The sequence below is a fragment of the Saccoglossus kowalevskii genome, chromosome 17, assembly GCF_978046115.1.
Source record: "Saccoglossus kowalevskii chromosome 17, keSacKowa6.1, whole genome shotgun sequence".
NCBI lineage: Eukaryota > Metazoa > Hemichordata > Enteropneusta > Harrimaniidae > Saccoglossus > Saccoglossus kowalevskii.
Genome location: NC_140657.1, coordinates 2,836,744 through 2,902,224, shown reverse-complemented (window position 1 = coordinate 2,902,224; position 65,481 = coordinate 2,836,744). Strand labels below are relative to the sequence as shown.

The window sequence follows — 65,481 nt, the reverse complement described above, 5'->3', positions numbered from 1 at the left end:
TTGTTTTTGATCTAGATAAATCAGATGACATTTTCATCGCTGATGCGGATTCACTAACATTTTGCTCGCAATATATATAAGTCCCTCATAACCCTCGACCATACTTAACCCTTATACTAACACTCCATATGACAACCCCTCCTATCCGTGCCATCATTGAGAAATCTTTCACGGAAACGTGTTTATGGAAGTTTATTAAGCATCTGTAGCAGAGTAAAGTTTTTGATAAAGAAAACGAAATTGGAATAAAGGGTCTGTTATTTTATCCCGCCACACACTTTTCATTCGCCGTGGTCTACATCGTAAGTCATCTGACATAACATCATTTCGTATATATATTACATTTTATAGTCTATTCTCTTCTCTGAATTCAGTATGACGCCATGCTAATGTTGTTATTAATCACCACTATCAGAATTTAACAAATTTAGCAAAATTTGGAGGATTTTAGTTGGAATACGTTTACTTGCAAATGAATGTTCTCGTTATCACATGTTAGTGTAAAGTTATGACGTCATACAAACATCTAATTCTGATAGTAGTGATTTATATCATCTGAGATCACTTATGGACTGTATTATTTCCTCACCTGACATTTCAGTCCTTAACACAACGAGTACCAACCAAATGGCAACTCTATGAGTAATGTTATTCGGCGATAACCCCTTCATCACATGACCAACTGCGAGTGAAGGCAAAAGGTTAATTGAACCACTCCGGTCAATGACTTGGAAATAATAAGATTAGAATATTAAACTCTAGGGGCGATATTTACATCTCTACTCAGTGATTTCTCTAGCATTTTTTTACATATACATCAAGTGTTCATTGATCAATGTCGAAGTTGAGTAATATGGTAGTTGTAATTGAAGATGTGTTTTGTGTCACGGTTTACATATGAAGGCACAGTCCAGTGTGTTTTGTATCACGGTTTACATATGAAGGCACATTCCAGTGTGTTTTGTATCACGGTTTACATATGAAGGCACAGTCCAGTGTGTTTTGTATCACGGTTAACATATGAAGGCACAGTCCAGTGTGTTTTGTATCACGGTTTACATATGAAGTCACAGTCCAGTGTGTTTTGTATCACGGTTTACATATGAAGGCACAGTCCAGTGTGTTTTGTATCATGGTTAACATATTAAGGCACAGTCCAGTGTGTTTTGTATCACGGTTTACATATGAAGTCACAGTCCAGTGTGTTTTGTATCACGGTTTACATATGAAGGCACAGTCCAGTGTGTTTTGTATCACGGTTTACATATGAAGGCACAGTCCAGTGTGTTTTGTATCACGGTTTGCATATGAAGGCACAGTCCAGTGTGTTTTGTATCATGGTTAACATATTAAGGCACAGTCCAGTGTGTTTTGTATCACGGTTTACATATGAAGTCACAGTCCAGTGTGTTTTGTATCACGGTTTACATATGAAGGCACAGTCCAGTGTGTTTTGTATCACGGTTTACATATGAAGGCACAGTCCAGTGTGTTTTGTATCACGGTTTGCATATGAAGGCACAGTCCAGTGTGTTTTGTATCACGGTTTACATATGAAGGCACAGTCCGGTGTGTTTTATATCACGGTTTACATATGAAGGCACAGTCCAGTGTGTTTTGTATCACGGTTTACATATGAAGTCACAGTCCAGTGTGTTTTGTATCACGGTTTACATATGAAGGCACAGTCCAGTGTGTTTTGTATCAAGGTTTACATATGAAGGCACAGTCCAGTGTGTATTGTATCACGGTATACATATGAAGGCACAGTCCAGTGTGTTTTGTATCACGGTTTACATATGAAGGCACAGTCCAGTGTGTTTTGTATCACGGTGTACATATGAAGGCACAATCCAGTGTGTTTTGTATCACGGTTTACATATGAAGGCACAGTCCAGTGTGTTTTGTATCACGGTTTACATATGAAGTCACAGTCCAGTGTGTTTTGTATCACGGTTTACATATGAAGGCACAGTCCAGTGTGTTTTGTATCACGGTTTACATATGAAGGCACAGTCCAGTGTGTATTGTATCACGGTTACATATGAAGGCACAGTCCAGTGTGTTTTGTATCACGGTTTACATATGAAGGCACAGTCCAGTGTGTTTTGTATCACGGTTTACATATGAAGGCACAGTCCAGTGTGTTTTGTATCACGGTTTACATATGAAGGCACAGTCCGGTGTGTTTTGTATCACGGTTAACATATGAAGGCACAGTCCAGTGTGTTTTGTATCACAGTTTACATATGAAGGCACAGTCCAGTGTGTTTTGTATCATGGTTAACATATTAAGGCACAGTCCAGTGTGTTTTGTATCACGGTTTACATATGAAGGCACAGTCCAGTGTGTTTTGTATCACGGTTAACATATGAAGGCACAGTCCAGTGTGTTTTGTATCACGGTTAACATATGAAGGCACAGTCCAGTGTGTTTTGTATCACGGTTTACATATGAAGGCACAGTCCAGTGTGTTTTGTATCACGGTTAACATATTAAGGCCAGTCCAGTGTGTTTTGTATCACGGTTTACATATGAAGGCACAGTCCAGTGTGTTTTGTATCACATTTTACATATGAAGGCACAGTCCAGTGTGTTTTGTATCACGGTTTACATATGAAGGCACAGTCCAGTGTGTTTTGCATATTTTGTAGCACCATACACAAATCGTTATCGGGGACTGTGTCAGCAGCGGACCCAGGTTTTAAAACTGACTACAGCCCAGGACGAAATATTTGTCATGCCTCCAAATTTTTTGGAGATTGTTACAGTTTTTTTGTAATTTCTGTCGAAATTCTTATCATTTTTGGTGCTTTCTTACGAATCTGACTACCACACGGATCCGACCGTATGTCACGTTGTCATACCATATACTACAGTAACTGGTAACACCTAAACCTAAATTATTATTATTATTATTATTATTATTATTATTATTATTATTATTATTATTATTATTATTATTATTATTATTATTATTATTATTATTATTATTATTATGTGTTTATTTCAGATCATAAAAAAATCCATAGTAAAAAAAAAATACAAGTCAAAAAATCCTCTTCTCCCATAATTTCCATATTAAACTCTTGGAATGAATTGAAATGTACAATGTTGTTGTTACAATGGGGTTAGATGAAAGGTGCAGTCTACTCATAAAGCTAAATGTCTTTTTCCGAAGAATTTCATCAAATGATCTAATATAAAGATTAACAAACAATGCCCTATTACTCTGTACAACAGAATGTGAATACCCAGATAATTTACGAAACACAAGTGAGTGTGCTCTCCTAATAGAGTTAAAACTACAAAGTGTAAAATTAGACCACAAAAATGTACAATATGGAATATCACAAAATACAGAAAATATTATGATTGTTTCGTAAATAAGTACTGCACGCTGTATACAACAGTGAAATATTTTTGTTTCTGTTTATATCAAGAACACAACAGTTATTGACGCCACCATTACCTGCGCTGCCAAAACCCAATCGCAGAAAGTATGGTAATAGTATATTTAATTTGGCACGAAATCACGTAGATAATACATAATTTATGGTCAACTGAACACAACAGAACACATTTATCAAAATCATGGTAAGAGGGACCCCTGCCCAATATGAAACAAAATTTATAGACCCCTCGCACGTTTGTTGGTATGTTCCTACTAGAGCCCCCCCCCCCCCCCGGATCAGGATTTTTTATGGGGAGGGTCAAACTTTAAAATCGCCAGACTAAGTTAATGATTTTTTTATGTTATACAAAAATAAATTGAATAAATTTTCAACGGGGGGGTCAAGGAACCACACACACCCCCCAGATCCGCCACTGAGACCAGCTCACCGCACAAGAACCTCATTAAAATTGATCTTGCCTGCGACGTTCAGATCGTTTTCACTCTGGAAAGTCATGATGCTAAGTGACTATGGTAGGGTATGAGTACTAGAAACCCTAGTGTATGGACGACCAAGTTAAGTAAATGTGTAAACTCGTCACGGTACTATTTTATCTTTCGAAACCAAACATGTGAAGCCTAGGGATCTGTGCCTGGCTGACGTATGGTGGCAGTTTTTTTTTAAATAACAATGCAAATTTTTGCATTACAGTATATATCACGCTGTTGCCTATCGGGGAAACAACTTTGTAGTATATTTTAATTTGTATAAACGTACTCTCGCTATAAGCGTCTTTCATGCCGGGGTGGGGGGGGGGGGGGTACTTCCACATTAAGTGGGTAAGGGTGTGAAGCTCTCCTCTCGAAAACCATACTCACTTCTAAACCATTTTTTTTTATTTATATACCCACTTCTAAACACAAGTGTTTTCAGCGAAAAAAAACACCCAGCTCACAACTTTCGCAACCAGCCTTTTCCAGTATTTGGCTTTGAATTTTACACCCTTTTCCCAAAATGACGAGAGTTGGTTGACTGATTATATTAATAACCTTATTACACTACTATGCCATCAGAGGGCGCAGTAGTGTAAATAAAATAAAATAAAATAAAATAAAATAAAATAAAATAAAATAAAATAAAATAAAATACAAATCATAAAAAATGCAACAGCTAAATAAACTAAACTATGATAAGATAAAAATAAAATTAAGAGATGTTTAATAGGAAAATGAATTTTAATTACAGGATTCTCTCACTGTGGGGTTATAGTTTTCATATACATGATTTTATGTTTTGCTTTATTCAGAAACTTTGCTGGAGGTATAAAGCAAATCAGTATTTTAATGAAATTGTTTGTTTTATTTAGTTTATTTTTAATTCCTATTTCTTGCTACCTCCATCATTAACATACCCGTATCATTTATATTACCGTACACTGATGTGTACTATATTTGGGATAACCCTTAACGCTCCTTTTAGGCAAAAAGGGGTGAAAGTTGAATTTATTTAAAGCGGGTGCAAGCCTATACAGCCAATCTAAGCGCCGAGCCACAGGGTGATTAGTTCCAATACCAGCAACTTGCTCAGGGGCGTGAGCGCCCTCAAGTGATTATGTTAGGAACGTTATTCTCATTCATAAATAGTCGTCTCGGCGTGCAGTCTTTCATTCATTCGTTCGTCCACATCGCGGCGTCTTGTCAGTCTACAGAACCGTCGTACGCACTGAGCAGTTATTAATCGAGGTAAGCCAAATCGTGTATCATTCCTGATTGTCAACATACTGATACAACACGGCAGTCGATGATGTAACCGTACAAAGAATGTAGTTGACTGACATCCGCACTCACTAGGACTTCAATTTCTAGCCAGACAGTTTAATGTTTACTTGACATCGTATTGTTAAAACCATTTTTCTATCTCTGTATAATCTATTAGGTAGACCACTATGTCAGCTGCGTGCACAAATAGCGCATGTTGGTCGAGACTTGTTGCTAAATCTGTCCCAGGGTGCCATTTAATATCTCTTGCCTACTCTTAATACATGTTGACCTTCCGAGGAGCCCCCTTGTTCCAGCATTGTATTGCATCATTTGACCCCTCGTATCATCGCTCGTATGCTACCGGTACTACACAAATGACCTCGGCGATGCTGACGAATTTTGATAAGTCGCTACAGAGACGCACGTGTTATTTTCCATATGGCCTTTACTTGCTGTGCTTGTCGTATTTCATATCCCATGTGCGTACCGTGTAAGCTCATTAATCATTCGTGTCAGCCAGATTGAGCTTTAAGGGGTCGTCGAACATTAAAACTTGCCACAGGGAAACGTAAGTTGCTCAATTTGAGACTAGGTGAAAGTTTATTTCGTATTTTGTGCTCATATTAGCTATATTATGAATGAAAACAAAATACTTTTTATTTTATTTTATTTGGACTATGCAGCTTTAAAATTAAAAACATTTTCGCTAGTTACAATGTGATTTTAGAGTATTCCAAATTGCAGACATAATAAAACAAAACAAAAATAAATAAATAAATACTAAGTAATACATACATGCATATTTCACATAACAGAACTTTCGTTTAGATTGGTACAGAGGAGTGGAGTTGAATCAGCCCTTTAGTTCCCTTAAGTGAAAAGGTCAAGCCCACACAATGTTTCACATTCACTTTCACAGTAAGCAGTATACATTAAAACAGTGAGCCACAGGTCTGTATTCCTAAATGTGATGTCATATAAAAAAAAATATAAATCCTGTTGCACATATATTCTTCACTATAATGGCTTCTAAATTTAGAGACTGTAGGTAAGAGGTCAGAGGTCACTGAGGAACATAATTCTGCATAAATTACAGTGCCTACAATGAACAGTTGCACTGACCCTGACGAGAAACACACAAGTTAAAACCAGGGAGCATTGTATTTATTCACAGGTCATCTTATTGTAACCAACACATACAAACTACACTACTAACTTTCGAACTAAACCACACTACTACCCCACATGCTAACCAACACTACTAATTTGCATATCAATTGTAAATCACTGACACTGTGTTGTAATATTCCAGAAACATATTCACTGCTACAAAATTTCCACTGACTTGCAAAATTCTTGAAGATTTGTTTCTCATGAAATAAAATGTGTATCACATGTATGTGTTACCATAAAAACCACTAGTGAATTCAAAAATTAATATTTTCATACATGTTTGCCCCATTTGCTTTTTATTACAGATTGTAATCAGTTTGTATGTCTTTATATTATGACTCCAGGACTTTTAAACTGGCCATCATGGCAAATTTATCAGCCTTTTTTAAAAATCCGGGTCTAAAGCAAAATTACATTGACTGGTCTATTTTTTGACATTCATTGCAATTAAATATGATGTTATGGAACACTTCCAAAAAAGTAAAGTAGGAGTACAATTGCACAAAAGATTCTAAGTGCCAGGCCATGCGTGCATTAAAGTTGCGGGATCAGATCGGACCAAAAGCTGCCTTTCTTATTGGTTGGCAGTTTAAGTCATGCTACTCATTAGCATATTAATCACCTCAATAATGTGGTGACACTATAGAGGGCGAATTAAAACTGACCAGTCATAGAAATTTCACATCAACGCGAGAGATTCTACAATCTTATTCTTAAAATAAATTAATTATCACAATAAAATTATCAGTCAAAAAATCTTCTTAAATGACAACTCATTATTAAACTTAGTTTTCAATATTGTTGTTTTCAGTATAAGATGTCTGACAAGAAAACAGTGGTTCTCGCTTATAGTGGTGGTCTAGACACATCGTGTATACTGGTATGGCTAAAAGAACAGGGCTATGATGTCATAGCATTTATGGTAATTGTTTTATTGTTTTCCATAAATAGATCAGCCCATTTGCATAGATACTGTAAATGGATTAATTATTTGCTGGTTTTTAATTAGTCCCCTTCGGACGCAGTCCTAAAGCGGGGACTTATGTTTTGACCTCTGTGTGTTCGTGCATGCGTGTGTGTGTGTGTGCGTGCGTCTATCTTAGAAATGCCTGGACCAATCACGATCAAACTTCACACATACATCATACATGATATTATACATACGATCTGATTCAAGATGGCCAAATGGCGGCCATTTTTGTGCTAACAAATCCTAAAAATCAACAATTTCTCGGCTGTTTACAGATAGATTTTGTTCAAATTTGGTATATACATTGGACATTGATGCAAATAATTTTGTTTTTCAGATAAGATTCAAAATGGCCGACTGGCAGCCATTTTGTATTAATCAATGTGGTTCGTGTGCCATATCTCCGACTTGCTTTCACTGATTATGTTCAAATTTTAAATATTCATTATACATCATGTCATAGCTAGCAGATATATTGGTTTGACGATCCTATTCAAAATGGCCAAATGGTGGCCTTTTTTGTGCTAAACAATCATCAAATATCAAGCATTTCTGGCATTTATGGATGGATTATGTTCAAACTTGGTACATATATTAGACATTACGGGTTCCTGATGCACATCATTTATTTTTCAGATCGGATTCAAAATGGCTGTCTGGCGGCCATTTTGTTTTAATGATTGGGCTTCTAGAGCCATATCTCTTAAATGCTTTGACTTGTTGTATTTAAATTTTATATATTCGTCATCATGTTATATATATATATATGTACATGTATTCAAAATGGCTGATTTTGAATGCTGTTCCAGAGCAATATCTCTCAATATGGACAAGTACTTGTTTGACGATCAGATACAAATGTCAATCATTTTAATGTTAAAAAATCTTATTCCTGACATAGTTATATTCCAGCTATATTACTATAAACAAAACTATATATCTTAAATTTGATAACTAACAGGGACTGTGCCGTGCATGTCTTGTTTTGTTATTTTTCTTGATAAGTTGCAGAATAAATCTTTTGAACTTGATAATAACAAAAGAACTCATTGTTTCCCTGTCAAGTTAACTTAAAACCCAGTGAAATTGCTCTAAACATCAAAATAGGTGACATTAAATGTCAGGGGAAAATAAATGCTTTTACAGTATACCTTGTGCATGTTGGTGCACTGATTTATATTTGCGTCATTTAAAATGTCCTTCCTGAGTTTGAAGAAATTCAGTTACACCTATTAGGCATTGGATGGTTAATATTATCAATAATATATCAACCCATTTATTACCAGTTATTAACCAGGAAACTTAAACTTTTAAATTGGTTGATTAATCTTAATCATTTATCAAACTATTACCAATGTGTTTTGATTAGAAAGACTCTATAAAATTTCTATAAAATATCAGAACAAATTCAGAAAAATAACTATTAAAAAAACTCTTACCTTATAAACCATCCAGTTACTGCAAAACATTTTATTCTATTTGAATGCAGTTTACATCTCTACATTATGTGACTGACAACTCTGATTAGGATAGATTATAACTTTTTGTATCAAATTCAATTAGATTTCCCCCCTTCTTAAAGGAAATGGAATTATCTCTATGGCAACTGACTGATTGAATTTGATTAGAATGTTTTCAAACTTCTGTGATGTCATCATCATAATGTACCAGTACACAAGTACTCTAATCTCTAACATCATGAGACTTATGTCATCATGTGACTTATGTCATCATGTGACATACAAACAAATGTATGACATCATATAGTGCCATATAACATGTTGAATAAACCTTACTCAGTTAAACAGATTGTTGAAAAATTCATATTTATTTCTGTTTTCTTTGCTTTTATTAGAATATTTATGACAACTGTTCTTTTTATTTCACCTCAGGCCAATCTTGGTCAAGTTGATGAAGACTTTGATGCGGCCAGAGAAAAAGCGATTAAACTTGGAGCCAAAAAGGTATGCACTTATATAAGAAGTATATCCTGACAATAAATGTATGCATCGTCATGGTAACAAACTTGCAGGTTAATTGTGGTAAGCACTATATACTGTATGAGCACTGCAAGTGTGATTTAAACTATAACCTTGGCAACACAAAAATGCTATTTTGACCAAACCTGAATATATATATATATATATATATATATATATATATGTGTATATGTATATATATATTAATTATATTTATTTTATTCTTTTTTATTTTGATTTGTATTCCATTAATCCATACATGTATATTTAGAATTCAATGAAAAAAATAGTAATATGTAAAATTTATCAAGGCTTGTGAATCGTTTAACATGTAACCAAAATGTAATAAAAATAATGCTTTATTTCCTGAAAATATTAAATATTTTAATTTATTCAATTGAACAATACTAGTACATATAATTTAAAATTTAACAGCAGAAAAGTAGCTTGACAAATTTCACTTCAGTCCCCATCTAAAATACTAAAGTTGTCTGAATGGCTTACAAGAGGTCTTCTGGGGGCTCATTATATGAAAAGTACTCTGATAAATGCACTAGTTGATAATAATGAGTGGGTGTAACTAATATTGATTCAGTAATCAATATGTGCTGTGAGAAGTCATCAAAGTATGTCAGCAATTCTTGTTAAAATCTAACATAATAAAATATGTAAATTTTAATGCTGTACACAGATATTTCAATTAAATCACTTTATAATTTTTTTTAATTATTTTATAGTTGTGAATATTACATGATTGAATTTATTCAAATTGCAATTTGAATTGAAAACATAATACCTACACTAAACCTGAATATAACACCTACTTCATCAGGAAATGTCTGTCCAGGCATATTAATTTGTTTTTTATCTTTTGACGTTGTACATGTACCTGGATCAAAAATAATAAGTAAAGTAAAAGAAAATGTAAAAAAAGATGTCTTTTATAGAATTTGACAATTGTGAAAGTCAGCAGAGCATGACTTGAGCCATTAATTTCATTCTTTTAGTGCGTCTTATCAGAAATCTAAATCGAATTAAACATGATTATTTTATTTGATAAAGCCGATTAAATACAATGTTGTGCTTCCTATAGCATGCTTTTCTAAAAATATCCACATAGGGGATAAGGATTTTTTTATTTATTTTTTCTTAGTTATAACTATATTTATACATATATTTCATTTTTAATCTTGTACATTTGTAAAATCTCATTCCAAGCCTGAGGCAATTTTGTTACATTTTCTTAAATATGGCAAAACAATTTTCGAGTCGGGCAGTGTTCATATTGGATATTGAAGGTAATACATAACCTGAAACTGGCATTTGCATAAACATTTTACAAACAAACAGATTTGTTTTCACATCTAAAATTAATTCAAAAACTTAGAGTAAAGATTTGTGAAAATGGTAAAAGTTGCATTTCCATGAAAACAGACATTTTTGACATTCTTTGATACTTCACACTTGCATATCTTCACCGTATCACTGTCCTAGCTTTTTTATTTTTAGTAATACAACATTTACATGTAATATTATTTATTTGTACTATTGAAAAATATTGCAATAATTTATTCCTCTCACTATGACCTTGTGTACTACTGGCCAAAACTATATTGAATTCGTCTTGAACACAAAATTTAATCTGAGAGACATAATTTGATGTTCCCTCTTATTGGAAATCTTGCATGTACATGTATGTGTTGCCATGACAACAGGATGTACAGAAATAGACTTGTTAGTGATCTTTAAAATGGACTGCTCCATTTCAGTCGGGGGCTATACGATGAATGGATGAAACAAGTTTCAGAAATTGATTTTCATTATTACATTTTTGTAATAAATTATAATTCAATTGAGTCAAATTCAAAGAATTAAAAAAAAAGAATCATTTCAAATGTCATGCTTTCATGGTTGGTCACATACCTAATGAGACTGAGATCCTACTGGTATTATTTTTGGAATCTATCACGATGACAAGGAGAGAATGCCACTTGGATTTCTTCGTTATCTTTTTGCATCAATTCCCACGTACTTGTCTAGTCTTGCATTGAAATGCTTTCACTTTAATCCATGTTTTTTTGCAAATGACAGTGTTGGTGGGATTTGTATGCTCAATCATATTGTTGTGAATTGAAACAGTTTATAACGGTTTGTTATCAATTTCTCTTAAAAAATATATGTAGCTTATATGGCCTTTCTTATTATTTGTTATTAATCATATAGCTGCACAGTGCTATTTTTTAAACTAATTTAAAATACTTTATTACCGCTTGGAATTTTTTTTTGCTAGTTTGATTTAGTGAAAATCAAATCAAGCTGTTTTATAAAATTATACCTTTTTTCTACATATCAATTCCATACAAAACAGTGAATCAGTGAAAATTAATTCCAGCTAAAATAAAGTATTTTACAGTATGTTTATACAACTGTCCACATACAATTGGTTATGAGACTGTCTATATACTTGAGACAGGCTTATAGGTGAGATCAAAATTAAAAAAAAAATATCTGGTTGTTTAATATGACAAACCAGTCTCAAACGCTATATATGTACAGTTTTGTATATGATAATATAGTTGTTCAAAATGATGTTCCTGTTCACTATATAAAATATATAAAAAAGTATTTATATAACTTCCTATTTTTTTTTTTTTAAATAATTTCATTTATATTATTTAGTTTGTAATAATTTGGTAATCCAAAAGATAATAAGAGAAATTAAGATGTAAAAAATTATAAACAAAAATTGCTGAAACATGTATATAAGATTTTAATTAAATTGTATTCTATAGCAGAAGAAAACCATAATAACCTTTATTATCTGTATTGTAAATTTATCTTTGTTTTTAAAATGTTAAAAAATCTTAATTAATTCTTCATTTGTGGGCAAAAATACATCTGAAAACCCCCTCACAGCATTACATGTACGAATAGATTTTCTGAGAAACAGCGCCCCCACAGGTCAGAAAAAAATTAACTTATACTAAATGTAGGTAAATAAATTGTAGTCTCCTAACAAATTAGAATTCAGCATTGCAGCATCAAATCAGTCAAAACCTTACTAGACCCTTGCCGTTCCTCCAAAAAGTGTACTGTTTTCAGCATTGCAGCATCAAATCAGTCAAAACCTTACTAGACCCTTGCCGTTCCTCCAAAAAGTGTACTGTTTTCAGCATTGCAGCATCAAATCAGTCAAAACCTTACTAGACCCTTGCCGTTCCTCCAAAAAGTGTACTGTTTTCAGCAAAGATGTAGGTAACAGTTCTATATTTATTCACAGCCAGGTTTAATATTTGGCCACTACGAGACTACTAGTGATGTGATTGTTCCCAATAACTGCCAATTTTAATTAGTCCCCGTTCGGACGCAGTCCGAAAACGGGGACTTATGTTTTGCCCTGTGTGCGTCCGTGCGTCCGTGCGTCCGTGATCACCTGTATCTCGAACATGCATGGACCGATTAAGTTCAAACTTCACTCATACATCACACATTATATGGGACATATGCACATGCATTTTTTTCATGATCCGATTAACGATAGCCGAATAGCGGCCATTTTAAGGCCGAAAATGCATCAAAATCGCACATTTTCACCATTCCGGACCCGGATCTCAGTTATGCATGGACGGATTTTGTTCAAATTTGGTACATACATTAAACATAATAGGACCTTGATGCACGTCATTTTTTTTTTTGGATCGGGTTCGAAATGGCTGACTGGCGGCCATTTTGTTTTAAAGAATTCAGTTCTAGATCCGTATCTGAGACATGCTTGGATTGATCGAGTTCAAACTTCACACACACAAGGTACATCATGTCACAAATATGTATGTGCATTTGTTTCATGATCTCATTAACGATAGCCAAATGGCGGCCACTTTAAGGCCGAAAATGCATTGAAATCGCACATTTTCACCATTCCGGACCCGGATCTCAGTTATGCATGGACGGATTTCATTCAAATTTGGTACATACATTAAACATAATAGGACCTTGATGCACGTCATTTTTTTTTTCGGATCAAGTTCGAAATAGCCGACTGGCGGCCATTTTGTTTTAAAGAATTCAGTTCTGGATCCGTATCTGAGACATGACTGGATTGATCAAGTTCAAACTTCACACACACAAGGTACATCATGTCACAAATATGTATGTGCATTTGTTTCATGATCTCATTAACGATAGCCAAATGGGGGCCGCTTTAAGGCCGAAAATGCATTGAAATCGCACATTTTCACCATTCCGAACCCAGATCTCAGTTATGCATGGACAGATTTCATTCAAATTTGGTACATACATTAAACATAATAGGACCTTGATGCACGTCATTTTTTTTTCGCATCAAGTTCGAAATAGCCGACTGGCGGCCATTTTGTTTTAAAGAATTCAGTTCTGGATCCGTATCCGAGACATGTCTGGATTGATCAAGTTCAAACTTCACACACATAAGGTACATCATGTCACAAATATGTATGTGCATTTCTTTCATGATCTCATTAACGATAGCCAAATGGGGGCCGCTTTAAGGCCGAAAATGCATTGAAATCGCACATTTTTACCATTCCGGACCCGTATCTCAGTTATGCATGGATGGATTTTGTTCAAATTTGGTACATACATTAAACATAATAGGACCTTGATGCACGTCTTTTTTTTTCGGATCAAGTTCGAAATGGCCGACTGGCGGCCATTTTGTTAAAGAATTCAGTTCTGGATCCGTATCCAAGACATGTCTGGATTGATCAAGTTCAAACTTCACACACACATGGTACATCATGTCACAAATAGATATGTGCATTTGTTTCATGATCTGCTTAACAATAGCGGAATGATGGCCATTTTAAGGCCGAAAATGCATCAAAATCACGTATTTTCACAATTCCAGAACCGGATCTCAGTCATGCATGGATGGATTTTGTTCAAATTTGGTACATACATTAAACATAATAGGACCTTGATGCACGTCTTTTTTTTTCGGATCAAGTTCAAAATGGCCGACTGGCGGCTATTTTGTTAAAGAATTCAGTTCTGGATCCGTATCCAAGACATGTCTGGATTGATCAAGTTCAAACTTCACACACACATGGTACATCATGTCACAAATAGATATGTGCATTTGTTTCATGATCTGCTTAACAATAGCGGAATGATGGCCATTTTAAGGCCGAAAATGCATCAAAATCACGTATTTTCACAATTCCAGAACCGGATCTCAGTCATGCATGGATGGATTTTGTTCAGATTTAGCACAATGTGTTGTACATATGCAGGTGCATTTCGGTCATGATCTGCTTTGAATGTATATGTCACTCAAATATGAACGGAACGGGGACGTGTCATTGACAATGACTTGTTCTTATATATAACGATATATTTGCATGTATTTGTTGTGGATATATTCCCAAACAATAATGGTTCCTAGCGTTTTTCACATTCTCAACACGCAAATGTATACGAAACCCAGCAAATATCAGATATATTAAACAATATCAGAAGTATTAAACAAACTAGTGACATCAAATTCAAACACTTTTTAGCTTCATTGTTGACAAAGTCAATCCTAGCTATTCATGTTATTGCTGGATTTTTATTTATTTACATTGAAAGCAGAAGCCATACATGTATAACATGCGTCAGAATTAATAGAACCAATGGCTAACCATAAACATTCATACAGCACAAAATCCTCTTTGCTGTTATTTCTGGTAGTTTCATCCTATTAAATTACCGCAATTAGGAGTAGAATGATGTAAATGTATAATAATGAGGTTACATGCATCACAAGATTTAATATTAATAATAATATAATGGTTATTTTCATGTTAATCTCAAATTATCACATGGTATTATTAGATGTATCTGCTGTGTAATTCATGTAACAATGAATACATACATGTTCTCTGACTGTAGCTTAATACATGTATTTGGACTAGAATACATGTATATATTGCATTTCTAGAATAAATAATACTTTTCTAGTCTATGAATTTTGTGGAGTTCGGGTTTTGGTTAAAAATATTTTAATAATCATTTTACTTTTACATTTTTAGGGATCTATTTCCCTCATAGAGATTGTAATTTAAAAATAGAATGTGTTTTGGCATCCTAGTCTATTTTTACATGCAAGGGTGACTGGCTTTTTATGAATTGAATACTGTAACGACCTCTAGTTCACATTGCACATAAACCAGTTTACACATTTACTAATGGGATTGTTGTTTTGCATGGAGATTCTAGGCATACAGTATCGGGTCATATTTCGCCTTGCATGTATTTTTGTTATACGTCTAATGCTACTGAGTGTTTCATGTTGAGAGTTCTGCTTTGAAGCTACAAAATGTATTTGATTTCACTCAATCAGTAACTAAAACAAGTCAAAATGCTGTTAGATACAGAAATTCATGAAATTGTGATTAATGTTATCTTTGACTGCCCGTATTGTTATGAAGGAGGAGGTAGTTTTGTTGTCATTGTCGTTAACAGTTTTTCTCCATGTACCTATACTGTGATGACCAGATGCAGTTTCAAATATTGAATCCCAAAATATTATTACAATATTATTAATTTTTCATTTGAATGGATAAATCAGTGAAAATAAAATCTAGTGAAATTCACTTTGTTGTATATTCAACTCATCAACAACCAGTAAAAAAAATGTACAAAACCACCAAAATGCCTTTGCATCAAAATTTTATTCTAGCAAAAGTAGGAACAAGCAGGAACAAAGCTAATTAATTGGCATATATTAATAATGTTCTTATTAAGGCAATTTGATAATAAGTTTGGTAATAAGTGCATGTTTCTTGTTTCTGTAGGTATTTATTGTTGATATCAGGAAAGAATTTGTTGAGGAGTTCATCTACCCTGGTATCCAAGCCAATGCCTTGTATGAAGACCGCTATCAACTTGGTACATCGTTCGCTAGGCCTGTAATCGCAAGAGAGCAAGTACGAATCGCAAAGCAAGAAGGTGCTGAGTATCTATCCCATGGTGCAACAGGAAAGGTCAGTCAGTTGATTTTATTTTTAATCTGTTTTTTTGTTTATAGCGCCCTCTAGTGGCAGTGTTCTCTAAAGTTGTCTATGATTGTTTCATGGCAAGTGTTGTATGTTTTCTTACAGGGCAATGATCAAATCCGATTTGAGTTGACGGCCTATGCACTGTATCCAAAAGTCAAGGTATTGTATTGTCTTACAATATGTTTTATTTATGGAATCCACCTTCATATCACCATCTAATGTTATCAGTGAAATTTAAAATATGTAGCTGCTTGTGAATTGTGATAAATTTAGAATATTTTTGTTAAGCTTAGTTTTTACTTATAACTATGTTATAAACATATTAGGATTAGTGTCATTGTGTATGGTATTTTCCGCACCAACACATTTTTAATATACTTTCACTGTATGATGTTCTGTCACATAAATTCAGGCAAAGTACATTATTAGACAATTACCGGTAAAACAATACTATTCTTTGTCTTTTATCAAAATACTTTTCAGTCCAGTCCTGCTCAAGTTAATTTGGGATGTAGACACTTCAGTGATAACAACATTTTTTACTCTCGTGTGCGAAGCACACAATGGGAGTCTTTGCAGTTACCCTGTCTGTATGTGTATGTGTGTGTGTGTGTCCGTCTGTTCCACTGATATTTCAAGAACCATACATCGTTTTTTGATGAAACTTGGTGCATAGATGCTCTGGGCTAATGTGCAGATTTGATTAGGTTTTGGTAGAAATCCATGCATATTAATTACCTAATTTGCATGATATTTAGCTAATTTTTAGCTGTTTCATGACTGTTCCACTGATATCTAAAGAACCATTCATTGGATTTTGATGAAACTTGGTTCATAGATGCTCTGAACTAATGCCAGGTTTTGATTAGTTTTGGGTGAAAATCAGTACATATTAATTACCTAATTTGCATAATAAATTAATTTTCAGCTTTTGATATTTCAAGTAGTGAGCATTACATTTCAATGAAACGTGTTACATAGATACTCATGGACTATGGAGAGATCGATTGTTTTTGGATAAATATTTGTGCATATTAATCACCTAATTTGCATAATTAGTTAATTTTTCGGATTTTCATGTATATCTCAAGTACTAATCATAACATTTCAATGAAACTTGGTACATAGATCCTCTAGGACTATGCAGAGATCTGATTAGTTTTGGGGTAAATAAATGTGCATATCAATTAACTTATTTGCATAATTATTTAATTTTCAGCTTTTTCACTGATATCTCGAGTACTAATCATCACCTTCAAATGAAACTTTGTACATAGATGCTCTAGGACAATGTACAATTATGTTCAGTTTTGGGTTAAAATCTGTTCATATAAATTCCCTAATTAGCATAATAATTCATAATTGTTTGCTTCTGATCACATTTCTATGAAATGTGGTACATAGATGGTCTGTTACATTACACAGACCTTATTAGTTTTATACTCTGTTCATTTTAATTTTCTGATTTGAATAATTAGTTTTCAGCTTTTCCATCAATATCGTAAGTATACAAGTAATTTTGATTCACTATTGCCTTGTATTTGTTTGTCTGCAGATTATTGCTCCATGGCGCATTCCAGCATTTTTTCAGCGATTCAAAGGTCGCCCAGATCTGTTTGAATATGCCAAGGCAAACAACATCCCACTTCCAGTCACTCCTAAAAGTCCATGGAGTATGGATGCCAATCTTATGCATATTAGGTAGGTCAAAGGTCATATACTGATGCTTTGTTAGAAAAACTCGATTGAAAGAATGTGAGTTATTGTTCAGTATGAGTCTAGGATATCTGAGTTTTAAGATTATAATGCTTGTATCCTAATGGTTCTTGATTTATTGGCTCTTTGACATATGCTCAATCAATGTTTGATGCAACACTTGAAATGTTATTGGTTTTGTCTTTACTCATGTATTTACAAATCCATTTTGTTGGTCATATATCACTAATACAAAAAAATTTGGTTATTTTGGTTGATATTATGCGATGGGTCACAGTAATCAGACACGTTTGTTAATAGACATGTAAAAATACACATTTATTGTTGAGAAAAGATTTAGTTTCATCCCAATTCCAGTTGTCAAAACAAGTTACAAACCTAATCAAATATTTCCTAATTTTTTTTTATTAATTTTTCAGTTTTGAAGGCGGTGTTCTTGAGAACCCCAAGGTATGTATGGTTATTGGAAAGTGACTTTTCAAGGTGGTGTTGTGTACTATGTTACTCATATCAAAGTGGTTTTAGAGTCCTACTATGATGTATATGGTAGGGTATACATACATACTGTGAAGGCCACATTTTTGTATTAAAGACTATTTAATAGCAACAATGCAATGCTCAATGTTATATATTTATGCCTTAAGTTTTTCCCAACCAGACTTTTTCGCCAAAATTTTTCTTTTTTCTTGTATTCTTCAATATTTCTGAAAATAAACCCAAATTTTAGAGCAAAAAGACAAACTTTGTGTCAATTTTCTGTTTTTACTTTGAAAAATTTGGCTATTTTTGTCTCAAACTTCTGAAAGAAAGTGCAGACTATAAACAGGTCTATTCTTTGAATTTGTGTTCAAAAGAGGGAAATGGTGGTGAAACAGTCATCCTCTAAAATATTCCCCTAATTCTTCTTTACATGTTGCACTTCACAAAATTGCAGTACAAAAATGAGTACAAAGACAAAAAGCAAATTTTTGTTGTTGTTAACCAAACATCAGCATGTCTTTGAATTCTTCTTCATTAGCATGAAGGACCTGATGATTTGTACCAGATGACAACGGATCCAAGGAAGTCACCAAATGAGCCTGATGTCTTGGAAATTGAATTCAAAAATGGTAATTATTGATAATCATTACATGCATATGGGGGGCAAGCAGATTTGTCACTGTGAATGAATGAATGAATGAGTGAATGAATGATTCAAATCAATAAATCAATCAACTATATATTTTATTGTCACTGTGGTTTGACGTTGACAGTACTCTGAGAGTTTAGGATATGAGAAAAACATTCATAATGTACATATTTTTGTCTAGGTGTGCCAATAAGAGTGACAAATGTGAAAGATGGAACAGAGAAGAAAGTTCCTTTGGATCTCTATTTATATTGCAATGACATTGGGTGAGTTTTAAACATTTTTAATTGGTTGAAATTGTAAACACTGTCATGCTGTCAATGTTCTTTTTGTACATCTCAGTAAACTGTGTTTGTTGAATGTGGAAATTGTACCTGTTGCATGTAAACCAGAATTCATTAATGAGATTATTATTCATTATTAGTAAAAATAAATCAAATGTCCATTTGTACTAAATATGTAAAAATGTTCAATAACATGTATATACTGGTTTTGTAATATGACAGAGGAAAACATGGTGTTGGACGTATTGATATTGTGGAAAACAGATACATTGGAATGAAATCTAGAGGTATGATTCATGCATGCTTAATGCTCTACACTTATGGTAGTGCTATGTGCTATATACAATAAGAGTTAGGGAATACCTTGATTTTCATTATTCTCACATTCATTCTGCTTATAATGAATACAATATAATATCTACTGAATTTGCTCTTATTAGAAAGGATTAGACTAGAAGTTGTTTATATGAACAATTGCCTTTATTGTATACTTGAACATTTAAATATGACTCATTATGAAATGGACATACTTCTCTCATATACTAATCACATGACCTGCCTGCCATGTTATCTTGTACATCTCCACTATCTGTGGAGTCTATCAGCAGGGGATGTGTTATCGTGTTTGTGTATTTTACAGGTATATACGAGACTCCTGGTGGCACTATACTTCACCAAGCTCACCTTGACATAGAAACATTTACAATGGACAAGGTAATTCAAAATTAATCAAGATGTTATTGGGACTTTGTAATGAAGTGCAAGAATAATATGAAAATTTGTGTATGCAAGATGATGGATCTGTGTTAAATATAGTTCCCATATAATGTATCCAACATGTGTAAAATACAGTGTTTATACATGAAATTTAAACCTGTAATGCATGACAAGCTACGCCCACTAATAAAGTTCTTTCATCATAGAAATTAATGCAAAAAAGGATAATATGGATATTTTGACTAAAATAACTTTTAGTCCACAATTTTTCAATTTTTCATTTTCTATCTCAACATTAAAGTGTTTTTCTTACAGGAAGTACGCCGATTGAAACAAGGGTTGGCTCTGCGTTTTTCTGAACAAGTTTACAATGGTAAGTAATTAAATGCTAACTTTGTTCAAAGTAAAATACCATTTGGAATTCTATAAACTTCTTAGATGTGAATAAAACACAATTATGGGGGTTTCATCTATTTTAAAATTTACTACTCAGTCATTATTCTTGAAGACATATACAAGTTTTCAGTCGTAAATGGTCTGCATATATAATGTAAGACAGCTTGTAAAGATTTTGCAGTCAATGCGAAGTAATTCATTCAGACTAGTTTAGCTCATGGCACTTGAAAACAAAATTAAAATTCACATATAACTAACCTGACATTTTATTTTATATGTATGGGAGGATAGCGAATATTTGTTGTGAAAAAAGCAATTTCGAAATAAGAAAATACCTTAATGCATTAAATATTCACTGGGTTTTAATTTTGCTATTTACGCTAAATTAAATCTACATGTAAAATAACAAGAAAACTCATTGTTTCCTTGACAGTTTTTATGAAATTAAAACACAGTGAACATGCTCAAAATAGTGAATTTATATGTCAATGAAAATAAATGGATTAACAGTATGCACATGGAAATTACAAGTGTTCTCTTTTACAAGATGTTTTTTTATATTTATATGAGGGTAACACAGAACTGATCTTCTTACCTGACAGGTTTTTGGTACAGTCCGGAATGCGTGTTCACCAGAGAGTGTATAGCTAAAAGTCAAGAAGGAGTTGAAGGAACTGTAAAAGTTTCAGTCTTCAAAGGACATGTGTATATCTTGGGAAGAGAATCACCATTGTCTTTATATAATGAGGAATTAGTCAGGTATGTTTGGAGAATTTACATGGTATAATAGAACAGGAAAAATTGTCTTTTTACACAAACGGATGCTGAAAACTTATTCCGAGTAAGAAAGCTCTGCAACTTGTGTTTACTCCCCTTTCCTTACTCCTTCTCTGCTCTTACTCTGAACAGGAAACCTGCATCTAAGGTCCATCACATGTGATCCTATTGATGTCTTCTAAGGGAGTTTGCCATTTAATCACTATATGTTTTCTGTAAAAATTATTTTGCGGTCATGTTAGGAGAATTGACATATAATGTCTGAAATAAGTGCAATATTTAGAGAATTGATATTTTATTATTATTCATTTATTTTAGCATGGATGTACAGGGTGACTATGACCCCACTGATGTTGCTGGTTTCATTGCTGTCAATGCACTTCGGTAAGAATGAAATACACAATATATTTTATTATATAATTATTCACTTCATACAGTCTGCATGCACAGTCTACTTCATGTGGGGACCGGTCAAACTTCGTGCTGGGGGAAGCCATGTTTGGTTTTATTATGTCACAGTGTATTGTCTGAGTGCATACTTTGAGGTATCCTCGAAATAACCTTATTATTATACAACTTTTTCTTCCAAGGATACATCATGGGAATGCCAAAATTAAAAATGTTTAGACCAAAGTCGGAGAACTTCTTTGTGTGGAGTCCGGTCAAACCTTGGTGGCAGTCATGTTTGTTTTTATTATTGGAGGACAGTTAAGCATGTGATAATTCTATATTTGGAATTTGCATTTCCTACTATGGTAGAAAGAAAATACCCAGTGCAATACTGCAAAATTCTAATGCCATTGAAAACCTACCTTCTGCCTTTTGATTATTTAATTTTTCCCTGCTCTGGGTATATGTGCCTGGACAATACCTGAAAAGATTATAATAATTTTTTATTCTATTCTCTTCAGGTTGAGAGAGTATGGTCGTCTACGATCCAAGATGGCTGCTGACAAGTGATTTAGTGATTAGATTAACACCATATCTAAGTAGTAGAAATTACTTTTCTATTACTCTAGAAAACAATATTTTAGCAGCATTTTTATTCAAAATCTGAAAATGATTGTGAACAAATATATCAAATATGTAATAATATTGTCATGTATTTTTCAACAAATTACAAAATGTTAAACATGACTACATATGGATTAAAGTTACTTTGTGCCAGCATTATGGATTGTGGTATTTTAAAACTTAAACTTTTCCTTTGAAGAAGCATTAGTATGGTTAATTACATGAATAGTTGTTGTTTCAAGTGTATTAGCTGCATTTGTAGTCAGAATATTGTAGATATCATGAGGATAAATATATAGGTGCATACCTTTATAGTATACAATACTACTACTTGTGATAAAGCAAATATGAAATTCAAAGCATTGTCATGCATATCAGTTCATGGTAATGTATAATTCAAAAATTCTTTGTGTATGGCTATCCCATCTCGATATGACAATCTTGTAGGTACTGGCTTCCGATACCAAAGTCATGTTTCAAACCTAACTCTGCCAGTTTTTCAATAGCTCAGAAAAAAATCATTCACCTCTAATAATTCAAAGTCTTCACAATTGGCTAATAATGCAAAGTGAGAATCAATGAACCAATGGTTGTTACTAATATGTATATGCAAGAATAGCAATTGCAATCTGCATACTGTCAATTACATAATATACATAACAAAAAGTTCAAGCGAGGAGTGATAGAAATATAAACATATCGAAGACACATGACTAAGATTGGTACAACAATATATGTATCATTGAACCATTTATGTACAGTCCCGCATGCACATTTAAGTGCTATTAATTGACTATATTTCATATTTAGTCGTTCAATATTTTGCTACATTGTATTTTAAAACCATTTTGTTGCAATTTAACAATATTTAAAGTACAATGTCAAATGTAGAAATTCTTATTTTGTGTAATCAGTGTTACTAATTTAGAACAGCAATAAACTTGTATCTTCAGGAACATGTTGTATATGGTTTTTAAAGTGAGTTATTGTTGTTATTTTAATTCTTGTACAGCGCATTACATAAAAACATAATCTAAATGTGCTTTACATAAAAATAGTTATAAGAATACATTTTTTTAGTAAAATAAGATTACATTAAAACCGGATAAAAACGCATCATTGTAATGATGTACTATGGTAAGCTATATGGTAAAGATGAGTTTTTAGTTGAGACTTGAAAACAGACAAAAAACTCTGGAAAGTGCGTTCCAGAGCTTGGGTGCAGCAACCGAAAATCCCCTCTTTCCGTAATGCTCTTGTTTATAACTGGGTTCATATTAACCTTATAGTGGACGACGAACGAGTTTGCCGAACTGGAATAGTAATGAGGTCTAATAGATAAGATACAAACATTAAAACCTTAAAACCATGTGTTGGGAAACGGGTAACCAGTGAAGATTTTGAACAGGAGTTATGTGCTCATGTTTACTTGAAAGGGTAACAAATCGAGCTACGGAATTTTGAATACGTTGAAGGTGGGCAATAAGATAGTCAGGACGATGGTTATATAGACTATTACAATAATCCAATCTAGAGATTTTGAAAGCTTGAATTAACTGTGCTCAGTACTACTACAATTTAAATCATTTCTAATACAGCCAATATGACTTAATGTACAAGAGGCTGATTTACACACATTTGAAATTTGTTTATGCGATAAAGCAAAACTATCAATGTAAAACCCTAGATTCCTAGATCAGAAGAATTGATTTCATCAGAACCGATGCAAAGGAATGATAAACGCTTATGTTTACCATATTTTCAGTACAAGTGTATCACTTCAGTTTTACTGTCATTCAAAACCAACCTGTTTGACAACACCCATTTCCGAATTCCCTCAATCATAGGTCGAGACATTTCCTCGTTTTTACACGTGATATATAATTGTTGATCATCTGCGTACATCATGAAATTCAACAAATGTTTCCTCATGATATCTTTCAAGGGAGCACAATTCACTGTGGCACACCATACAACAGATCACGTTGTTCCGATGTTACACCATCAATACAATTTGCAATTTTGAGTAAAGTGAATAATTTGACAAATGACCATTGATTTGTTCTACAATAATTTTCTCATTAACTTTGCCAAGGAAGGGCAGATTGGAAACAGGGCGTAATCTGTTAGCACATCAACGTCGAGCTCAGATTTCTTTGAAAGAGGCAAAACAATCGTATGTTTAAGACAATCTGGAAAAATACCAGAACTTTATGACGTATTAATAATGGAAGATTTGTGGAAAACCCATTGTCACAAGTGAAGTCGGAATTAGATCTAGTCTACCTGGAATTCATGGATAAAATCATTTTGGATAGATAATCCCTATCAACAGGAATAAAAAAAACGAATAACCATTATTAATAAATTCACAATGGCTAGTTGTTAAATCCAAAATTTTACGTAGTTTAGGAACTTTGGCACAGACAAAGGCCGTAAAAAATTTCGCTAAAACTTCCGGGTCATGTTGCGGTAGTATTTGGGCGGTAGCCCTCTTTTCATCGATCGTATTATCAATCACTGAACACAGATTTCGTTGGACAGAGTTCTCAACTTTACTTCGAAGATTTGATGCTCTAATGTTATTAGTCGCTTGTGCTCAGCTCGTTTTTCACAGACATCAGTCTATTTATTTCAAGAGAACTTGTTTCCCACTGCTGTTCCAGCCTTCTGACCTCCTTCTGATGTTCTCGAACTTCATCGCCGAACCATCGTGCGTGATATTTATCAACAAAGACTACATTTTTCTGAAGTAAAAGTATTTAATACTTGTGTCATGGTGTCATTTAATCATTCATGAGTTCATTTACGTTCACATTATTAAAAGAAGTAAAACTCGACTCGCACGTTTGATCTTGCAGGAACAATGACGAGGTAGATTCGAGATGATTTTAATCAAACAATGATCTGAGCCCATAAACCCATGGTTCTGATGATCGCGTGATGACAATATCGAGTGTATGCCCTTTGTCATGTGTGAGAGCCCGGACATGCTGTATTAAATCCATAGATACCAAAGTTTCGTTGAGCTTAACAACATCGCGATCAATTTCATTTTCTAAATGAAAATTGAAATCATCCAAAATAATCAATCGGTCAGGTGAAATAACAACACATTCGAGTAAAGACGATTCATTCATTTGTGATGGTGGAGAGCGATAAACAACAAACATGTGAACCATGTTCCGTTCTATACGAATGGATAACTCCATTAATTCAAATGGTGAAAAACTATCTTTATTGTTTATCTCGGCGCTTACATTTTGGCTGACCGCCGATTTGTGCGGACAACTATGTATATTATAATGACGGAAATTCATTTAAAATTAACTGCTGCTTTCGCGAATTACTTAACCACGATTCCGGGGGGACAAAGACATCTGTCTTTTTTCCGCTATAACTGAGCACAATACAGACAATTTATTGTTAACAGACCTAGCATTCCAAAAACTAAAGGTCAAGCTCTTCTGTTGATCATGATGAGGCAATTTACTCACTGTTTACAAGTAAACTCTGTTTACACCTGATCCACCAGCTGAACATTTCATGCGAAGTTTCGAAATACTAGACTGAATCGCGTATCGTCGTTTTCCCCGGCCTTAGTACAGCGAGGACTAATAGTATATCTCAAGTGATTTACAAGACTAATACCATCACGTACACAAATGGATATTTGTTGTTATGATCACAGAATTCAACTGACGTTTGTTGAACCCCCCTGGTGTGGGCATGGCATCCGTAATTGTTTACTCTGGTTGAAACACAGCTGTGTAAAAAGCCGGGTTTAATCTAAAAGAAAGCTGGCATGATCAGTCATTATCATACAAAGACAGTTTGGTAGCGTTACCACTGTGTCCTGTCAAGCATTTCTGAATGAGATGCACCTTGTCTGTAACAAAAAATGAAGGCAACGTATATATTTGTTGCTGTCGCTGTCGCCAATAGCATTGAATGTTCTTGTCATAAACAAGGTCTTTTTGATTTTTGGCTTCAGTGTGAATAGCACACAATGGAATTATTTGGGGATGAGTTTGATGTGTTTGTGCTCGCTTGCTCATTCAAGCAAGATCTTCTGTTGTAGTTCAATGAAACATACATATATGCCCTTTGACAGTTCATAGATCTGATCTGATACCCTTTTTATCGAAATCTCGAGGACTATTCACATTTCCAACTTGGTGGATAAATGCTCATTGCAAAAGGCCAGATCTGCATAAGATTGGGTTAAAAACTGTACATAATAATTACCAAATTTCATTTTCAACTTTTTCACTGACATTTCACATAATAAATTAACATGACAGTGTGGTTAAATGATGGATGTGAAAATGGGGGCGAAAATGGTGATTTGAAAACTACTAATATACTAATATATTTGTGTTTTATTTAGTGTTGTATGCTCTATTTGTTGACAAATATCATGGACTGAAGAAAGTGTTGTTTAAAATGCACAGATTTCCCAATCTTTTTAATCAGAGAAGCCAAGCGGTTATTATAATATTATCACGGGGAAAATCTTCTCCTCTGGGGTTCTCCAATACGTGTCAGGGGGAAATTCGTCGTCTGGTCTCTATATCTCGTCTGCTTGAGGTACCGGACCAGTAAAGTCACTTATGCTTTACCGTCAAATAAACGCGCACAACGAAATACGTATCAACTTTCGTCTTTAGTCACTTTCAAAACCTTAACCCAATTACAAAGAAGTTTAAAGTCTATAAGGCGTGGTCTTCAATCATACAGCAAATCACACTAAGTACTGGACACGTCATAACTTTTGATTAATCGTTCACTATATTACTAACTGCAAATACCCAACTGTCAGAAACAGCGGTCCGGATGGCAATGGTCATATCGTAATTAGTTCCAAATCACTGAGTCAAGTTATGTCCAGGACCTCGCATGAGCCTAAACGATGACAGATCTAACATAGCCATTCACTAGTAATCAGCTAAACAAGTCGCTAAAACTAATTCATGACAATATGATAACGTAATAGTACACTGTATGCACTTTTGTATAAGTAAAATTACTGCACACGTCCATATGAGATAAGTGGAAAAGCAAAAGCACTGTACAGAATAACTTTAATTGATTTTTGAATGACATGAGTTATCTTGTAGAATATGCCAGTTAATTTACGAATTTGAATCTTGTTCGTCGACTACAATCAGCACCACTATTTTCCTGAATGGACAAGGAAATTGTAAATTTTCTTTAAACATTAAAGTAAATTTTTACGATTTGCAACAAAATTGTCCATCATGATAATCACATAGAGCACGCATTAAATTGAAATATGTAATTACAATGTGTGTGACAACATTTTTAAAATAGTAGGTTCGCTAGTTGATTTGCTAAGGTGGTCTCCAATGCAAGTACTTGCACGGCCAATGTATTTTGTATTTGTCGATACCGTGACCACTCTGATATATGCGTGTGATGAATTTTAATGTCCACTCACTTTTATAATATGTTCCAAAATTGATATCGATTGCACTTGTATGTTTCTGGCCTATGACCTCTACATGCTTCGGACGATAATTGGACCATTTGAGGGTCGTTTACCAGGCTTTTCAACGCCTTTTCGAATTTTCCACTATGGGTTTCGTAAAGACAACTACCAAATGTAACATCAAGTCTACCAAATTTTCAATCGCTTTTTACAACTTTGTAAGCTATTTCGTAACATTATCTGTCCAGTTCTGATGACTTTTTGCATATAGAGGGATTTGACTTTTTAAGTATTTTTCATACTTTTCGATCGCTTTTCACAACTTTAGAAACTTTTTCTCATTATCATACCTAAAGCTCGTAATACAGTCTGGTAATACATACCGGTATTTCATTCGCATTTTGATTTATTTTTCCAACTTTTAACTACAGGGTTGTTTACGCCAACCACTTAATATTCACAATCAAATCAACAACTTTTCAATCGCTTTTCACAACTTTGTTCACTATTTCTTAACATTATACGTTGAGCTCGTATAAAAGTATCGTGAAACATAGGGTGATTTTACTCGACTTCATAAGCAGTTAAGCCTCAATGCAAGGCAGTGCAGTCTTCTGAAATGTGACAACACAACAACTAACACCTACTTCTCAAAAAAGAGACAGGCGATGAGGGTCACACAATATCAGATGCATGACCTAGGGATTCATTGGCATACGTAGGACAGCAAGCTACTGAAAACTGAATAACGTAATTGTTTTCTTCTACTTGACAAACCTGTTCACATGCTTTTTCATTGCTATACAGAGAGTACCAAACTCTTTTGACTGTACTCAAAATACCTACTAAGTTGTGTTCGACTTAAAAGTTTTAATAGTTGCAGCTAATTTCAAACGTGAATTTATGTGTCATTTTCAACAATAATGTATTTGATTTTCTGTAATGTAGAGTGTTCAGCCACCCACTCGATTTAATATTAGTACGTTATATAACATTTTAACCATAACCGTTGTTTATTATAGAGTAGTAAGCATTTGTGTAAGTTTTTGAAAACATCGATAACGGCAACCAAAATCAATAATCTTGCAAAATAATGGTAAATTGTCTCCCTTCAGACAATCTCCAGGTTCAAATATTGGTTATTTTCTTCTAGAGTATAACTGTTGAACTGTTTGAAACTGGCACAGTATAGTACGACCCCGAATGAACTTGTTTTTGCAGTATGCAGCTGTTCACTTCGTCATTTAGCTAGCATTAGTGAATATTTGGTGTTTCTTCCATTACTGCGACGATATTCGTTGCAGACCCTGATCTAGCATTATCCCTGAATATAAGACACAGGACTCCTTTTCTGCATGTATATCAATTTTATTTTAACTATGGGGATAGTGTTTATTGAAACTTCCAAAAAAGGCCGCAGATTGTATAGTTTTATAACATGCATGACTAATATGAACAGATAAATATAATTCTATTTTTGTTTTCGAGTTCTTAAGTTTTCAGTCTTGTCCAGTAACTAAATGTATAACACAGTACTATTTTACTGCGTGTATATCAATTTTATTTCAGCTATGGGGAAAGGGTCGAGCGTATGTTTATAAACATACTACATACTATTGCAACTACAAAAACAAAATATGCAGATTGTATAGTTTTAAAACATGCCTGACTAATACGAACAGATAAATATAATTCTACTTTTTCTCATCGAGTTCTCCAGTCGTCAGTCTTGTTCAGTATCGCTGATACACTCCTCAATTTGTTAGTTATATGGGACAACTGAAAGATGAATATAAATAGTTTAATTGATATTAACTCGTAATTAAATCACATGAGAAAGCTAACTTTGGAACAACCATTGTCACAGATTGCAGAGTTTCAATAAATAACATTTATTTAAAACATAAATTGTAATTATTGTTGAACTCAACGCCTGAATCAAGGTATATTAGTTGCAATTGCATTGCCTTGTTCCTTACTTTGTGATCAAAATGCATTGCAGCATTTTTACATAATCAGTCGATGGTTTCAAGTATTCTGGTTACTAAGCTGATTGAGTTCAGAAACACTATATGCATAATGATCTATTGACAGACTGAAGAATAGAACGTTACTGTGCTTTCATCGCCAACTCAGAGTTATACCACATTTCATGTGGTTCTGTTGTTTGTGGCAAGTATTAATGCTAATAATTTGCTTACCTGCCAGGAACCATCCAGCTATTTCCAAATTCATTGGAATCCAATGTACGTGTCCCATCAGACATCACAAAGTCGTTGTTTGGGTCTCCATCAGCATCGCCAAGTAGCCCACACACCTTTCCATACAACTCATCATCTTCAAACTCAATTGTTATGCCATGCAGATTTCTGTCCCAATTCAAGGATACAGCCGGCCGGGTCAATTCCACTGATATCTTAGGTCCGGTATGTGTCACTGTTCCTTGCGTATTACCTATAACAGTGTAATTACCAACCATACGCTTTCCATTTATCTACATTCAAATATGATGAACATTAGTTCTAGCATTAGCGAAATAACTATGCATTGTAAAAAGTAAAAGTCATCGGCCAAGCAATGAATATTCACCAATAATTATCTTTACTTTAGTGATAGTAATTACCAACCATACGCCTCCCATTTACCTACATTCAAATACATGAGCATTAGCTTTAGATGGGTGTAGTATTATCAAATATGCTACAATAACCGAAGCCAAAAACTTTAAACTAACGCAAATGTCACAAATACTCATAAAAGAACCAAAATAATTGACAATATTGCATCTCACATAATTGTAAAAGTTGCCAGACAACACAATAAACATTGGAGCAGTTACTAGAAAAATATAGCAAGCTTTAAAATTCTGTGTTAACAAATGTTCATTATTAGTTTCAGTACCATATTATTTTAAGATCTGATATTTAAAAAAAAAATCCTAAATTCTATCGATTTAAGTTGCCAACTCACCAAAATTGAGTTATCGTGATTAATGCGAACAACCAATTTTCCATAATTGTACACGTCAAATGCCACCATTCTGGTTGGAGGTTCGTAAGGAGTATTAGGATTTGTACTCCGGAAATCAGCGTTGATTTGGAATTTTGGGATGGTTGTATCACATGATTTCGTTAGTACATAAGAACAGAATCCATTAAAGTTGTATTTGTATCCATCAAATGTGTTCAGATGTGGGTCACCCCTAACGATACCACCTGTAATTAGATGAATAATCATAAATGTGTTTAAAACCATATTATTAAAAGATTACTCTGGATATGATAATCCAATACCTACCAGATGAGCGACTTGATGTTTTTAGTTAACAACAAGTTGATTTTGTGGTGAATTTTTTTCAAGCATTAGAGAAAGAAGAGTTCGAATTTAAATTTGGTTTGATGACAATGAATGTGAATTAATGATTTATTTATTAGGTCAGTCAATAAATCCATCAATTGAAAATTAAATTATTGAAATAGTCGATAAACATTTTAACAGGGTGTAAAATTATAGCGTGAGTTATACAAAGATACATCAAAAGATAGTTGGCTAAGGCAGTAAATTAACAGTTTGTGAATGCAGGAATGAATCTAAAATAGCATTATACAAAAGAACATCAATGCATAGTTGGATAAATCTGTAAAATTATAGCAAATAATGATATGAATTGCATCAGTAGCCATATTTAAAATTAGTAGTAATATAATTATTAACTATTAAAGATAATCACAAATCAAATGTAAATGAACAAGGCATACTCTCTATAATGTCAGATTTAGTGAAGATTGTATTAATTCAAGGTAGTTACAAGTGTTTTCTGTTCTGAGCTTATCCATATAATACTGCCTCAATCGAAATAATAATAATTGTACTGTATATTTCTCTGTGAATATCTTGCACTGTGTATTCTGGATACATAACTGTACACTAATATGTGCTTGTTGTCATCCAAGAACGCCGTGACACTTTAACTTAGTAATATGTGTAAATTATGTGATGTTACGTGATAATAATAATATTTAATTATACACATATCTATGATAAGCAGGTGATGAGTTCATGGCGTCTATACTCACAATGTCCAAAGGTTTCGTTTATCCACTCATGAGTGACTGGGTTTTCAAATCTGGCGGCAAATTCAGTGAAAGTAGTTCCATCCAATTCAACATCAGTAGAAAAATCACCTACTGCATTTTCGGGCACTGTTATAGTTCCTGCAGACAGGATGTGATCTGGATTCAGATCTGCATATATGTAATAAGGGACAATCCACTGTTGGTGATAAAGTATACTTCCATTGTCGGATAAAATCTCAATTGTCACCCTGACAACTATCTTCAAATAGCAATCAAGCCATTTATGTAAAGTTTTAATTTGCCAACCTGTAATATAATGTAAAGTGAGAATAGCAACATATTAAATATATATCCGAATACGTAGCCTAAACGGGAATGTAAATCTATAAACAAATGACTGAAGAACAATCAAATCAGTAGAAGAAAAATACATGTGTCACTAGGTATACATGAAGTGATGTTAGGTGATTCGAGAAGAGCACATCCTCCTCGATATGTGCCACTTGATGTATATCATTCTCACTCACAATCGATATATTAACATTGTCGCCACTTGAAATCATTTGTGTAATAATGTTACAAATTTAACCACAACCATGTACCATTAAGTGACAGTCTAAACTAAATTTAATATTCTCTATTTTCACAGTATAATGACGCTATGCAAATAAGATGATCTAATTCAAAACTAGTACCCGGCTTGTAGTATTAAATTTTAAACGAATGGTAACTAACCAGGAAAACGTTTCCCCAGTGAGCGGGAATCTCGTTCAGCAAGTTCAGTTGACGGCGATGCCTGTGAATTTAAAGTAATGCAACGGTGGAATATAATACTTTAGAAAATGACACATGAATGAAAAGTTGAAGTCGTAATTTTGGTATCAAAATGTTCATTTCAAAATAATTTTTACGGTTCTTCCCCCCAAAAAATGATGTTATTAAATGGGTTGCATACCACATTTGGTCGAACACATAATTTTTCAAGCGGTTGATTTTGTTTCATACGTTCTGTGACTTTTTTGTACAAGACACATGTAGACACGTACTGTGGACAAGTATATGAATTGGAAATCCTTCTGACATTTAAATTGTATGCGTGTACATATCTTGGCGATACACTACTGTTATATATTAAATGAAATCTCTCACAAATCTTGTGATCGAAATATATACAATAACACATTTGTCAATACTAGAAACGTGGGATAAGTTCTTGTATCATACATGAGATTTTGTCAAACAATACTTACCTTTGCTGGAACTGTAGCAACTACAGTTAGTACAGCAACGATCAGGAAAAACAAACTCCAGTGAAACGACATCTTGTTAGTACACAGTAGCAAACGTCTGTGAGCAGGACACCTTGACTTTAGAACAGTGGAGTGTTATATATCCTGGTCAACAATGGGTGGAAATGTAACATCTGTGGTTCTGATATGTCAATCAGACTCAATCAGACTTTCAATTTAATCGGCGTCCATGGTGCACACGTGCATGTACTTTCGTGACTCCTCGGCCCTGCCGTTAACAAGTCAATTTTATGCAAGAGATTTAATTTGCAGAATCGATTCTGAATCAAATTTGGCACTGTGAGGAGTTTATTAATGTTATCGAGATATACCATCAGCATGTGTTGTGTGTTTTATCTGTGATATCATTCATTTTATCATGTTTTACTCCCCAAACCAGACTGTTTTGCAGCGTAAAATGGGGTAGCCCTGGAACATACACACGCGGAACGCATTATGCTGAAACACGCAGACAATAAAGCAAGTCGATCATAAACAAATGAAATTGAAACATGGTTAATGTGAAGTTTGTTTGTATTAGTAGGCTTATATTTTCTCCTCACACACCCAGCAACATCGATGACGGAATACAGTGTCTAAATATGGACAATGGTATCGTATTATATGTTAGTATTAGTTCGGTATTTGAATATTTGACGGACACCCCCCTCACCCCACCCGTCTCCAATGTTACTGACCTGTTTATGGTAATACCGATTTGTTATTGATGAGAATACATGCGGGTGAAAATAAAAAAATTAGTAGCCCAAAAATATTTGGATTCTTTAATCCATTATTTTTATACATACAATAATAAGGCCAGACCAAAACAAATTCTTGTTCATTGAATTTTTCTTGTAAAAACCTTGGAGCGGCGAGCGAATTGTTTTGTTTGTTTTGCCTACAAGTTGAAAGCGAAGCAGAAACTTGTGTGTGTTGTATATGAAGTGCATATTTAAATAAAAAACACCACAGTTTTTATGTATTTATTTGAAAACTAAATATTTGAGTATATATAGGTACATTTAGTACACAGCCTCATAACTTAGTGTGTTGACAACAAGCGGATGATTTTTAATATCTGTTTTTCATGAAACTCTAACCCCATGTCTTTACATCCATTGTTGTGGCATCTGTTGCACAATGGTCTATCTACGCTAAACTGTTTTTAAAGGTTTTTATGTAGTTATTAAACAGGTTGTATTTTATTATACTCCTTGTATTGAGTTAAGCAACTGTTCAATAGCCAATATTAGTTTCTTATTTCTAGATGAATAATTTGATGGAGTATCCAATACTTTGTCTTGGCTAATTCGTTCTAAACATTATGCAAAAATAGAAGCTTTTTATGCCTTTGAATTTTCCACTGATTGTATCCATAAAATCGGCTGAATGCAACAGGAATAGCATAAGAGCGGTACTGAAACTTTTCATAGTGACTATCTATATACCACAGGCAATCACGAAATGTAGCAACTGTTTGCCACTTCAATGTTGTTTTTGTCCAACCCGCGTCCATGCTTTCAAATATATCAATGACATCATTATACAGAGTACAAGTCATTTTTTACCACCATAAGGCGGTTCAATTTTCTTTGGCAAAATCATTACAATTGCACTGCATTCCTACTAGCTACTGGCGTTATCTGGGTACAAATATTATTTATTCTGACATTCCAAATATACGTCCAGGGTTTGCTGCAGTTTATGCAGCTATCTTGGTCGTGGTATACATTGCGGGGCTAAGCTAAGCTAAGAGCTGCTAAACTGCAGCAAGTCCAGGGCCAGAGCTGACATTTGTGTAGGTCGCGTTGCAACACAGTGAAAGTAACGCACTTCATATTAAATTCATTATAAACCAAAACTCCTGTACCTAGTTTCACAGTAACATTGTTCTGTATATTACGAATATCAGATATTGCTATTTTTTTATGAAATCTTCATTTATTTCAGAACATCGTCTTTTTGAATGCATTGTTTAACAAGTTAGTAGATGTCTGATTCAAATGCAAGGCATATACAGACTATAACGTCAATAATCATCTTGTAAGTTCTTTATTCGATGTATTAAGCATCACCAACGGTCGAGTGATTTTTAAAGCAATATGATATATAACGCAATATGCGCGGGAGTCCGATGAACAAGTAATATGTTTGGTCTGGCCTAACGTGAATTCTTTTAAAGTTAATCTTCTCACACGTGCGTTTTATCTAAACAGCACTTCTTTAGGATTATATTTGTATATACATGCATCACTAGCAAATATATGTTATTGTGTGAGTGCCATGTGTTATTATTACAACCGATGTCACAAAACCAGCCTCCCATCAAGGTTGAAAAAGAGTTGAAAATGTCGGGATCGGGTATTCCAATTTACTACACCGAATAGACAAGAATCAGAAAAATACTCTTCTGTAACTAACGTGGCTGGAATTTCAATATCATATCCGTCAGTGTAAATTATTTTCTTTTATGTGTATGTTCGTAATCTAATGCAATTGAGAAAAATGTTTTTTCTTCAACGAATATGTCACTGTGTACTAATACATACTATAGCAATGACGTCAATATTCCTACTATATGTACATTGTATATTTCGCCAAAATGTTATGCATACATAGTATTTGAAAGCAAGACCAGACACACACACACGCACACACACACCCACACACACACACACACACACACACATACACACACAAAGCATTATATTTGACTTTCGTAAAAGTCCACTCTCATAATTAAAATATTATTCTTTTAATCATATCAAATCTTTAAATTAAATTAAATTAAATTAATTAATACTAGCTAAATTATTTATATGTAAGATGTTACAGTGAATTATTGCTTTTGACCCAGAAACTTGTGTATGATATATACAAGCGGAAGTTGTGTGAAGTAAATTCAGTATTTGACGTGCAAAAATAATATGAAGCTTATACATTCTTTAGTTCAGTGTATTTATGAAAAACACATTCTTACTGAATTAAATCTGTTAACATCCGTGGCTTGTCTAAATAATTTATATTTATAGGATGTGGATTAAGTTAATCTATTTTGTTGTTGGTCTTTTATGTTTGTGCATGCGGGACATATGGCGTGCGTGTGTGCTTTGTTAACAATGTTTCTTGCTGGAGTTATATATAAATGCATATATGTTTCCGTGGGAGGGGGTATATCATCAAACTGCATCATACCTTAATGAAACTCGCTTTATTCATTCTATACTTCTGTCATTAGCGTACAGAATAAAACTACGGTAATAAACTGCAGTGTCGCAAGCATAAACTATTTAATTTGTTTGCTGTTGTAAGTATTTAATTTTTAACTTTATTTGAATGCCACAGCCAGAAATAAGTATTATAATTTCTCCGTGGCAGAAAATAAGCCCCTTTATTCTGATAGTTGTGTGTACATTCCATCTACTCTCTGTAGGCACAAGTAGGCTCTTTATGCACTCACAGATGCTGTAAGTGTAATTTTACACTTTTTTATTAAGAGGAAAGAGCTTTGAAAAATACTATGCAGTAGGAATTTGGAATATTGTTTGTTCCCAAGGAACATATCACATTCTGTTATGAACATTAAGTAAGTAATTATAGATGGCGTGTCTTGTTAGATTACTATTTTATTCAGCTCTGTCACGAATAAAAAAACACTCGGATAAAATTTAAAATTGTTTCAGAAACGACAGATAGTAATAGTGAACAGTATAAAGCTATACAATTAATAACAGATTGTGCATTTTTCTGAATTATAATGTTATTGTAGTAGATGCAGCAGCAAAACAATACAACATATCGACTCGAAGATTGTTGCATGAAGACGGTGACACAGAGAAAATCATCACGAGCAACAACCCTCGTATAGTAAACTTCCGAACAACTAATAGTTGTTTTGAAATAAACAAAGAAAACGAGAATGACTATATTGGTCTGTACTTAAATAAATAAAACGTTAACAAAGAAACATTTACAGCAAACGAATAATGACAAAGAAATCAAATTGGCAGAATACAAGCTGAACTGCAATAAGGGTTTAAATGCAAACATACTCTCGTGAATATGAAAAAAAAAACTCCAGGACGGTAAAAAAAAGAAATTGACAGCGAATTACTGATGAAGTGTTAAAAGCAGGAAATGATTTATTAGTGAAATGTATGCACAAATTATAATCACATCATGACACCGGATACACCTATCCACCACATCCGCCCGCAATAAAAGTAACATCTTTTATGATTTTATTAGTAATTTCACATAATGTCTCAATAATTTACTGGGCACAAAAAGACAGAAATAATTCCTGGGTAAGTAATCTATCACATTTTCGTGACGTCATTAGTATTGAACTTTCACGTACAACGATCTAACATTTTACCATGTTATTGACCCTATAGTGAAGTATAGCAGTTCCTGACAACTAAATTATATGTGATACTATTATGGTATCATCCCTATAGTGAAGTATAACAGTTCCTGACAAGTAAATTATGTGTGATACTATGTTGGTACCATCCCTATAGTGAAGTATAGCAGTTCCGGACAACTAAATTATATGTGCTACTATTTTGGTACCATCCCTGTAGTGAAGTATAGCAATTCCTGACAACTATATTATATGAGCTACTATGTTGGTACCATTCCTATAGTGAAGTATAACAGTCCCCGACAACAAAATGATAAGTGCTACTATTATGGTAACATCCCTATAGTGAAGTATAGCAGTTCCCGACATCTAAATTATATGTGCTACTATTTTTGTACCATCTCTATAGTGAAGTATAGCAGTTCTTGACAACTAAATTATACGTGCTACTATTTTGATACCATCCCTATAGTGAAGTATAGCAGTTCTTGACAACTAAATTATATGTGCTACTGTGTTGGTACCATTGTCATGAATTTGTTTTTGCGTATCTGTTAACCGACTTAATTAGCTGATTATTAGCGAATTGCTGTGTTATGTCTGTCATCGTTTAGGCCTATTTGTAGTTTTGGCCGGAACTTGGCTCAGTGATTTGGAACTAATTACCATATAACCGTCGCTATTCTGACAGTTGGTTTCCATAGTTATTAATGTAGTGAACGATTAATCAAAAGATATGACGTAGTCAGTACTTAGTGTGATTGGCTTTATGATTGAAGGTTACGCCCTAGAGTCTTTTTACTGCTTTGTAATTGGTTAGAGTTTTGAAAATGAATAAAGAGAGTTTGAGTTGGTCTTGGGGAGCACAGCACGATAGACGCAGTCGAGTCCAGTCCTGGAGAGCCTTGGGGCGAGTGTTGACGCAGTCTAAGAGAGTCTTGGGTCAGCCTTGCGATAGTCTTGGGGATTTTTTCCCCAGGGAGCTGTGTCTTATAGAGTGCTCGATTGACCGACTAAGACGAGAGCTCAAACGTATTTCGTTGTGTGTGTCTTATTTGACTGTAAAGTATAAGTGACTTGCCCGATCCCATACCTCAAGGGGACGAGATATAGAGACGAGACGAGGTTCCCCCCCCTGGCACGTGTGGAGAACCCAGAGAGAAAAGAATTTCCCCCGTGATACGTTTTGGATGAACCCGGGCAGGTGTTTAACACACATTGACATCCTGTGAAGAAAAGTGAAATGACGAAGAGGTGTCTTTCTTGTGAACCGAACTAACTGGCTCGATGGCAGAGACGACTCGGAAACCGTGCTTGACGACTAACATCGTTAGCAGTATGGCACCGATGTACAACGCTGAAGAGATGAAGATTTCAGAACCCCTTCGGAAGGACCAGTATCGTATAGGACTGTATAATTAAGAATTGAGCGACATTAATGACAAAAAGATGAAAGAACGACCCCGGACTAACGCGACGAAAGAAGAAGACGCTTATAGACTTTGACTTTAGCTATTTGCTTGGAGAACCGCTCGTTGGACACTGTAACTGACACTGTGTAACTCAAGACGTTGAACTCTTTTCCACAATCCCAACCCTATTGTTCAGAAATGTAATATATTGCTTGCTTTTCCTATCGTTTTTTCTTACCGTTTTTTTTTGTGATGTCGAATTGTATGTTATGTAAGCGCCCAGATCTTTGTTTTGAAATGATATTTAGTGACGTGCGAGGTCCTTTATAACGATTTAAGCGCGCCTCAGTAGACAAGTATTTGCAACACAGTGTTATGAGTTTTGTGAAGTTTTATGGTGTTTTAATGAGTTTATGAGTAAAGATTATGATGGGGAAAGTAATGCCCCAAAGAGTTTTTTAAGAGTTTTGAGATTTGTCGAGTACAGAGATATCGACGTTTTAAGAGTTGTTTTTGTTTATATGTTGTTCCGGAAAACTTCTGACGCTTTTTGAGTTTAGAGCACCTTTGTAACGTTTTTTAATATCTTTTGAGGTGAGAGTTTGGTGCGCTTATATACGTATTGTTTGATAACGCAAGCTTTTGTTCAAGATTGACAGGCATATATGTAACTCAGTAGTGTATATCTTTTTAGCTATTCCCCGTCTTTTTGCCAGAGGAGTAATGTGTTATGATAGCTTTGTCGTTGCATTCCGTTTCCACGCCGTATGACTTTTGTTTAGATTAACGATTTGTGAGTTCAGTTGAAGTTAATAAGCAGATGACATGAGTTTGATTAATAGTTTTTTATTCATTGTTTATTAGTTACCGCTTTGCAATGCATTAACCGAGAGACGCATCCCTGGTAATCACGTGATCATGCTGTCGACTGCAGCGATTGGCTGATCGCTTGGTTACACCGCCACGCCTTAGTTTTTTTGACCTTTTGATATAGAGTTTGTAACCTTAGTAACGGAGAAAGTACAGCGACGGGTTATCTCAGCGAACCGTTTTGAGAAAAGTGAGTCGATTGGTAGCCTATCCCTTGTTTTTGATTTATAACCGTTGATATTTGTGACTTTATAACCATTGTATTTAGACTTTATAATCATTGTACTTAATTAGTGTGTTTTACTCTTTTTGATTTATACCTTTTATTATTAGTATTGTATTTAACCCGTATGACGATGAGTGGCTGACAGTATCTTTGATTTGTGAACGTGTTATGCCAGGGGGTACAATCTCAGTTTGGGTGAAGGGATGTGTCATGAATTTGTTTTTGCGTATCTGTTAACCGACTTAATTAGCTGATTATTAGCGAATTGCTGTGTTATGTCTGTCATCGTTTAGGCCTATTTGAAGTTTTGGACGGAACTTGGCTCAGTGATTTGGAACTAATCACCAGATAACCGCCGCTATTCTGACAGTTGGTTTCCATAGTTATTAATGTAGTGAACGATTAATCAAAAGATATGACGTATTCAGTACTTAGTGTGATTGGCTTTATGATTGAAGGTTACGCCCTAGAGTCTTTTTACTGCTTTGTAATTGGTTAGAGTTTTGAAAATGAATAAAGAGAGTTTGAGTTGGTCTTGGGGAGCACAGCACGATAGACGCAGTCGAGTCCAGTCCTGGAGAGCCTTGGGGCGAGTGTTGACGCAGTCTAAGAGAGTCTTGGGTCAGCTTTGCGATAGTCTTGGGGATTTTTTCCCCAGGGCGCTGTGTCTTATAGAGTGCTCGATTGACCGACTAAGACGAGAGCTGAAACGTATTTCGTTGTGTGTGTCTTATTTGACTGTAAAGTATAAGTGACTTGCCCGATCCCATACCTCAAGGGGACGAGATATAGAGACGAGACGAGGTTCCCCCCCCCTGGCACGTGTGGAGAACCCAGAGAGAAAAGATTTTCCCCCTGATACCATCCCTATAGTGAAGTATAGCAGTTCCCGACAACTAAATTATGTGTGATACTATTTTGGTACCATCCCTATAGTGAAGTATAGCAGTTCCTGACAACTAAATTATATGTGCTACTGTGTTGGTACAATCCCTATAGTGAAGTATAGCAGTTCCCGACAACTAAATTATGTGTGATACTATTTTGGTACCATCCCTATAGTGAAGTATAGCAGTTCCCGACAACTAAATTATATGTGCTACTGTGTTGGTACAATCCCTATAGTGAAGTATAGCAGTTCCCGACAACTAAATTATATGTGACACTATTTTGATACCATCCCTATAGTGAAGTATAAAGATATAGTTTTCTTAAAAATGCCTAATGAGGCTGCATTTTTGATATGGAATGGTAAGTTACCCCATAGCTTTACCCCTCTATACTGAAACGACCTCTGGCCCATGGATATTTTCCATTTAGAAATGCATAAATTATTTTTAAGAGAGGAACGTGTACTATACTTGTGGGTTTGGGAGATAGGACTGAACATTTCGCATATATATAGAGGCGCCAAGCCGTTGGTTGCCATATACATTACAATACCTAGAAAATATGACATTCTGTAATCGATAGGCAGGATACTATGCTGTTTGAACAGCTCAAACAACCACTGGCTAAAGTTGTCAGATGAAATCACCCGAACTGCCCTTTTCTGAAGTTTATAAATCCGGCATAAATTTGATTGACTTGTATTGCCCCATACTATACAGCAATAGTCCAATAACGACTGAATAAATGAAAAATACAATGTTCTTCTGACGGAAATAGATAAGAAGATGCGATCTCTCATAAGCACACCAATTCTTTGGCTAAGCTTTTTACAAAGCATGTCAACATGATGATCCCATCATGATAGTTTTATCTAAAACCACCCGAGCGGCTTTTCGAAACTGACTGTTTTAATTATTTCACCATTGAAGTTAACCAGAAAATCTTCACCAACATTATTTAGCTTTCGACGGAATCCAACGAGCATAGATTTTGATTTAGATGTGTTGATTGACATGTAATTGCAATTAACCCAACGCAAAATTGGCAAACATCATCATTAATGCACTTTGTGACTACATTGATACTTTGTCCAGACGATAACAGAGTTTGATCGTCCGCATACATATCAATGGAACTATTTTCAAGAAATAATGGTAGGTCAATAATAAATAGAATAAATAATAATGGTTCTATAATTAAAAATTGTGATACACCATGTCGAATATTGACAGTATCCGGCTGTTTACCTATCAAATTCACAACTTGCTTTCTGTCAGATAAATAAGAATTAAACCACATAAGGGAGATTGGAGAAATGCCATAAATTTAGAGCTTATTCAATAATACGTGTTTATCTACCATATCAAACGCCTTGCTTGAATCAAGGAAAAGAAAACCAGCAAGCCATCATCCATATTGCTAAGTAATGCATCAAATAGCTTAATCATAGCTGTATGACAAGAATGGGATTTCTGAAAACCTGATTGCGATTTAGAATTAAACAAGTCATTGTTAATGAAACAGTCCCCGTCCAAAATTTTGTTACCTGACATATCAATTTGATGCTGATGAAGTCATTGAGATTAGATTGAAACCATTAATAGGAGATGGATTTGTATTGAATCAAATTACAAAAATAATGTTCATGTTTATGTATCTATTGTTATACGGTCTTTGTACAACATTTTAACAGAAATGCTCATTGCATTCATGGGAGTCAGCCATATTAGTTTGAATCACAGAAAAAATATGAAATTCTACTATAACCCAATATGTATGATCGTCGTACCAACTTTGATCCAAATTGGCCTACTAATCTCTGAGAAACAGCCTCGGACATGTAAAAATGATGATTTAGCACTTTTACATGAAAATTGGACATTGGCCGGCCATATTGAATTGAATCACAAAAATAATGTTGATACAAATGTACCCTTTGATATACTATCTATGTACCAAATTTAAAAAGAAACGTTCATTGCATTCATGAGAAAGTAGCATGGGTACAATGAAAAACAAAATGGCCACCAGTCGGCCATATTTGTTCGAATCACAGAAAAAAATATGACGTGCGCCTATAAGCCAATATGTATGATCACCATACCAACTTTGATCCAAATTGGCCTAGTAATCTCTGAGAAACAGCTCCGGACATGTAAAAATGACGATTTAGCGCTTTTACATGGAAATTGGGCGTCATCAGCCATATTGAATCGAATCACAAAAATAATGATGGTGTAGTTGTATCTCTTGGTATACTATCTTTGTACAAATTTAAACAGAAACGTTCATGGCATTCAAGAGAAAGTGGCATGGGTACCATGAAAAACAAAATGGCCGCCAGTCGGCCATATTGTTTGAATCACGGAAAAAGTATGACGTGCACCTATAACTAAATATGTATGATCATCATACCAAGTTTGATTCAAATCGGCCCAGTCATCTCTGAGAAACAGCTCCGGACATGTAAAAATGACCATTTAACGCTTTTACATGAAAATTGGGCGTCGGCCAGCCATATTGAATCGAATCATAAAAATAATGATGGTGTAGTTGTATCTCTTGGTATACTATCATGGCATTCAAGAGAATGGAAGTAACATGGGTACCATGAAAAACAAAATAGCCGCCAGTCGGCCATATTTGTTCGAATCATGAAAAAAATTGACGTGCACCTACAACCCAATATGTATGATCATCATACCAACTTTGATCCAAATCGCCCAGTCATCTCCGAGAAGCTGCTGCGGACACGATTAGGTATCAGAAATAGCAAATTTTACATCCAGAATGGCCGCCAGTCGGCCATTTTTTTCTTCGATCATAAAGTAACTTGAGGCGCATATGTAAGACATTATGTATTGTCTTCATGTAAAGTTTGAATGAAATCCGTCAATGGGTGTCCGAGATATAGCTTCGAACGTACGGACGATGATGTATTTATTAGATGATGTATTGTCAAAGCCAGCTGGCAAATTTCTATAGCGAATAGAAACATGGTTGTTTGATTGAGGGAAGGAGCGGAGTTTACGAACCACGAAAATGGGGTTATGGTACAAAATACCCAAATTATGAATGAGAGCCAAATTACCATTTTCATTGTAATTGACATAAACATAGTCTAGACATTTACCGGACGCAGGTTTCGTAACACCATTAATAATCTGAGAAAAGCCTAAATCAACTAAGAAATTAAACAAGTAGTGAGTACAATTAGATAGAACATCGTAATTATAGTCACCAAAAATATACATTTCTTGGCCTTCTAGGTAAGCTTTTGTCAATGTTATGAGCTAACAGCACATCAATGTTATGAACAGAACTTGGAGGTCTACAAACGCAACCAATTAAAATAGACTTGAGTAGCTAGAAACGGCCGTCTCATCCTGGCCGGATACCTAAAAGTTATAGTATTTCTGCTTGTAACCAGTTTTCCCACAACTCCAGCATTAAATACCTGTTACTTGACGACATACGCGAACTGTATGGCCTGCCTCGCCGCAATTGTAACGCTGTAACACCGCTACTGTTGTGCTGCTGCCTATTAAAATACACACGTGGACAGTATGACCAACACTACCACAGCTGTAGCACGTGACACGTCGTCTGCTACTAGTGTGGATATGAGGTTTCAAATTATCCCCATGGTTACTTCTACCACAGTTCCTCCCTTGAGGGACTGTGCTTCTTCGAAGAGTTATATTTTCTCTGTGTGAAAACTGGATGGATCAAGTGATAGGACACATGGTGTTAACATTTCCCACCAACCTGCCTGTACCCCGGGCATTCAAATGAACATTGTCGCTGTATAAGTTAGTTTTAATGTACCAACATTGTTATGTAATATTGTGTTATTGTCAAAAAAAAGATGCACCATTGTTTCCCGCCACGAGTCGAAGTGATCGGATTAATCACAGTCCCTCTATCTTCACACCATAGAGCCACACGAAAAGTTTAGATTTCTATAATAAACTACACAATTGTGTTGTTGATACATTATTTCAAGCTCTCTTTCATAACCTTTATTTGTAAATGTAATCACTATTATTTAAGGTGACTTATAAGTCCACTGGGCTGGGCAGTTCTCCGAGCTGGAGACCGCTATAATAATTAAATAAATTACTTACTTAATTAATTAATTAATAACAATTCCTATTCAAGACAGTCAATCATTGGTAGCAATTAAGAGGGGGCAAGGTTTATTTTCGTTCAACGTAATTGCAATATTTTTTTTCGTACAACGTAAATTGAAAAAATAAATTCCGTAATTCTGTAATCACAAGCTAGACGTACAACGTAATTAATCAAATATTTTTTTCGTACACTGTAATAATGTGTCATTTTTCTCGGTACGTACAAGAATTTTCTAGGTTTTCTTTCTTAATCTTCCGTTAAATGTAAAATAACCTTTATTTTCTCTGTAAACTGTAAACATTCAATTTTCACTGTAAACTATAAAAACGTCTCTTTTTCCTTGTAGATTGTAAAAAGCCCTATTTAATTCCCGTAAAACTGTACCAGCTACCAGCTAGGGGGGCCCTTGCCGCCCCTCAATTAAGAAACCACAGTATTGCTACAAGAAGGATACATAAACTCAGTATGTTTGAGTTCGAGGAAAACAAAGTTGTTTGCCAGGACTATTGCGTGCCAAGTTGTTTGGAACGGAATTTGCAGACCGATTTTTTTTAGAATATATTTACCGCAAATAACGTAATAATGTAATTTTTGAATTGAAGTGTTGCTGACAGAATCGAAAGCTTTGCTGAATTCTTAGTATATGGAGTCATCCTGAATTCCTAAATCAATTTGAGTTGTGATTGCCAATGAGTGCAAACTGTACAACTGTGATCCTAATGTGAATGCCCCTCTTTATAGTGTTTGGGTCACATGCACACTCACAAGACAAGATACATCACTGCTATAAACTCTTACCACTTACAGCGGAGGATTCGTCACATTCGCATGCGACGATAACGCATGCTAAAACTCATGGGTAGAGAGGATCATGCGCTTTTGATGACTTCCCTGCTTTAACTGAATTTTAGTTAAAAAATGAAGGATCTGAAGCATATATAATCTAAAGAGCTAATCAAATGCGTTGATTGACAATGAGCATAACCCCGGTCACCAAAACTGCGAGTATGCATGCATGTTTACATAATGTTAAACGTAAACAGCTGGAGTTGGTTGTTTCGTAGCTTGCTATTTTATCCTAGGAACATGGCTTATTAGTCATCGCCCTCTATTGACGACATCAAAATGATACGTCTATTATCGTTGGTGGGTTTCACCAGACATTATTTCGGTCATTTGATACTGGCAATGAGCATTCTGAAATTACTATAACGTATTCTACTGTGTTACATTAGAACAATCAGATGAGGGGAATGTAAATAATTGGGGTTGCACGAATCAGAAAAAAAGCTCTGTGCCACCTAAAATGAGGAAAAATACATAACAATTTTAAACAAATTGTTTAAAGCAAGTATCCTTGACAAATTGCTCTCTAGACAAAGAAAGAAAAAACAATTGCAGTTCAGCCATGTTTCCTTTTAGGGCCATTTAAAAAAATGCATATACTCTCATTTTTGACATAGATTATGTATGATGGTGGTCATTTCCCACTAAACAAGGGACCCAATTTCAAGCATAAATGTATGATTACAAGTAGCTGTGCTATTCAAAATGTGACAAACAGACTAATAGTCAACAGTTGTATACCTCTACCAAAACATAGGATGCCGGTGTAACATATGTATAGTCATCCCAACCAAAACATTATGGAATAGGTATTATCAATACAAAAGTCATAGTTTTAACCCATCTTTGCCAACTATTTCAGGGGTTGAGAAAGAACTCTCATTCACCTCTTCAGTCTAACACTTGGCAGCTGGTCAAGCTCAAAGTTAAAAAAAAATGCCTGACACTAACAAGTGTGTGAATTACAAATCTGTATATGAATGAACTATGGTTATTACTAATCTGCATGTGGAAACAACTGCAGCAATAACTAATCTGTATATGAAAACAACTGAAGCGATAACTAATCTGCATATGAAAACAACTGCAGCAATAACTGATCTGCATATGAAAACTACAGCGATAATTAATCTGCAAATGAAAACGACTGCAGAGATGACTAATCTGCATATGAAAACAACTGCAGCAATAACTAATCTGCATATGAAAACTGCAGCAATAACTAATCTGCATATGAAAACTGCAGCGATAACTAATCTGCCTGAGGAAACAACTGCAGCGATAACTAATCTGTAAATGAAAACAACTGCAGCAATAACTAATCTGAATATGAAAACAACTGCAGCGATAACCAATCTGCTTGTGCAAACAACTGCAGCGATAACTAATCTGCTTGTTGAAACAACTGCAGCGATAACTAATCTGCTTGTGCAAACAACTGCAGCGATAACTAATCTGCATATGAAAACAACTGCAGCGATAACTAATCTGCATATGAACCCAACTGCAGCGATAACTAATCTGCATATGAAAACAACTGCAGCGATAACTAATCTGCATATGAAAACAACTGCAGCGATAACTAATCTGCTTGTGCAAACAACTGCAGCAATAACTATTCTGCTTGTGCAAACAACTGCAGCGATAACTAATCTGCATACGAAAACAAATGCAGCGATAACTAATTTGCATATGAAAACAACTGCAGGGATAACTAATCTGCATATGAAAACAACTGCAGCGATAACTATAATCTGCATATGAAAACAACTCCAGCAATAACTAATCTGCTTGTGAAAACAACTGCAGCAATAACTAATCTGCTTGTGCAAACAACTGCAGCGATAACTAATCTGCTTGTGCAAACAACTGCAGCAATAACTAATCTGCTTGTGCAAACAACTGCAGCGATAACTATAATCTGCATGTGAAAATAAGTCCAGCAATAACTAATCTGCTTGTGCAAACAACTGCAGCAATAACTAATCTGCTTGTGCAAACAACTGCAGCGATAACTAATCTGCTTGTGCAAACAACTGCAGCGATAACTAATCTGCTTGTGCAAACAACTGCAGCAATAACTAATCTGCTTGTACAAACAACTGCAGCAATAACTAATCTGCTTGTGCAAACAACTGCAGCAATAACTAATCTGCTTGTGCAAACAACTGCAGCGATAACTAGTCTGCATATGAAAACAACTGCAGCGATAACTAATCTGCATATGAAAACAACTGCAGCGATAACTAATCTGTATATGAAAACAACTGTAGCGATAACTAATCTGCATATCAAAACAACTGCAGCAATAACTATAATCTGCATATGAAAACAACTCCAGCAATAACTAATCTGATTGTGAAAACAACTCCAGCAATAACTAATCTGCTTGTGCAAACAACTGCAGCAATAACTAATCTGCTTGTGCAAACAACTGCAGCGATAACTAATCTGCTTGTGCAAACAACTGCAGCGATAACTAATCTGCATATGAAAACAACTGCAGCGATAACTAATCTGCATATGAAAACAACTGCAGCGATAACTAATCTGCATATGAAAACAACTGCAGCGATAACTAATCTGCATATGAAAACAACTGCAGCGATAACTAATCTGCTTGTGCAAACAACTGCAGCAATAACTATTCTGCTTGTGCAAACAACTGCAGCGATAACTAATCTGCATACGAAAACAAATGCAGCGATAACTAATTTGCATATGAAAACAACTGCAGGGATAACTAATCTGCATATGAAAACAACTGCAGCGATAACTATAATCTGCATATGAAAACAACTGCAGCGATAACTATAATCTGCATATGAAAACAACTCCAGCAATAACTAATCTGCTTGTGAAAACAACTGCAGCAATAACTAATCTGCTTGTGCAAACAACTGCAGCGATAACTAATCTGCTTGTGCAAACAACTGCAGCAATAACTAATCTGCTTGTGCAAACAACTGCAGCGATAACTATAATCTGCATGTGAAAATAAGTCCAGCAATAACTAATCTGCTTGTGCAAACAACTGCAGCAATAACTAATCTGCTTGTGCAAACAACTACAGCGATAACTAATCTGCTTGTGCAAACAACTGCAGCGATAACTAATCTGCTTGTGCAAACAACTGCAGCAATAACTAATCTGCTTGTACAAACAACTGCAGCAATAACTAATCTGCTTGTGCAAACAACTGCAGCAATAACTAATCTGCTTGTGCAAACAACTGCAGCGATAACTAGTCTGCATATGAAAACAACTGCAGCGATAACTAATCTGCATATGAAAACAACTGCAGCGATAACTAATCTGCATATGAAAACAACTGTAGCGATAACTAATCTGCATATTAAAACAACTGCAGCGATAACTATAATCTGCATATGAAAACAACTCCAGCAATAACTAATCTGATTGAGAAAACAACTCCAGCAATAACTAATCTGCTTGTGCAAACAACTGCAGCAATAACTAATCTGCTTGTGCAAACAACTGCAGCGATAACTAATCTGCATGTGAAAACAACTCCAGCAATAACTAATCTGCTTGTGAAAACAACTCCAGCAATAACTAATCTGCTTGTGGAAACAACTCCAGCAATAACTAATCTGCTTGTGCAAACAACTGCAGCGATAACTAATCTGCTTGTGCAAACAACTGCAGCAATAACTAATCTGCTTGTGCAAACAGCTGCAGCGATGACTATAATCTGCATATGAAAACATCTCCAGCAATAACTAATCTGCTTGTGAAAACAACTCCAGCATAACTAATCTGCTTGTGAAAACAACTGCAGCGATAACTAATCTGCTTGTGAAAACAACTGCAGCAATAACTAATCTGCATGTGCAAACAACTCCAGCAATAACTAATCTGCATGTGAAAACAACTGCAGCAATAACTAATCTGCATGTGAAAACAATTGCAGCAATAACTAATCTGCATGTGAAAACAACTGCAGCAATAACTAATCTGCTTGTGAAAACAACTGCAGCAATAACTAATCTGCTTGTGCAAACAACTGTAGCAATAACTAATCTGCTTGTGCAAACAGCTGCAGCGATGACTATAATCTGCATATGAAAACAACTCCAGCAATAACTAATCTGCTTGTGAAAACAGCTCCAGCAATAACTAATCTGCTTGTGAAAACAACTCCAGCGATAACTAATCTGCATGTGAAAACAACTGCAGCAATAACTAATCTGCTTGTGAAAACAACTGCAGCAATAACTAATCTGCTTGTGCAAACAACTGCAGCAATAACTAATCTGCTTGTGCAAACAACTGCAGCAATAACTAATCTGCTTGTGCAAACAACTGCAGCAATAACTAATCTGCTTGTACAAACAACTGCAGCAATAACTAATCTGCTTGTGCAAACAACTGCAGCAATAACTAATCTGCTTGTGCAAACAACTGCAGCGATAACTAGTCTGCATATGAAAACAACTGCAGCGATAACTAATCTGCATATGAAAACAACTGCAGCGATAACTAATCTGCATATGAAAACAACTGTAGCGATAACTAATCTGCATATTAAAACAACTGCAGCGATAACTATAATCTGCATATGAAAACAACTCCAGCAATAACTAATCTGATTGAGAAAACAACTCCAGCAATAACTAATCTGCTTGTGCAAACAACTGCAGCAATAACTAATCTGCTTGTGCAAACAACTGCAGCGATAACTAATCTGCATGTGAAAACAACTCCAGCAATAACTAATCTGCTTGTGAAAACAACTCCAGCAATAACTAATCTGCTTGTGGAAACAACTCCAGCAATAACTAATCTGCTTGTGCAAACAACTGCAGCGATAACTAATCTGCTTGTGCAAACAACTGCAGCAATAACTAATCTGCTTGTGCAAACAGCTGCAGCGATGACTATAATCTGCATATGAAAACATCTCCAGCAATAACTAATCTGCTTGTGAAAACAACTCCAGCATAACTAATCTGCTTGTGAAAACAACTGCAGCGATAACTAATCTGCTTGTGAAAACAACTGCAGCAATAACTAATCTGCATGTGCAAACAACTCCAGCAATAACTAATCTGCATGTGAAAACAACTGCAGCAATAACTAATCTGCATGTGAAAACAATTGCAGCAATAACTAATCTGCATGTGAAAACAACTGCAGCAATAACTAATCTGCTTGTGAAAACAACTGCAGCAATAACTAATCTGCTTGTGCAAACAACTGTAGCAATAACTAATCTGCTTGTGCAAACAGCTGCAGCGATGACTATAATCTGCATATGAAAACAACTCCAGCAATAACTAATCTGCTTGTGAAAACAGCTCCAGCAATAACTAATCTGCTTGTGAAAACAACTCCAGCGATAACTAATCTGCATGTGAAAACAACTGCAGCAATAACTAATCTGCATGTGCAAACAACTCCAGCAATAACTAATCTGCATGTGAAAACAACTGCAGCAATAACTAATCTGCATGTGAAAACAACTGCAGCAATAACTAATCTGCTTGTGAAAACAACTGCAGCAATAACTAATCTGCTTGTGCAAACAACTGCAGCAATAACTAATCTGCTTGTGCAAACAACTGCAGCAATAACTAATCTGCTTGTGCAAACAACTGCAGCAATAACTAATCCGCTTGTGCAAACAACTGCAGCGATAACTATAATCTGCATATGAAAACAACTCCAGAAATAACTAATCTGCTTGTGCAAACAACTGCAGCAATAACTAATCTGCTTGTGCATACAACTGCAGCGATTACTAATCTGCATATGAAAAGAACTGCAGCATTAACTAATCTGCTTGTGCAAACAACTGCAGCGATAACTAATCTGCATGTGAAAACAACTCCAGCAATAACTAATCTGCATGTGAAAACAACTCCAGCAATAACTAATCTGCTTCTCAAAACAACTCCAGCAATAACTAATCTGCTTGTGAAAACAACTCCAGCAATAATTAATCTGCTTGTGCAAACAACTGCAGCAATAACTAATCTGCTTGTGCAAACAACTGCAGCGATAACTAATCTGCTTGTGCAAACAACTGCAGCAATAACTAATCTGCTTGTGCAAACAACTGCAGCGATAACTAATCTGCTTGTGCAAACAACTGCAGCGATAACTAATCTGCATATGAAAACAACTGCAGCGATAACTAATCTGCATATGAAAACAACTGCAGCGATAACTAATCTGCATATGAAAACAACTGCAGCGATAACTAATCTGCATATGAAAACAACTGCAGCGATAACTATAATCTGCATATGAAAACAACTCCAGCAATAACTAATCTGCATGTGAAAACAACTCCAGCAATAACTAATCTGCTTGTGAAAACAACTGCAGCAATAACTAATCTGCTTGTGCAAACAACTGCAGCAATAACTAATCTGCTTGTGCAAACAACCGCAGCGATTACTAATCTGCATATGAAAACAACTGCAGCATTAACTAATCTGCTTGTGCAAACAACTGCAGCGATAACTAATCTGCATGTGAAAACAACTCCAGCAATAACTAATCTACTTGTGAAAACAACTCCAGCAATAACTAATCTGCTTCTCAAAACAACTCCAGCAATAACTAATCTGCTTGCGCAAACAAATGCAGGAATAACTAATCTGCTTGTGCAAACAACTGCAGCAATAACTAATCTGCTTGTGCAAACAACTGCAGCGATAACTATAATTTGCATATGAAAACAACTCCAGCAATAACTAATCTTCTTGTGAAAACAACTCCAGCAATAACTAATCTGCTTGTGCAAACAACTGCAGCAATAACTAATCTGCTTGTGCAAACAACTGCAGCGATAACTATAATCTGCATGTGAAAACAACTCCAGAAATAACTAATCTGCTTGTGCAAACAACTGCAGCGATAACTAATCTGCATGTGAAAACAACTGCAGGGATAACTAATCTGCATATGAAAACAACTGCAGCGATAACTATAATCTGCATATGAAAACAACTGCAGCGATAACTATAATCTGCATATGAAAACAACTCCAGCAATAACTAATCTGCTTGTGAAAACAACTGCAGCAATAACTAATCTGCTTGTGCAAACAACTGCAGCGATAACTAATCTGCTTGTGCAAACAACTGCAGCAATAACTAATCTGCTTGTGCAAACAACTGCAGCGATAACTATAATCTGCATGTGAAAATAAGTCCAGCAATAACTAATCTGCTTGTGCAAACAACTGCAGCGATAACTAATCTGCTTGTGCAAACAACTGCAGCGATAACTAATCTGCTTGTGCAAACAACTGCAGCAATAACTAATCTGCTTGTACAAACAACTGCAGCAATAACTAATCTGCTTGTGCAAACAACTGCAGCAATAACTAATCTGATTGTGCAAACAACTGCAGCGATAACTAGTCTGCATATGAAAACAACTGCAGCGATAACTAATCTGCATATGAAAACAACTGCAGCGATAACTAATCTGCATATGAAAACAACTGTAGCGATAACTAATCTGCATATGAAAACAACTGCAGCGATAACTATAATCTGCATATGAAAACAACTCCAGCAATAACTAATCTGATTGTGAAAACAACTCCAGCAATAACTAATCTGCTTGTACAAACAACTGCAGCAATAACTAATCTGCTTGTGCAAACAACTGCAGCGATAACTAATCTGCATGTGAAAACAACTCCAGCAATAACTAATCTGCTTGTGAAAACAACTCCAGCAATAACTAATCTGCTTGTGGAAACAACTCCAGCAATAACTAATCTGCTTGTGCAAACAACTGCAGCGATAACTAATCTGCTTGTGCAAACAAATGCAGCAATAACTAATCTGCTTGTGCAAACAGCTGCAGCGATGACTATAATCTGCATATGAAAACATCTCCAGCAATAACTAATCTGCTTGTGAAAACAACTCCAGCATAACTAATCTGCTTGTGAAAACAACTGCAGCGATAACTAATCTGCTTGTGAAAACAACTGCAGCAATAACTAATCTGCATGTGCAAACAACTCCAGCAATAACTAATCTGCATGTGAAAACAACTGCAGCAATAACTAATCTGCATGTGAAAACAACTGCAGCAATAACTAATCTGCATGTGAAAACAACTGCAGCAATAACTAATCTGCTTGTGAAAACAACTGCAGCAATAACTAATCTGCTTGTGCAAACAACTGCAGCAATAACTAATCTGCTTGTGCAAACAGCTGCAGCGATGACTATAATCTGCATATGAAAACAACTCCAGCAATAACTAATCTGCTTGTGAAAACAGCTCCAGCAATAACTAATCTGCTTGTGAAAACAACTCCAGCGATAACTAATCTGCATGTGAAAACAACTGCAGCAATAACTAATCTGCATGTGCAAACAACTCCAGCAATAACTAATCTGCATGTGAAAACAACTGCAGCAATAACTAATCTGCATGTGAAAACAACTGCAGCAATAACTAATCTGTTTGTGAAAACAACTGCAGCAATAACTAATCTGCTTGTGCAAACAACTGCAGCAATAACTAATCTGCTTGTGCAAACAACTGCAGCAATAACTAATCTGCTTGTGCAAACAACTGCAGCAATAACTAATCTGCTTGTGCAAACAACTGCAGCGATAACTATAATCTGCATATGAAAACAACTCCAGAAATAACTAATCTGCTTGTGCAAACAACTGCAGCAATAACTAATCTGCTTGTGCATACAACTGCAGCGATTACTAATCTGCATATGAAAACAACTGCAGCATAAACTAATCTGCTTGTGCAAACAACTGCAGCGATAACTAATCTGCATGTGAAAACAACTCCAGCAATAACTAATCTGCTTGTGAAAACAACTCCAGCAATAACTAATCTGCTTCTCAAAACAACTCCAGCAATAACTAATCTGCTTGTGAAAACAACTCCAGCAATAATTAATCTGCTTGTGCAAACAACTGCAGCAATAACTAATCTGCTTGTGCAAACAACTGCAGCGATAACTATAATCTGCATATGAAAACAACTCCAGCAATAACTAATCTGCTTGTGAAAACAACTCCAGCAATAACTAATCTGCTTGTGCAAACAACTGCAGCGATAACTAATCTGCTTGTGCAAACAACTGCAGCAATAACTAATCTGCTTGTGCATACAACTGCAGCGATTACTAATCTGCATATGAAAACAACTGCAGCATTAACTAATCTGCTTGTGCAAACAACTGCAGCGATAACTAATCTGCATGTGAAAACAACTCCAGCAATAACTAATCTGCTTGTGAAAACAACTCCAGCAATAACTAATCTGCTTCTCAAAACAACTCCAGCAATAACTAATCTGCTTGTGAAAACAACTCCAGCAATAATTAATCTGCTTGTGCAAACAACTGCAGCAATAACTAATCTGCTTGTGCAAACAACTGCAGCGATAACTATAATCTGCATATGAAAACAACTCCAGCAATAACTAATCTGCTTGTGAAAACAAGTCCAGCAATAACTAATCTGCTTGTGGAAACAACTCCAGCAATAACTAATCTGCTTGTGCAAACAACTGCAAGAATAACTAATCTGCTTGTGCAAACAACTCCAGCAATAATTAATATGCTTGTGAAAATAACTCCAGCAATAACTAATCTGCTTGTGCAAACAACTGCAGCGATAACTAATCTGCTTGTGCAAACAACTGCAGCAATAACTAATCTGCTTGTGCAAACAACTGCAGCAATAACTAATCTGCTTGTGAAAACAACTGCAGCAATAACTAATCTGCTTGTGCAAACAACTGCAGCGATAACTAATCTGCTTGTGCAAACAACTGCAGCGATAACTAATCTGCTTGTGCAAACAACTGCAGCGATAACTAATCTGGATATGAAAACAACTGCAGCGATAACTAATCTGCATATGAAAACAACTGCAGCGATAACTAATGTGCATATGAAAACAACTGCAGCGATAACTAATCTGCATATGAAAACAACTGCAGCGATAACTATAATCTGCATATGAAAACAACTCCAGCAATAACTAATCTGCATATGAAAACAACTCCAGCAATAACTAATCTGCTTGTGAAAACAACTGCAGCAATAACTAATCTGCTTGTGCAAACAACTGCAGCAATAACTAATCTGCTTGTGCAAACAACTGCAGCAATAACTAATCTGCTTGTGCAAACAGCTGCAGCGATGACTATAATCTGCATATGAAAACATCTCCAGCAATAACTAATCTGCTTGTGAAAACAACTCCAGCATAACTAATCTGCTTGTGAAAACAACTGCAGCGATAACTAATCTGCTTGTGAAAACAACTGCAGCAATAACTAATCTGCATGTGCAAACAACTCCAGCAATAACTAATCTGCATGTGAAAACAACTGCAGCAATAACTAATCTGCATGTGAAAACAACTGCAGCAATAACTAATCTGCATGTGAAAACAACTGCAGCAATAACTAATCTGCTTGTGAAAACAACTGCAGCAATAACTAATCTGCTTGTGCAAACAACTGCAGCAATAACTAATCTGCTTGTGCAAACAACTGCAGCGATAACTAATCTGCTTGTGCAAACAACTGCAGCAATAACTAATCTGCTTGTGCAAACAACTGCAGCGATAACTAATCTGCTTGTGCAAACAACTGCAGCGATAACTAATCTGCATATGAAAACAACTGCAGCGATAACTAATCTGCATATGAAAACAACTGCAGCGATAACTAATCTGCATATGAAAACAACTGCAGCGATAACTAATCTGCATATGAAAACAACTGCAGCGATAACTATAATCTGCATATGAAAACAACTCCAGCAATAACTAATCTGCATGTGAAAACAACTCCAGCAATAACTAATCTGCTTGTGAAAACAACTGCAGCAATAACTAATCTGCTTGTGCAAACAACTGCAGCAATAACTAATCTGCTTGTGCAAACAACCGCAGCGATTACTAATCTGCATATGAAAACAACTGCAGCATTAACTAATCTGCTTGTGCAAACAACTGCAGCGATAACTAATCTGCATGTGAAAACAACTCCAGCAATAACTAATCTACTTGTGAAAACAACTCCAGCAATAACTAATCTGCTTCTCAAAACAACTCCAGCAATAACTAATCTGCTTGCGCAAACAAATGCAGGAATAACTAATCTGCTTGTGCAAACAACTGCAGCAATAACTAATCTGCTTGTGCAAACAACTGCAGCGATAACTATAATTTGCATATGAAAACAACTCCAGCAATAACTAATCTTCTTGTGAAAACAACTCCAGCAATAACTAATCTGCTTGTGCAAACAACTCCAGAAATAACTAATCTGCTTGTGCAAACAACTGCAGCGATAACTAATCTGCATGTGAAAACAACTGCAGGGATAACTAATCTGCATATGAAAACAACTGCAGCGATAACTATAATCTGCATATGAAAACAACTGCAGCGATAACTATAATCTGCATATGAAAACAACTCCAGCAATAACTAATCTGCTTGTGAAAACAACTGCAGCAATAACTAATCTGCTTGTGCAAACAACTGCAGCGATAACTAATCTGCTTGTGCAAACAACTGCAGCAATAACTAATCTGCTTGTGCAAACAACTGCAGCGATAACTATAATCTGCATGTGAAAATAAGTCCAGCAATAACTAATCTGCTTGTGCAAACAACTGCAGCAATAACTAATCTGCTTGTGCAAACAACTGCAGCGATAACTAATCTGCTTGTGCAAACAACTGCAGCGATAACTAATCTGCTTGTGCAAACAACTGCAGCAATAACTAATCTGCTTGTACAAACAACTGCAGCAATAACTAATCTGCTTGTGCAAACAACTGCAGCAATAACTAATCTGATTGTGCAAACAACTGCAGCGATAACTAGTCTGCATATGAAAACAACTGCAGCGATAACTAATCTGCATATGAAAACAACTGCAGCGATAACTAATCTGCATATGAAAACAACTGTAGCGATAACTAATCTGCATATGAAAACAACTGCAGCGATAACTATAATCTGCATATGAAAACAACTCCAGCAATAACTAATCTGATTGTGAAAACAACTCCAGCAATAACTAATCTGCTTGTGCAAACAACTGCAGCAATAACTAATCTGCTTGTGCAAACAACTGCAGCGATAACTAATCTGCATGTGAAAACAACTCCAGCAATAACTAATCTGCTTGTGAAAACAACTCCAGCAATAACTAATCTGCTTGTGGAAACAACTCCAGCAATAACTAATCTGCTTGTGCAAACAACTGCAGCGATAACTAATCTGCTTGTGCAAACAAATGCAGCAATAACTAATCTGCTTGTGCAAACAGCTGCAGCGATGACTATAATCTGCATATGAAAACATCTCCAGCAATAACTAATCTGCTTGTGAAAACAACTCCAGCATAACTAATCTGCTTGTGAAAACAACTGCAGCGATAACTAATCTGCTTGTGAAAACAACTGCAGCAATAACTAATCTGCATGTGCAAACAACTCCAGCAATAACTAATCTGCATGTGAAAACAACTGCAGCAATAACTAATCTGCATGTGAAAACAACTGCAGCAATAACTAATCTGCATGTGAAAACAACTGCAGCAATAACTAATCTGCTTGTGCAAACAACTGCAGCAATAACTAATCTGCTTGTGCAAACAGCTGCAGCGATGACTATAATCTGCATATGAAAACAACTCCAGCAATAACTAATCTGCTTGTGAAAACAGCTCCAGCAATAACTAATCTGCTTGTGAAAACAACTCCAGCGATAACTAATCTGCATGTGAAAACAACTGCAGCAATAACTAATCTGCATGTGCAAACAACTCCAGCAATAACTAATCTGCATGTGAAAACAACTGCAGCAATAACTAATCTGCATGTGAAAACAACTGCAGCAATAACTAATCTGTTTGTGAAAACAACTGCAGCAATAACTAATCTGCTTGTGCAAACAACTGCAGCAATAACTAATCTGCTTGTGCAAACAACTGCAGCAATAACTAATCTGCTTGTGCAAACAACTGCAGCGATAACTATAATCTGCATATGAAAACAACTCCAGAAATAACTAATCTGCTTGTGCAAACAACTGCAGCAATAACTAATCTGCTTGTGCATACAACTGCAGCGATTACTAATCTGCATATGAAAACAACTGCAGCATTAACTAATCTGCTTGTGCAAACAACTGCAGCGATAACTAATCTGCATGTGAAAACAACTCCAGCAATAACTAATCTGCTTGTGAAAACAACTCCAGCAATAACTAATCTGCTTCTCAAATCAACTCCAGCAATAACTAATCTGCTTGTGAAAACAACTCCAGCAATAATTAATCTGCTTGTGCAAACAACTGCAGCAATAACTAATCTGCTTGTGCAAACAACTGCAGCGATAACTATAATCTGCATATGAAAACAACTCCAGCAATAACTAATCTGCTTGTGAAAACAACTCCAGCAATAACTAATCTGCTTGTGCAAACAACTGCAGCGATAACTAATCTGCTTGTGCAAACAACTGCAGCAATAACTAATCTGCTTGTGCAAACAACTGCAGCGATAACTAATCTGCTTGTGCAAACAACTGCAGCGATAACTAATCTGCATATGAAAACAACTGCAGCGATAACTAATCTGCATATGAAAACAACTGCAGCGATAACTAATCTGCATATGAAAACAACTGCAGCGATAACTAATCTGCATATGAAAACAACTGCAGCGATAACTATAATCTGCATATGAAAACAACTCCAGCAATAACTAATCTGCATGTGAAAACAACTCCAGCAATAACTAATCTGCTTGTGAAAACAACTGCAGCAATAACTAATCTGCTTGTGCAAACAACTGCAGCAATAACTAATCTGCTTGTGCAAACAACCGCAGCGATTACTAATCTGCATATGAAAACAACTGCAGCATTAACTAATCTGCTTGTGCAAACAACTGCAGCGATAACTAATCTGCATGTGAAAACAACTCCAGCAATAACTAATCTGCTTGTGAAAACAACTCCAGCAATAACTAATCTGCTTCTCAAAACAACTCCAGCAATAACTAATCTGCTTGCGCAAACAAATGCAGGAATAACTAATCTGCTTGTGCAAACAACTGCAGCAATAACTAATCTGCTTGTGCAAACAACTGCAGCGATAACTATAATTTGCATATGAAAACAACTCCAGCAATAACTAATCTTCTTGTGAAAACAACTCCAGCAATAACTAATCTGCTTGTGCAAACAACTGCAGCAATAACTAATCTGCTTGTGCAAACAACTGCAGCGATAACTATAATCTGCATGTGAAAACAACTCCAGAAATAACTAATCTGCTTGTGCAAACAACTGCAGCGATAACTAATCTGCATGTGAAAACAACTCCAGCAATAACTAATCTGCTTGTGAAAACAAGTCCAGCAATAACTAATCTGCTTGTGGAAACAACTCCAGCAATAACTAATCTGCTTGTGCAAACAACTGCAAGAATAACTAATCTGCTTGTGCAAACAACTCCAGCAATAATTAATATGCTTGTGAAAATAACTCCAGCAATAACTAATCTGCTTGTGCAAACAACTGCAGCGATAACTAATCTGCTTGTGCAAACAACTGCAGCAATAACTAATCTGCTTGTGCAAACAACTGCAGCAATAACTAATCTGCTTGTGAAAACAACTGCAGCAATAACTAATATGCTTGTGCAAACAACTGCAGCGATAACTAATCTGCTTGTGCAAACAACTGCAGCGATAACTAATCTGCTTGTGCAAACAACTGCAGCGATAACTAATCTGGATATGAAAACAACTGCAGCGATAACTAATCTGCATATGAAAACAACTGCAGCGATAACTAATGTGCATATGAAAACAACTGCAGCGATAACTAATCTGCATATGAAAACAACTGCAGCGATAACTATAATCTGCATATGAAAACAACTCCAGCAATAACTAATCTGCATATGAAAACAACTCCAGCAATAACTAATCTGCTTGTGAAAACAACTGCAGCAATAACTAATCTGCTTGTGCAAACAACTGCAGCAATAACTAATCTGCTTGTGCAAACAACTGCAGCAATAACTAATCTGCTTGTGCAAACAGCTGCAGCGATGACTATAATCTGCATATGAAAACATCTCCAGCAATAACTAATCTGCTTGTGAAAACAACTCCAGCATAACTAATCTGCTTGTGAAAACAACTGCAGCGATAACTAATCTGCTTGTGAAAACAACTGCAGCAATAACTAATCTGCATGTGCAAACAACTCCAGCAATAACTAATCTGCATGTGAAAACAACTGCAGCAATAACTAATCTGCATGTGAAAACAACTGCAGCAATAACTAATCTGCATGTGAAAACAACTGCAGCAATAACTAATCTGCTTGTGAAAACAACTGCAGCAATAACTAATCTGCTTGTGCAAACAACTGCAGCAATAACTAATCTGCTTGTGCAAACAGCTGCAGCAATGACTATAATCTGCATATGAAAACAACTCCAGCAATAACTAATCTGCTTGTGAAAACAGCTCCAGCAATAACTAATCTGCTTGTGAAAACAACTCCAGCGATAACTAATCTGCATGTGAAAACAACTGCAGCAATAACTAATCTGCATGTGCAAACAACTCCAGCAATAACTAATCTGCATGTGAAAACAACTGCAGCAATAACTAATCTGCATGTGAAAACAACTGCAGCAATAACTAATCTGCATGTGAAAACAACTGCAGCAATAACTAATCTGCTTGTGAAAACAACTGCAGCAATAACTAATCTGCTTGTGCAAACAACTGCAGTAATAACTAATCTGCTTGTGCAAACAACTGCAGCAATAACTAATCTGCTTGTGCAAACAACTGCAGCGATAACTATAATCTGCATATGAAAACAACTCCAGAAATAACTAATCTGCTTGTGCAAACAACTGCAGCAATAACTAATCTGCTTGTGCATACAACTGCAGCGATTACTAATCTGCATATGAAAACAACTGCAGCATTAACTAATCTGCTTGTGCAAACAACTGCAGCGATAACTAATCTGCATGTGAAAACAACTCCAGCAATAACTAATCTGCTTGTGAAAACAACTCCAGCAATAACTAATCTGCTTCTCAAAACAACTCCAGCAATAACTAATCTGCTTGTGAAAACAACTCCAGCAATAATTAATCTGCTTGTGCAAACAACTGCAGCAATAACTAATCTGCTTGTGCAAACAACTGCAGCGATAACTATAATCTGCATATGAAAACAACTCCAGCAATAACTAATCTGCTTGTGAAAACAACTCCAGCAATAACTAATCTGCTTGTGCAAACAACTGCAGCGATAACTAATCTGCTTGTGCAAACAACTGCAGCAATAACTAATCTGCTTGTGCAAACAACTGCAGCGATAACTAATATGCTTGTGCAAACAACTGCAGCGATAACTAATCTGCATATGAAAACAACTGCAGCGATAACTAATCTGCATATGAAAACAACTGCAGCGATAACTAATCTGCATATGAAAACAACTGCAGCGATAACTAATCTGCATATGAAAACAACTGCAGCGATAACTATAATCTGCATATGAAAACAACTCCAGCAATAACTAATCTGCATGTGAAAACAACTCCAGCAATAACTAATCTGCTTGTGAAAACAACTGCAGCAATAACTAATCTGCTTGTGCAAACAACTGCAGCAATAACTAATCTGCTTGTGCAAACAACTGCAGCGATTACTAATCTGCATATGAAAACAACTGCAGCATTAACTAATCTGCTTGTGCAAACAACTGCAGCGATAACTAATCTGCATGTGAAAACAACTCCAGCAATAACTAATCTGCTTGTGAAAACAACTCCAGCAATAACTAATCTGCTTCTCAAAACAACTCCAGCAATAACTAATCTGCTTGCGCAAACAAATGCAGGAATAACTAATCTGCTTGTGCAAACAACTGCAGCAATAACTAATCTGCTTGTGCAAACAACTGCAGCGATAACTATAATTTGCATATGAAAACAACTCCAGCAATAACTAATCTGCTTGTGAAAACAACTCCAGCAATAACTAATCTGCTTGTGCAAACAACTGCAGCAATAACTAATCTGCTTGTGCAAACAACTGCAGCGATAACTATAATCTGCATGTGAAAACAACTCCAGAAATAACTAATCTGCTTGTGCAAACAACTGCAGCAATAACTAATCTGCTTGTGCAAACAACTGCAGCGATTAATAATCTGCATATGAAAACAACTGCAGCATTAACTAATCTGCTTGTGCAAACAACTGCAGCGATAACTAATCTGCATGTGAAAACAACTCCAGCAATAACTAATCTGCTTGTGAAAACAACTCCAGCAATAACTAATCTGCTTGCGCAAACAACTGCAGGAATAACTAATCTGCTTGTGCAAACAACTGCAGCAATAACTAATCTGCTTGTGCAAACAACTGCAGCGATAACTATAATTTGCATATGAAAACAACTCCAGCAATAACTAATCTGCTTGTGCAAACAACTGCAGCAATAACTAATCTGCTTGTGCAAACAACCGCAGCGATTACTAATCTGCATATGAAAACAACTGCAGCATTAACTAATCTGCTTGTGCAAACAACTGCAGCGATAACTAATCTGCATGTGAAAACAACTCCAGCAATAACTAATCTGCTTGTGAAAACAACTCCAGCAATAACTAATCTGCTTCTCAAAACAACTCCAGCAATAACTAATCTGCTTGCGCAAACAAATGCAGGAATAACTAATCTGCTTGTGCAAACAACTGCAGCAATAACTAATCTGCTTGTGCAAACAACTGCAGCGATAACTATAATTTGCATATGAAAACAACTCCAGCAATAACTAATCTTCTTGTGAAAACAACTCCAGCAATAACTAATCTGCTTGTGCAAACAACTGCAGCAATAACTAATCTGCTTGTGCAAACAACTGCAGCGATAACTATAATCTGCATGTGAAAACAACTGCAGAAATAACTAATCTGCTTGTGCAAACAACTGCAGCGATAACTAATCTGCATGTGAAAACAACTCCAGCAATAACTAATCTGCTTGTGAAAACAACTCCAGCAATAACTAATCTGCTTGTGGAAACAACTCCAGCAATAACTAATCTGCTTGTGCAAACAACTGCAAGAATAACTAATCTGCTTGTGCAAACAACTCCAGCAATAATTAATATGCTTGTGAAAATAACTCCAGCAATAACTAATCTGCTTGTGCAAACAACTGCAGCGATAACTAATCTGCTTGTGCAAACAACTGCAGCAATAACTAATCTGCTTGTGCAAACAACTGCAGCAATAACTAATCTGCTTGTGAAAACAACTGCAGCAATAACTAATCTGCTTGTGCAAACAACTGCAGCGATAACTAATCTGCTTGTGCAAACAACTGCAGCGATAACTAATCTGCTTGTGCAAACAACTGCAGCGATAACTAATCTGGATATGAAAACAACTGCAGCGATAACTAATCTGCATATGAAAACAACTGCAGCGATAACTAATGTGCATATGAAAACAACTGCAGCGATAACTAATCTGCATATGAAAACAACTGCAGCGATAACTATAATCTGCATATGAAAACAACTCCAGCAATAACTAATCTGCATATGAAAACAACTCCAGCAATAACTAATCTGCTTGTGAAAACAACTGCAGCAATAACTAATCTGCTTGTGCAAACAACTGCAGCAATAACTAATCTGCTTATGCAAACAACTGCAGCAATAACTAATCTGCTTGTGCAAACAGCTGCAGCGATGACTATAATCTGCATATGAAAACATCTCCAGCAATAACTAATCTGCTTGTGAAAACAACTCCAGCATAACTAATCTGCTTGTGAAAACAACTGCAGCGATAACTAATCTGCTTGTGAAAACAACTGCAGCAATAACTAATCTGCATGTGCAAACAACTCCAGCAATAACTAATCTGCATGTGAAAACAACTGCAGCAATAACTAATCTGCATGTGAAAACAACTGCAGCAATAACTAATCTGCATGTGAAAACAACTGCAGCAATAACTAATCTGCTTGTGAAAACAACTGCAGCAATAACTAATCTGCTTGTGCAAACAACTGCAGCAATAACTAATCTGCTTGTGCAAACAGCTGCAGCGATGACTATAATCTGCATATGAAAACAACTCCAGCAATAACTAATCTGCTTGTGAAAACAGCTCCAGCAATAACTAATCTGCTTGTGAAAACAACTCCAGCGATAACTAATCTGCATGTGAAAACAACTGCAGCAATAACTAATCTGCATGTGCAAACAACTCCAGCAATAACTAATCTGCATGTGAAAACAACTGCAGCAATAACTAATCTGCATGTGAAAACAACTGCAGCAATAACTAATCTGCATGTGAAAACAACTGCAGCAATAACTAATCTGCTTGTGAAAACAACTGCAGCAATAACTAATCTGCTTGTGCAAACAACTGCAGCAATAACTAATCTGCTTGTGCAAACAACTGCAGCAATAACTAATCTGCTTGTGCAAACAACTGCAGCGATAACTATAATCTGCATATGA

At 35.4% G+C, this 65,481-nt stretch overlaps 2 protein-coding genes across 2 annotated transcripts; one reads left to right on the top strand and one right to left on the bottom strand.

Moving 5' to 3' along the window:
* Positions 1–5,022: 5,022 nt before the first annotated feature.
* On the top strand, positions 5,023–22,486 carry LOC100367440 (argininosuccinate synthase-like). Its single transcript, XM_002739955.3, has 15 exons — positions 5,023–5,138; positions 7,141–7,251; positions 9,192–9,263; positions 16,094–16,282; positions 16,400–16,456; positions 17,853–17,998; positions 18,433–18,463; positions 19,032–19,122; positions 19,324–19,408; positions 19,649–19,713; positions 20,067–20,140; positions 20,459–20,516; positions 21,142–21,298; positions 21,635–21,700; positions 22,228–22,486. Exons 2-15 carry the CDS (start codon positions 7,147–7,149, stop codon positions 22,274–22,276), a joined length of 1,245 nt encoding a protein of 414 aa, XP_002740001.1. The 5' UTR covers positions 5,023–5,138; positions 7,141–7,146; the 3' UTR covers positions 22,277–22,486.
* A 6,643-nt stretch (positions 22,487–29,129) lies between these two features.
* LOC100367594 (hemocytin) lies at positions 29,130–33,220 on the bottom strand. Its single transcript, XM_006823053.3, has 6 exons — positions 33,109–33,220; positions 32,594–32,654; positions 31,859–32,164; positions 30,753–30,997; positions 29,984–30,276; positions 29,130–29,561 (listed from the first exon to the last, which is right to left on the bottom strand). Exons 1-6 carry the CDS (start codon positions 33,178–33,180, stop codon positions 29,549–29,551), a joined length of 990 nt encoding a protein of 329 aa, XP_006823116.2. The 5' UTR covers positions 33,181–33,220; the 3' UTR covers positions 29,130–29,548.
* Between the last annotated feature and the right edge of the window lie 32,261 nt (positions 33,221–65,481).

Bases quoted from the DNA above. Each gene is read 5' to 3' on its own strand.
- LOC100367594 (XM_006823053.3), bottom strand. From the start codon at position 33,180: ATGTCGTTTCACTGGAGTTTGTTTTTCCTGATCGTTGCTGTACTAACT. The intron at 32,655-33,108 runs GTAAGTATTGTT...TTAAATTCACAG, and splicing joins TTGCTACAGTTCCAGCAAAG to GCATCGCCGTCAACTGAACT. The intron at 30,277-30,752 runs GTGAGTTGGCAA...ATTTGAATGTAG, and splicing joins ATCACGATAACTCAATTTTG to ATAAATGGAAAGCGTATGGT.
- LOC100367440 (XM_002739955.3), top strand. From the start codon at position 7,147: ATGTCTGACAAGAAAACAGTGGTTCTCGCTTATAGTGGTGGTCTAGAC. The intron at 9,264-16,093 runs GTATGCACTTAT...TTGTTTCTGTAG, and splicing joins TTAAACTTGGAGCCAAAAAG to GTATTTATTGTTGATATCAG. The intron at 20,517-21,141 runs GTAAGTAATTAA...CTTACCTGACAG, and splicing joins TTCTGAACAAGTTTACAATG to GTTTTTGGTACAGTCCGGAA.